Genomic DNA, 67,230 nt, shown 5'->3' on the forward strand with positions numbered 1-67,230 from the left:
ATTATATATTTTACTAAATCTATCTGAGCATTTTTAATAATCTCTTGTTCCTTCCTCAGGTTTTCTGCTTCATCTTTTATTCTGTTAGCACTTTCCAATAGCTTCTTTAGATTTCTGATTATTCCAAACACTGAAATCTTTAAAGATCTAAACCTGAGTCAGGGCACATGACTAGGTTGCATGTCAGGTCCCCAGTTGGGGGCACGAGTGAGAGGCAACCACACAGTGATTTTTCTCTCCCTCTCTTTCTCCTTTCCCCTCTCTCTAAAAATAAATAAATAAATAAACAAACAAATAATTTTTAAAAATCTAAACCTGTTGATTATTGTTCCTGCTTATTCACCCTCATAGTGATTTGAATCCTTATGTATTTAGTAAATTTTTTGTAGGTTTATATTTTGCTTAATTTAATCCAGAAGCCTGGATTGAGGTTGCTTTCCTCTAAGGAAGATTCAGTTTGCATCTGCTGGTCTCCAGGTACCATTAATAATGTGAGGCCACTTGAATTTTTCAGTGTATGGTCTATTTGATCAAAGGCAAAGAGAGCAGGTCTCACCTGGAGACTAACATTTTTATTAATTTTAACATCTAGTGCTACAGCCTAGACAGGTTTCCTTGTAGATCCCTCTGCAAGCAGGTGGACTTTATTCTTTCCACCAAGAATGTAGCTTTTTTGAGGGTCCCAGCTTTGGGGGAAATCAGGGCATCTCTCATATTTATCTCTTCTCATCTTCCTAGGCCCTAGGGCTTACTCTCTGGTTCTCCCCCAACCTCCCATACCTCTACCCAGTTGCAAAGCTGTAGGTTTCTAGTTAGTTGCCTTCTCTGCTTATTTACTATTTACCTTTTTTTGTATATGTTCACCTTCTGTTTTGTATTATTTTATTTTGTTAGTTTCAGGGGGATGCTATTGGGAGATTACCTTTATTTGGGGGGAACTCACTAAAGAATTTTTAAAATATCTATTTGTTGTGCTTTATACATTATAGCATTTAAGTTTCCTGCTATGAAAGGCTTTAAGAACTCATACTACTGGAAGAGAATTTTTTTTAAGAAAGCGGTTATATGGTACATATTGTTTTATAACCTGCTTTTTTCCCATTCGATATATGAAAATCACCTGTCATACAAATAAATATAGGTCTAGAGCATCATTTTAATGACTACATAGTCTTCTATTACATAATTTATTTAATCTTTTTTATTATTGGATATTTAGGGTTCTTTTTTTCACTATTTTAAACAACACTTCAGTGAATATCCTTATAGCTAAATCTGCATAATCATGATCTTCTTCCTTTTTTAAGTGTTCATTAAAATAATATATGCTGCCCTGGCTGATGTGGCTCAGTTCATTGGAACAATGTCCTATAAACTGAAAGGTCATGGTTTTGATTCCTGTCAGGGCACATACCTAGGTCTCAGGTTTGGTCCTCAGTCGGGGCGTGTGCAAGAGGCAATCAATTGATGTTTTTCTCTCACATCAATGTTTCTCTCCTTCTTTCTCCCTCCCTTGCCCTCTCTGTGAAAATCAATAAGCATGTCCTCAGGTGAGAATATTTTTTTAAAGTAATTTGTGCTAATATAAAATACTCATACACTAAGGAAAATGAAAATTCTCCATAATCTTTTTTGCCATCACATTAATGAATAACATTTGGTCTATAATTGGAATCTCTTAATCAAACAACAGGTGAGAATTACTTAGGTCTAGAATATGAAGGAAGAGACGCCACACCCTCTTCTCTCCACCCCTCACCCCAACAACTAGGGATAGGGAGCCAGAGCAGGTTACTAGGGATGGGCTTAAGGTAACCAAAGGCAATCAGAAGCAGAGGACTAAAGGGATGACAGACACCCAAAGGGAGTCCAAAAACCTGGAACAACTGTGGTCAAGGGCACCAAGTTTCAAAATCTAGGAATCAACTCTGCCTTACCAGTCCCCTCCTGCCAGAAGCAGCAGGTCTTCTCATGCACTCACTCCAGGCTCCCATCTCTGCTCCTCCTTATTTTAAAAGAACTTGGTTTATTTTGAGTCAAAAAGTAATACAGACTCTAACACTCTCCCCAATCGTATGCTTTACAGTGGCTTACCCATCATTCTCAGGGTCTTGTCCCATTCTAAGAAAAAGACCCAACCAGGTCTTTAAACACCCATCTAACTCCCTTTTTTCTGTTCTCCTCAAGTGGAGCTGAGATGTTGAGCCCAGGACCTTCTCCCTAGAGAGAATCATGAGATAAATGGCTACCCTCTTTGGTGGCCCATAGCTCCTGACCACACTTTTTTGAGGACCTGCTGCACTTGCCTTTATAGTCTATGAAATACCATCATAATATCTCTATAACAAAGGCTATTTCAGATGTATTCTATTAACTGTGCAGGTGAGAACTCCTAAACCATAAAGAAGCCCAACCTCCTCTTCTCTCCCAATGAGTATGGAGCTCCAGCTGCGATGATCAGCACTTTAAGAGAAGCCCCAGAAGCTTTGGTTGTTCATTTATTAATTCAATTCAACAAATATTTGGTGCATACCACATACTGGCTTTTAAGTAGACTAAGGTCAAAAAATTCTCCCAAATCTTCCAAAATAGCATGGGCTGACTCCACCAGAATTCATAGGGTAGATTCTAGAGTTCTCAGTTGCTCTAAAAATCACAGTTAACTACTGGCCACTTGTATACCAACCAGCAAAGCCCATGGACCACTTGACAGAATGTGAAGTGCTTACCAAGATGAGTACCTTCCAGTGAGAGCTGGCACATGGCCCACAGGTATGGATCTCCCTGTGAAGAACTGAGTGCTCAGAGCTGGTTGTATCTAGTTCCCACAAGCTCCAGCCACGGTCAGGCCTTGAATGGGTAAGGTAACTTTTTGTCTATTCTAAACCCCTAAGACTCCCCAAGCTCATTGTCAGGTAGCCTTGCTCTTAGAAATCACCCAGAGAACAGTCTAAGTTTGAACACCAGGTTTATTGAGAATAAAAAGGGGGAAGAGGAGTGGAGGAAAGAAGAAACTCCCAGACCAACTCGAGGGCCCGTAGGAGCAAGGGAAGCAGGGGAAAGGTAACTCCCAGTCCACCTTGCGAGGCTCATCAGAGCAAGAAGCAAGGAACAAGGGGGGAGAGAAAGAAATGGAAAGGGGAGTGGAGACTCCCAGTCACCCATGCAGGCCTATAGGAACCACCTGCCTGTGTGTCTGCAGGCACCATCTCCACACCTTTCCAAACATACATTTCAATTAGGGTGAGTTTACGCATCCACACTTTCTGCAGGTTATTTACATCTCCCTGCTTTTCCCCCACCAGGTCAGTCAATATGTGGTGCTATGTCCATCAACATTTCTTCTGGGAATGAGCAAAGTCCATTTTTATTTCTTATGAGAGAAGCTGGGACCATGTTAATTCGAATACGGTTTATTTGCATATGTCAAAAATCTGGGCGGGCAGTCCAGCTGCCACCATGTTCGAACACTCTTGAGTTCTGAAAAGCCCTTGTTCAGAGCATATGCTTGTGGGTAAGGTATGTTAACCAGGGAATATGTATGAAGGATTTGGCATTGGGGGTAAGGGGCAGTGCAGGGAGTCTCTGAGGTGTTTCCACTGCGGCATACACCTCCATATCAGCAGCCCTCTGGTTGCACCTGCACCATTCCTCTAGCTGACCACGCTGCAGACTAGTCACTACCAATGCCAGGGGCTTGCCTTAGTGAGAGCAGCTGTCAGGGACTGGGCAGGCATACAGAGAAGGACCCTTCAGCACACTGTTGGACTCTTTCTTTTTTTTCCACTAACAGAATAATTTATTACAACACAGCTCCAGCACAAGCCTCCCATGTACAAGCAACACACTGACTACCGTAACTAGGGGGCCCTTTTCTTTCCTCTTGCCTTGTGGACCTCTTCTATCAAATCTTTCAGATACTGGCTCTCCTTGGCCAAGGAATCTGCCTTCTCTTTCAGAGCCTCATTTTTCTTTTCTAGCTCTTTACACTCACTGGTGAGGGCCTCCTGCTCTGCCCTCTTCTTTTGGCGGTATCTAGTGGCGGCCATCTTGTTCTGCTCCATTTTTTTTTTCAGCTTCTTATCTAGCTTTTCACCCTTTACTTTTGCTGCTACCACGTTCTCACCAGGGGGGGGGGGTCATAGGGTTTGGGGCGGGCAGAGCCACAGAAGCTATCTGGAGAGGCCCTGGAGGTAGAGGGACTATGCTATGGAGAGCCCAGACAGGACTCAGGGCTCATACATATGCCACTATCATTGTCTTAGGTGGCATCCTCCTTCTTTATGCACTGAGGGATTATGATAATATAAGTAGTGGAGTCTGATGTCCTATCTCCTTCAGAGATATCAACTTCACTGCCTAACTCTAAACTAAAGGAATGATTTGGAGTGGAGGACAGGGCCACTGGGGAAAGGGGACGAGGTTGCAGGAAGGTAAAGAGGGCAACCTGGTCAGTTTTTGGTGAACTTTCTGGAAGATGGCCAATTGGGTTCATTGTCTGGGAGGACTCCTTATTAATCTCCTGGTCTAGGGGGTCACACGAGTCTCCCAGCCTGGCCAGAAGGTCATCCGGCATGATTTTGATGTCATCTAAACTGAACAGGGCATCAAAGTCAAACTTGCTGAGATCCATCTTCTCCACCATCCAATCTGTCCCTGAGAAGGCATCCTCCTTGCTGTTGTCTGAGGCACTGACCAACCCATCCACAGCCAGCCATTTGGAGGAGCCCACCTTAGCCTTGTCGCTGGAGAACCCATGAGGTTTTAAGTGTTTGGCCACCTCCAGGTAGTCATCTAAGAGACCTAGACTTTCTTCAGCTCCCAAGCCTGTCTGGTCGAAGGGGGACATCAAGTCCCCCTCCAACACCTCACTGCTCAGGAAACTCATCTCGGTCATGTTGTGGGGCTTTGCTGGAGTGGAGGAATGTGTTTATTTCAAAGGTGTCTTTGTCAGTTACAGCAATGCTGCTGCTGGATGCCATGAAAAACGCCATGGCTTAAGCCGTTCGGGAACACTGCTGCAGAGCCTGGTGCTACTGCTGCCACTGCAAAGGCCAAAGCTGCTGCTGGCACTGCTGCCTCTAATGCGCCATGGCAACCCCAGACTTGTGGGAGTGGAGGAGGAATAGGACACACTTGCAAAGACACTACATCTGGAGACAGAAGGAGGAGAAATGGCTTCAGCAGCCTGTTGAACTCTTCACACCTTCCTCAGCCACTTTCACCACTAAGTGGTACAGCCCTGAAGCCTATGTGAAAATAGGAAAGCCTGAGGGTTGGGAGCCGGGCTCTGAAGTTCTACCCTGGCTTGGACGAGGTAAACTACCAGTGCCTGCGTTTCCTTATCCATAAAGAAGTAATGAAAGCAGTACCTATGCCCTTAGGGTTGATGTGAGAATTAAATAAGCTCATGCCCTGGCTGGTGTGGCTCAGTGGATTGAGCACTGGTCTGAGAACCAGAGGGTCGCCGGTTCAATTCCTAGTCAGGGCACATGCCTGGGTTGCGGGCCAGGTCCCCAGATGGGGGCGCATGAGAGACAACCACACATTGATGTTTCTCTCCCTCTCTCCCTCCCTTCTCTTCTCTCTAAAAATAAATGAATAATAAAAATAAATAAAATAATAAAATAAAATAGTACTACTCTTTAAAAAAAAAAAAGCTCATCTATGTACCTGGTACATGGCAATCATTACAGAGGTGTTAGCTATGATCTCAGGGTAGCTGTGGGAGAGCTGAGCCCCAGGACCATGAAATTCTCCTCAGCATGGTCCCATCCCCAGCCCAGGCCTGGCAGGTGGTGGAGCTAGGAGTTCTGTGGGAGAAGAGAGAGATTCCAGCTGTTGGAGTGGATTCCTGGAAGGTAGGACTCCTTCTTGGCACCCTTAACGCCAGTGACACCTAACCAGGCTGTGTCATATAGCAAGTTGCTCAAGGAAATGCAAATTAGAAAAGAGAAGCAGTAAGTTTCCGTTCTGCCCAGCCCCTTTGGGGCGGGACTGTAGAGGCAGGCGGAACTTTATATGCTCCGTGGCTGTGCTTGGTGCTTGTGGAAGGAAGTTGTTCAGTCACTCGGGTAAGGAAGCAGAATCTGTGCAGTGGCCTAAGTGGTCCCCACCCCAAGACCCCTCTCTACCACAAACCCCACTCCCAGAAGTCACTTCATTCGTGTGAAGTCGCAGCTTCCAGAAGCCCCTCGCACCGTCCAGCCTCATGTCCTGCAGCAAGTTATGGTGAGTGGAGAATGAGACACAGGAGGCCCCTTGGACTTGCTCAGGGGCCATCTCTGTGCCTGTGCTGAGGCCAGGGGACAGAGGGGCCCATGGGGGAGGCTGTGGATTGTACCTACCCTGCTGAGTCACAGGGGTCATGGTGGGGAGGGGTTGCAGGAAGCAGCAGGGACTTGGGGCCGAGGCCATCTGGTGAAGAGGCCCACTCTCTCAGGCCCAGAGGTGCCCCAGCTCCCCTGGTGCCCACTGTGGAATTAAAGAAACTGAAGCTCATCGGGCAAGGTGGATTCGGCACAGTGTACCGGGCGCGACACCAGACATGGGGTCATGATGTGGCGGTCAAGATCGTGAACTCGTGAGTGCCCCAGCTGTTGGCCAGCCAGTGTCTTGCCTTGGAGTCAGGCCACTGTTCTTGGGGGCCTGAACAGGGGAGGGTGGGATCTGCCCATCAGAGCAGGACCCCAGCTCTCTTCTGGAATATAGGAGGATGATATCGAGGGAGGTGAAGGCCATGGCAAGTCTGCATAGCATGAATGTGCTGCCACTGCTTGGAGTCACTGAGAAGCTGGAGTGGGACAACATGTCTGGGCCAGCTCTGGTGACTCAATTCATGGAGAACGGTTCCCTGGTGGAGCTGCTGCAACCCCAATGTCCTCGGCCCTGGCCACTTATCTGCCGCCTGCTGCAAGAATTGGTGCTTGGGATGTGTTACCTGCATAGCCAGAATCCTGTGCTTCTGCACCGGGACCTGAAGCCCTCCAACGTTCTGCTGGATTCAGAACTGCACGCCAAGGTCAGCCTATCCACACCCCGGCTCAGCCTCTGGACAAGATCCTGCCCCAGAGCTGCTCCAGCCCCACCCACTATAGCATCTGCTGCAGTCCTCTCTACTGAATACCCTCAGCATCTTCCTCAAGACAAAGGGCTGCCCAAGTATCGAGGCCCATCCAAAAGCTTTAGCCTCTACCACAATAAGTGACAGAGGCCCTGACCTCCATGCTAGGCCCTCCAAAGACCCATAGCTGACAGCCCAGGACACTCAGACCTTGACCCAGCCCCACAGAAAGGGGACCCAGACCCCCAAACCAAGGGCTCCATTGGTCCCACTGTTCCCATAACCCTCCACACCCCCTTTGCAAGGCTGGATCTGTACCCTCTGGGTTGGGGTAGGGGAGACAGAAGGATTCTGGAAGCTGCCTGGCTCTGTCCATCCCCTACCTCCTCCTCCTTCCCTTCCTTTGCAGCTGGCAGATTTTGGCCTATCCACATTTCTGGGAGGCTCACGGTCAGGGGTAGGATCTGGAGTGTCAGGGGGCACCCCAACCTACTTGGCCCCAGAACTGTTGGCTGATGTAAACCAGCAGGCTTCTATGGCCAGTGATGTCTACAGGTAAGGTACCCATGCCAAACACACATTCCCAATTTTTATACCTCCCTGGGCCCTTCTAGGGGGAGGTATACTGGAGAGCAGTTTTGTGAGATATTGAACTTGGCCTCATCTTTACATCTCCTGCAGCTTTGGGATCCTAATGTGGTCAGTGCTTGCCGGAAGAGAAGCTGAGAGTAAGACTTTAAGCAGACTCTGGGATCCTGAAACCCAGGTGCCCTCTTCCTGAAAGTCTCCAAGCCCTCCTCTTACTGCTTACCTGCTCAGACTGTCCTACTCCCTCCTCACCTCCCCTTGGACTATACTCTCTGACCCTTTCCATGATAGAGCAGGTGACTCCTCATACCCTAAGTGCTTTGTCTTCGTGTCCCCCACCCCCACATCTGCAGTGGCCCAGATATCACTGGTGCAGAGCGCTGTGTGTGAGAGGCATGTCCGGCCCCCACTGACGGAGCTGCCCCAGCCTGGCCCTGAGACTCCAGGCTTGGAAAGACTGATTGAGCTAATGCAGCGCTGCTGGAGCCATGAGCCCAAGGACAGGCCTTCCTTCCAAGGTAAGAAGGCCATTTAGCTGGCAGCTGGGTGGAGCTTTGATCCGTCAACAGGACATTTTCCCTTGGGAAAGTTTTGCTTACCTGCCACTCACTCTGCCTTCTCTTCAGAATGCCGATCATACACTGAGAAAGCCTTCCGCCAGGTACAAAAAGGAGATGTAGCTGATGCAAAGATGGATGCCGCCGTCTCCACAGTGAGTGCCCAACACCAAAACCAACCCGAGAACTGGGCAGAAATGGCACCACATGGCTCCCTTGGCCATCCAATGACTCCCTACTGACCACTGTTCTTTATGCCTTGATCCTCATCCCCGCTCACCCCACTGCACTCCCGAATTCCCAGGCAACAGATTATGGACCAAGAGACCCCTTCCTTGGGTTTACTCTGGCTTTCCCACCTCCATGCCCAGCAAGTTCTCCCTGTTCTTGCAGGTAAAGAAGTTCCTGTCTGAGCACAGGAACAGCAATGGGAGGTTGTCTGCCCTTGAGTCAGACTCAGAAGAAACAGAAAAGGATGGCCCTCGGGGAACCCCAGAAAGCCTTGATTCCAACACGTTCTCTGACATGCTGAACAGAATGAATCTGAAAGGGTCCCCCAGCTCTGTTCCTAAAAGATGGACAAACTGTCCTGAGAGGATTGAGGCACCAAAGGAGCAGGTTCCGCATGCCTGGACAGCAGGAATGCCCTCTGATTCAACAACCCAACCTCCCTCAACTTCAGAGACCTTAGCATTCAAACACCAGATGCCCAACCCCACCTCAAATTGGACACCAGGTCCTGGACCCCAAGGAAATCAGGTGAGACTTTGGCAGGACTAGCAGATGCAAATCCTGTCCCCTTTCCAGGGAAACCTTGGGGTCTAATGATTATGGTCTGGAAACCGGCCCCAAGATGGGTAGCCTGAGAGTGCTGTGTTGTTCACAGGGGCCTGAGAGATATGGCACCAACTGGCCTCCTGAGGAGCCAGGGCCAAATCCAATGCCAGGTACCCACTTCCCATTCCTTTCCCCCTGCCCAACTCCTCTACCAGCTTCATCCTCAAGACCATATAGATCCAGGGTACCTTGGGGAAAAGGGGGAAGAGAAAGGACCAGAGGTCATCTACCCCCACACCTTCTCGTTTCATAAATGAAAAAACTGATCCTCACTTGGACTGAATCCTGCTGAGGTCACAGCAAAGCCTGTACTTGTCCCTGGGCCTTCTGGCTCCCCAGCACCCTCCCAATTCCATTATTGCTATGTCAGTCCAGAGGGCCTCCCAGCAGAAAAGACCCAAATACCAGGGTCAGGAACATCAGCTGCCACCACTCTTGAGCTTCTGCACATCCAATTATGAAGGGGCAGCCAGCAGGAGAAAGGCAAAAAAGGCACACCTGACACCTCCATTGGGAGGCCCTAGACCCCATTTTTGCATTTCCCCAAGGTGAACACGAGGTGCCGCTGCTCCTCTTAATTGAGTTGCTGACCACTTAACCCTCCCACCAACACACTGTTTCTCTTAAAGGGCCATCGCACCTTGCCATCTATAACAGCAAATTGGTGCAGATCGGAAACAACAACCACATGACGATACAAAGAGAAACTGCTTTACCCACCCAAACACCGCTACATCAGGGCATGGGTAGAAACTATCAGCGTACCTCCCACAAGCAGCTTTGAAAGAAGTGCCACAAGAACCTGACACCTGGACTGGGTCACGGGGCCAGTACAATAAGGACAGGAATTGAGGAATCGTCTAAACTGCCTCCTGGACTTGAGGCAGCTGGCCAAGACTCTCTTCGAGGGCCATGAGACCCTGCACTGGAACCGGCTTCGTGCCTCCAGAAGTCAATAAAGTGGTGGAATTTTAACCACAGTACTACGCAGCAGGCTAAGAGTTGAGAAGGCACTGCAGTCTCACTGATACAGGAAGCAGAGTACTGAGGGCCAGGGGTGGGCAATGTCATGGCACATGAGGTCAGGGCCCAGCTGGTGGCAGGAAGGAATCCAGGAATCCCTGGGGCCTGGCTCCTGGGGCCCACTCCAATCTCAGGGCAGAGCACTTCCTCTAGAGTGGTCAAGACCCCACCCTACACCCAAACTGCGGGGATAGATGCTGTGGTGCTACTAACCCCCGTTTTCTTCTGGGCTACAGAGATTCAGCAGTTGGGTCCTGGGGAGGGGTCTCTCCATGGGAATTTGCAGACCCAGCCCATCTTGTGCCCTGCAGGGGATACCCCTCCAGTCTTTCCGGGGTCAGCCCCCACACTATCACCTTCCTCCACCGTACACATGCACATTGCTTCTGAGGTAAGGAGCCTTTTGGTTCTCAGCTTGTGTCTGGGAGTGGAAAACTATGGCTCCTCAGAGCAACCACAGACATGTCCCCTCCCACGGAGCAGGAGAAGGCGGGAGAACGGACAGTTCAGCTGGGGCTGTCCAGGCGCTACGCTAGAGACCGAGGGGTAAATGAGTGCTTGCTCCCAATCCTGACCTAGATCCTAGCCCCGATCTAATACTACGTTCATTCCTACTTTCTCACCAGCCTTCACTCCAGCGCTCCCTCAGCCTCCCCACATCCAAGAGTTCCACCTGTTTTAACACTTGCCGCTGAGTGGGCCCACCCCACGCACCTTTCCCATGGTCCTCATTCTCCTTCCTAGACGGGACTGAAGGGGGAAGGCGGCAGTGTCAGGAGAAACAATCAGAGTGGGGGAGGGGGCCTGGGGAGTCCCGCTCTGGCACGGGAAGGGCCGGGCTGTTTCATCGGGGAAGTGGGAGGGGGCCCAGGCGCCGGGAGGGAAGCGCCTGTCGCCCGGAGCTCTGAGCCACTAATTTAGCAGCAAGCAGAGACTCCGCAACTAGCACCCGGGCTCCCGCCCCGGGCCTAGCTCACTCAACTGCAGCAGCCTTGCAGGCGGTGAGTTGGGGAATAGAGAGAACCCGGAGCTCCGTGGCTTTAACCTCAAATCCTGCCCCCTGGAGATGAGGCTTTTGCTTGGGTCCCTCCGCAGACCAGGTTTGAGGGAGGAGAAGCGAAGGATTGGGCAGAGCCCTCACCGCTAACTGGAAGAACACTGGGAGCCGCTGGGTGTGCCTGGAAGGAGATGGGATCCCCCGAGGTTGGGGGTGGGGATGGCTGTGGCTTTTACCAGGTGAGAGGGACATAGTTGGGGCAGGCTGGGGCCCGCCGGCGGTAACCCTGACAGCGGCCCTCCCCAGCCCGGGAGTCTGCCCCGCGGCGCGGCAGCGCAGGAGGAGGGGAGACCATGGCCCGACTCTTCAGTCCCCGGCCGCCACCCAGCGAAGACCTCTTCTACGAGACCTACTACAGCCTGAGCCAGCAGTATCCGCTCCTGCTACTGCTGCTGGTGATCGTGCTCTGTGCGCTCCTGGCGCTGCTTGCTGTCGCCTCGGCCAGCGGCAGGGTGAGCGGGGCCTCTGTTGCCCAAGCTTCAAGGGTGGCGGGAGGGTCACTGTCTAGGGAGCATTTTTAGTGCTGAGGCTTGTGGGGGTCTTCTTTTCGGTGTGCTTTTTTTGCTGGGACCCAAGAAAGAAACCCCAAACCTTTCTATAGAGACTCTGAACAAGTCGCTTAACCTCTCTGGGCCACTCAGTCTCTGGTCTACACAGGGAGGTAACTGAGCCCTGGAGGCCTCTAATTTCTCTAAGGGTACTGAGAGACCCTATGAGGTCGGCAATCTATCAGTTCTAGGATAAATCCAACACCCAACATCCCATTTTCCAGGGTGGGGAGATTACACTGTGCCCCTTGGGAATCCGTTTCCTGGTTTTCTTTCCATCTTATTGGCTGCTGGGCAGTTTTACCCACAGACACCCAGAAGTCACCTTCCATCTGAGTCATTTAGCCCCAAAATAAACCGATCTCCAGTTTCTTGGGAGGAGGGGGTGAAATGGGGTCTTTAAATCCATTTCTGGAAACATCCTGCTTGAAGTTTTCTTTTCACTTTTTGGAGGCAAGGTGGGGAAAATTCTCTGGACCCAAGCAGTCCTTGCTAATTCACCTCCAAGTCCAGGAAGAGGTGGGACAAAGGGCGAAGATACTGGAGGCTGTGACGAGAATGCCGCCGGAGGGGCAAGGAAGGTTCCTGGCGCCCCCTGCTGCCAGAGCACTGCTTCGCAGGGCAGGGAATCTCCCGAGCAAATTGGCCAGATTTTGATGCACTCATTTCTAAGTGCCTTCTGTAAATTAGGGTTTTTCACTTGCTTCCGGATCCTAGGCTGGTGCTATTACTTCTGTTTGACAGATGAGAAAACTGAGGATACACACAAACGGCCAATATGGGGCCGGAGTCAGAACTTCTGGATAGATGGCCTATGGCTCAGCCGCCTCCGCAGCATGCAAGTGCGATATTAGGCTGAACCATATGAGATTGCTAGTTCTGTAGATTAAAAACAGATTGTCAGTAATTCATATGGTCCAACCTAATATAAATGGCAAGTGGAGGTGCCTTACCTCCTTTCTGTATTTGGGTTTGAGACACTTTTCAGAACTGGCCTGAGGGACTGCCCATTCTTTCTCTCCTTGCACGATCTCCCCAAACTCCATACGTGTCCCTCCCCACAGGAGTTGGCCTCAGACCCAGGCTTCCTGACCACGGTGCTATGCGCACTGGGTGGCTTCTCGCTGCTGCTGGGCCTGGCCTCCCGCGAGCAGCGACTGCAGCGCTGGACGCGACCCCTGTCGGGCCTCGTGTGGGCAGCGCTGCTTGCGCTAGGCCACGGTTTCCTGTTCACTGGGGGCGTGGTGAGCGCCTGGGACCAGGTGAGAGGGGTGGCAGGTGGAGTAGGAGGTAGAGGGACGCCCGGACCTCAAACTTGGCACCCAGACACCAGCAGCAAGCAGCGCAGCAGCAGCAGCCTGCAGCTTCCCCTTCCCCCTCCCCCTCCCCCAGGTGTCCTTTTTCCTCTTTGTCATCTTCACTACTTATGCCATGTTGCCCTTGGGCATGCGGGACGCCACCGCTGCGGGCCTTGCCTCCTCACTCTCACACCTGCTGGTCCTCGGGTTGTATCTTGGGCCTCAGCTGGACTCCAGGCCCGCGCTGCTGCCACAGGTGAGCGCGCAGGCGTAGCACGGGCTGCGCCCAGGGCCAGCTCAGCTGGGCACTACTTGGTTCCTCAAGACAGTCACCAACCGTTTGCTGAGCTCTGACTCAACCCTGGACGCAGGGCACAAACACAGATAGGCCCAGACTGTGCCCTCTTGGAGCTGGTCCACTGGTGCAGTGCCAAGCTTGCAGACACCAGAAGAGGGTTCTACGCCCGCGGGAAAGGAAGTTCGACAGGGGACCAGGGTGGCGGGGACGGATGTGCATGATAGAACCTTCTCAGAGAATGCAACAGTTGGAGCTTGAGTAGTTTTGAGCTGCTCGGTGTGTACGGATGGGGATGAGGGTATAGAGTGGTATTCCAGATGGAGGAAAAGTATATGCAAAGGTTTCTAGACCTAAGAAGCTATGTTGGTGCAGCAGCCAAGAGTTTAGAGCTGGGGAAGGCGGGGAGGGGTGGGGGGAGCAGGAGGGGTGGGTTGGAGAAGCACCACCTACGGATCCCACGATGTGGCACTCATTGCCACCAAATACTTGGGCCTCTAACGATAGTGCCCTCCTCAACCACACACATAGGCACCCCACCCCTACCCGGGTCTAGCACCCCCTGAGGCTGACCCTCACCCACAGTTGGCAGCAAACGCGGTATTGTTCCTGTGCGGGAATGTGGCCGGAGTGTACCACAAGGCGCTAATGGAGCGTGCACTGCGCGCCACCTTCCGAGAGGCGCTTAGTTCCCTGCACTCGCGTCGGCGGCTGGACACGGAGAAGAAGCACCAGGTCTGCCTGTACTGGGGGCTGGGAGGCACCCAGGCTCAGAGAGAGGGGTTACTTAAATCACACAACCAGGCCCCTTCACAAGCCCAGTGACTTTGGGCGAGTCACCTGATTTATTTCCTCCTTTGTCAAAAGTGGCTGTTGCCCACCTTGGAAGGTTGCTGGGAAGCTCAAACAAACTGAAGCTTGTTAAAGCCTTTTAGAACCTTATGACACTAAACGAATTCTAATTCTGGCATTGGTGCTGGGAGTTCAATCCCTGAAGGCGATCAGTGCAGGATGGGGTACTGGAGCGTAGCTATATGTGCTGGGGAGAACCTGGAAGACCACCCTGCGGAACACCTAGTGGGGCTGGAGAAGGGTGTGGGCTCCTAGGGGTTTGGGAAGCTGGGCTCCTGGCTTCAGGGTGCAGGAGTGTTGGTTCTCATTGTGACCTTCCTCAGGAACACCTTCTCTTGTCCATCCTTCCTGCCTACTTGGCCCGAGAGATGAAGGCAGAGATCATGGCACGGCTGCAGGCTGGCCAGGGGTCGAGGCCAGAGAACACCAACAACTTCCACAGCCTCTATGTCAAGAGGCACCAGGGAGTGAGGTAAGGGCAAGGATGGCCGTAGGGGAGGGGGCATGGGCTGAGACTCTGGCCTACTGACTGCAGTCTGCCCTGCCCAGCGTGCTATATGCTGACATCGTGGGCTTCACGCGGCTGGCCAGTGAGTGTTCCCCAAAGGAGCTGGTGCTGATGCTCAATGAGCTCTTCGGCAAGTTCGACCAGATCGCCAAGGTCAGAGGGGACCTCCCTCCCCAGCTTCAAACACCCCACTCTGGAGAGCCTGTTCCAAGGGCAATTCCTAATTTACAAGACCCCAGTCCCATTGCCATGTAGGCTCCCAGAAAGACCACTGAAAATTAGGAAACCCTTGCAAACATCCCAGTTAGGGAGCCACTCACCACATACCTCAAATCTGGAGGCACCTCTCAACATCTCACAGATGCCCCAACCACATCACCCCAAATATACTCAGAACCCCAACGCAGGTGTCTCTGGACACTAACACAAAATCTAGATATTCTGATGCACTAATCTTAGGAGGCCTTCCCAAAGGAAATCTCTGGCCCAGCCACTTGCTCAAACCCCAGGGATGCCCTCAAGCAATGTAATCTTGGGTCTCCCGCCCCCAAACACCCTCAAACCTGAAGCTACTTTTATATGCTCAAATCTGAATACACCCTACACATGCCAAAGTTGGAGGGAGCGACAGACATCCCAGCCTTTGGGAAACCCTTCTGAGAATGACACCTGCATGGGAGACCTCAGCCAGCCCTGCAGCAAGTTAAGGGAGTCCCTAGATCTGACCTAGACACTTCCAAGCTCAGAAGTTCTTCAGGAACACCATGTTTGCACCCACTTTTCCCAACTTTCTCCTGCCTACTCTGGCCTCTAATCAGGTGCCCCTCTCCCTCCTGCACACACACACTTTCAGGAGCATGAATGCATGCGGATCAAGATTCTGGGAGACTGTTACTACTGTGTCTCCGGGCTGCCCCTCTCCCTGCCAGACCACGCCATCAACTGTGTACGCATGGGGCTGGACATGTGCCGGGCCATCAGGTCAGCTCAGGGGGGTGGGCAGGAGGAGAACTGCGGGATGGATGTGGGAGAGAAGCAGGCAGAGTAGTGAAGTCTTCCTGGAGAAAGAGGGGTGTGGCCTGGGTCGGGCTGAAGACAGCACCCAGATTGTGCCCCTCACACCCTGCTCAGGAAGCTACGAGCAGCCACTGGCGTGGACATCAACATGCGTGTGGGCGTGCACTCGGGCAGCGTGCTCTGCGGGGTCATCGGGCTGCAGAAGTGGCAGTATGATGTCTGGTCCCATGACGTTACACTGGCCAACCACATGGAGGCGAGTGGCGTGCCAGGGTGAGACCTGGGGCTCCAGGAGGCTACAGCAAGGGCCTCCCACTTGTTGCCTCCCTTTTCATAGTTTCTCAAAATGAGCAGTCCCATTGGGGCTCAGGGCGAACCTGGGGTGCAGGAAGAGGGGAGCTGAGGGAGACTTCCTATGGCACAGGATCTTGCTAGAAGTCAGGTCTTCAGGAATGATCCTTGAAAGAAATGAGAGATTGAAGGCCCTTCCTCCTAACTCCCATAGTCTCCTCCTTCCAGACGAGTGCATATCACAGGGGCTACCCTGGCCCTGCTGGCAGGAGCTTACGCTGTGGAGGATGCAGGCATGGAACACCGGGACCCATATCTGCGGGAGCTGGGAGAGCCTACTTACCTGGTCATCGATCCCCGGGTAAAAGCTTAGCCTGGAACCCAAGAGCTGGCCCACCCTAAGCACCCATAGCCACAGCTCTGGTCTCTTCTCCAGTGCCAGAGATTGAGTTCCTGGGTCCTAGTGTGCATGTTGCAGGGAACGGGACACAACCTTCTAAGGGGTGGGGAGAATAGGAGAGGGTTTGTAATCTTGACTGTCAAGCCTCATATACCCCAGGCTGAGGAGGAGGATGAGAAGAACACTGCAGGAGGGTTGCTGTCCTCTCTTGAGGGCCCCAAGATGCGTCCATCACTGCTGATGACCCGCTACCTGGAATCCTGGGGTGCAGCCAAGCCTTTTGCCCACCTGAGCCACATAGAGAGCCCTGTGTCCACCTCCACTCCTCTCCCGGTATGTTCACCTCCATCATGAGCCCCAACTTACATAAACCCACCCCCACTGCCCAGTCCCAGCCTCCCTGCCCCCACCACCAGTGAGTCACCTGACGACATCCCAAGTCCTGAACTCCCTGGTCACCCAAGTCACTGTCCCAGGACCTTCCTTGCCCTCTTTCTAGATGACTGCCCTTTGAGCTCACTGCAGAGAAGATGTGAGATTCCCATAGACACCATGTCCATTGCTCCCCAACCTCCACTCAGGAAGCCCCTCCCCCAGCACCCCACTTCCTCGTGACTCTGAAGTCCATGCTCACACCCATTCCCACCAGGAAGTGTCTTTTTTTAACTCAATTCCTGTGACTGCATACTCTCTTCTCCCATCCCCACTAGGACTGGCAAGGTGAGGCAATTGGTTGTTACCCCTACTCTTCAGCAATTGTACACAGATAAAATAAGGTGACAGTGAAGTTCTCACATGGCTTTGAAGAAGGAAGTCACCAGGAGTAGGCGGGGTGAGGGAAGGAGGGGAGGAAGTAGGCCTGCCTCCTGTCTAGGGAAAGCTAGGGGCAGGGCCAATTACTGCCTGATCCTCAGCCCAGCACCTTTAGGTAACCACTGACCTCCAGCTGGTGGAGAAGCCTGGATCTCCCCTTACCTCTAGCTCTTAGGGTTGGCGCTTGATGAGGAATGACCAGAACCTTCATGCAGGGAGCCAGGCTATGTCTCGAAAGGCTTGCCCTGGGATTAGCTTCCTCAGCCTGCTCTCCTCCACCCTGCTGATCTTCTCCAAACCTGATAGGCGTTCCCAGCTACATTTCTGAAGATCTTCCCAGAGTCTTCTCTACTGGCAGACCTGGTTAGATTTATGGGATGAATCCAGGGTATCCTTTCCATTCCATCCCTCTCCTTTTCCATTCAGCAAGAAAGCAGGCCAAGAGCAGTGACCACTGGGGAGTGAGGGGACCTTGGCAGCTGGGGGTCAGAGGAGAACTTCATTTCAAGCCTCAACATAGAGTAAGGGAGAGGTCAGAAGGGCTAAGCTCACAGTGGGGAGAGGAACCCAAGACAGAGCTGACTTGTAGGATGAGGCCTCCAGGATGGGGGTTGAGTAAAGGGGGTGTTGCTGGGATCCCAGGGCTGTGAGACAATGTTGAGTGCATCCCCGTGGTGTGGATGCCCCGCAGGACCCAGGCCAGACCTTTCCAACCCCGACTAAGATGTAGTCTAAGAAGCATCATGGTGGAGTAGGAGCCCCTTGTTTCATAGATAGGACCTGACCAGCCCAGAAATTCACTTCTCAGCCCCTGAAGTTCCAGGGTCTCAGTCACATGTTAGAGATCCTGAGAATCACAATCGGCTTAATCTTATACAATGTGGAACGCTGGGGAGGTGGGACCGTGTCTGTGCTGGTAGATCCCGTTCATCCAGTCACTGCTTCCATAATTTTGAGCACCTGCTATGTGGCACACACAAGGCTAGTTCTTGAGAAGACAAGTAAATAAGATGGTTTCCCTCTTTTTAAATAAATTACAGACATTGTGGTGGTGGTGGGGGGTGCCAGGTACTTAGGCCCAGGCATACGTAGATGCATAGATGGGTTCATACCTAGAACATGCCTCTCACTCTTTCTCTGTCTCCGTCTTGGTCTCTGTCTCTCCCTCTACCCTCACATACATAAGGTTTTGGTTGTGACCCTGCTTCCTTCCCATGAGCCCAGGGGATCAGGGAAGAAGGTCACCAGTCCTCTTGCCCTGGGCCCTGGCTGCAGCATTTCACCCTCGTCCTTGGTCCTGTCCTCGCCCACATCACTTGCCATTTGTTTTCTTACTTCTGCACACACTGTGCGGTACTTTTGGTGCAGAAGAGAATGACTATCATCAAGTTTGTTTCTCTTCCTCTTTTCCTTTCACCTCCACTTTGATTCCTGTCCCCACTACCTCCCAGCCCAGCCTGACCATCACAGAAGGTCAGAGGGGAGTCAAACTGTTACTGTATTGTCACTTCACTTCAATTCACACCAATAAGGATTTTTTGGCATCCCAGGGTAATAGGAAAATCCCTGACGTTGGCATTGTGTAGTCCTTAGGGAAAATGAGACACAAAGAACCAACAATCACTCAAGCCTATAGAAGATACAAGGTTGCCTTGTGATAGAAACTAACTATGAGGAAGTCAGAGTATGAAGACCCTGGGAGTACAAAGAGTCAGGAGGGAGAGCATTTCAGATTTCAGATTTTGTTCCCTCACATATTTGTCAGTTTGGCTCAAATAAACTCTTACAAAAATTTTTAAAATAAAATAAAAAGCATCAGGAGGAAGCTTTAAGGAGCAAATGTGGTTTCAACTTTCCCTTAAAAACAGGTGGAATTTGGTGGAGAGAGAGAAAAGTCAGAGGCAGGGGAAACAGCCATATCAGATGCTCCAGGTCAAAGCTGTGTGTAGATATGGAGGGCCTCGCTCCAGAGAGGCTCCAAGGACACTGACCATCTTTCTTTCATCCCTTCTCCCTGTGTTGTCCCAACAGGAGAAGGCCCTGGCTTCCTTCAGCCCCCAGTGGAGCCTGGACCGGTGAGGAGGCCCGAGCAATTTTGACAGTAGAGCTGTCTGAGTGACCAACCTCCATCCTCAGGGTGGGGATGGGGGTCACTCCTGCTTTGCCCAGATGCTTTTGAGGGTCTCCATGGTGACAAGCCAGGTTTTCATGGAACAGGAGCCGGACACCCCGGGGACTAGATGATGAGCTGGACACCGGGGATGCCAAGTTCTTCCAGGTCATCGAACAGCTCAACTCTCAGAAGTATGGAAAACAGAAGAGGATTGGGAGGGCTGGAGGGCCTGGGCTCATGTGGCGGGGTATGGGTGGTGTTCCCCTGATGACCTGGAGGGCAGGGAGGGTCTTTCCTCTCTGGGCTCACTGCTCCCCACCTCCCACCAGGCAGTGGAAGCAGTCAAAGGACTTCAACCCACTGACACTGTACTTCCGAGAGAAGGAAATGGAGAAAGAGGTGGGCTGTGGGGGCTGGGGGGCCATCAGAGGATGCCCCGTGGTCCCATCTCCCCTCCCCAGGTCTGCTCAGTTTGTGATTCTGGGAGTGATGGAGGGGCTTGTGCTTCTCTCTAAAAGGAAAGTCACCCTCTAGGTTGAATTACTGAGTGGTGATGGGAGAGAGGAGGACAGCTCCTTGGAGAACCCGAGGTGGCTATACCTAGAACTGAATGCAGGGTGGGGCCCTGAGGCCGGGGGACCAGCTCCTGGCCTGCAATTGACACCTTTAAGACATGAGCAGCACTGGTGACCCTGTCTCCACCCTGACCCCTCCCTTCCAGTATCGACTTTCTGCACTCCCCGCCTTCAAATACTATGCAGCCTGCGCCTTCCTGGTGTTTCTCTCCAACTTCATCATCCAGATGTTGGTGACAAACAAGTGAGACAGCCCCAGAAAAGGGAAGCCCTGATTCTCAGAAAATGGACCCTCTGGTTCTTTCTGATCCCTGACACCCACTTTCTTCTTTTGCCTACTTCCGCTTGGCACTGACCCACAAAGGAAATGGAAATATGTGTTCTGGGGAAACATCATAACCACAGCCCCTGTTTACGATTGTACATCCTGTGGATTTCTACATCCTGCGGACCTGAGCATTTTCACATGCCTGTGTCTTGAGTCTAACATTCCCAGGAAGGAGGCTTTGTTCCCACTAAGAAGCCCAAATCTCACAGCAAACATAGAAAGGAGGTCCTCACTCCCAGTCCATTGCTAGGAGGGGCGAGGACTTGTTTAACGACACTCAGCCAGGTGAAAGAGCTTTGGCTTCAAGGCTCGGAGACCAGCCTGATGCAGCCTCAGCCACTCTGCAGCCCCCCACCCCCAGCTCCCTTCCAATATAGTTCCCCTCCTGTTAGTTCCTATGTCACCCAAACACTGCCCTAGAACCCTCAGCTTTCCCATTTCATCATGTAATGTTTTTTATCAGCCCAGACCCCATCAGCAGCCAGTTCAGGACCCCAGAGCCCATTCTCCCCATGTCTTCCCACACACATGGAGCCTATTGTGGTTCTTCAAGGCCTCACTCTTGTCTCCTTTTAGGCCCCCAGCACTGGCCATCACCTATAGCATCACCTTCCTCCTCTTTCTCCTCCTCCTCTTCGTCTGCTTCTCAGAGCACCTGACGGTGAGGTGGGCTGTGGGGCGGAAGTGGAGAGCTGGGATTCTGACCACAGCCTGGTCCCCACCCCATGGCTGAGACTCCCATGCTCCTTCCACAGAGGTGTGTCTTGAAAGGCCCTAAAATGCTGCACTGGCTGCCCACACTGTCCGGCCTGGTGGCCACACGGCCCGGACTGCGAGTCGCCCTGGGTACCGCCACCATCATCCTCATCTTTGCCATGGCCATTGCCAGCCTGGTGAGGGTAAAGGGGGCCCTATGCAATCCCATCAGGGCACGCTGGACCTGCCAAGGCTGAAAGGGGACCCCTGGATTTGGGAGGGCAGCTAGACTAAGGCCAGGGGATGCTGGAAATTTTGAAAAAGTAAAGAAAAATGACAGTCACTTATGATCTACCACCTGGGCATAATCATTGTTAACATGTTGGTACATATCCTTCCTATATATTTTTTTAATATAGGCAGATCATCATTACTTAGCTCGCTTACTATGATTTTGTAGTGGAGTTTGGCTAATTTTTCAGAACTTAGAATCATTCTTAGAATTGTATCCCTGAAAGGCACCTTAGGAATCATGCCCATGCTCAGACCCAGAGAGGTTGAGTTGCTGGCAAGAGATCACATAGCGGATCCTTGGCAGTCTAGTGTTCATGACACCCACTCCCTGAATCCTTGTTCCACCCACCAGTGAGGGGCCTCACCAGCCAGAAATAGTGAAATCCGCTCCTTTGAAGGAGTCTGGCCCTGACTTACCCCTGGGTTAGCTGAAACCCAACACAAGCCACCACTGTACCCAAGGAGCTGCCTGCCCACTTCAGCTCCTCATGTCCTCTACAGTTCTTCATACCGGCAGCATCAAGCTGCCCTTTCCGGGCTCCCAATGTGTCCTCCATGGCTTTCAACCTCTCCTGGGAGCTCCCTGGGTCCCTGCCTCTCATCAGCATTCCAGTGAGTGTCCCGAACAGCCCTGAATCTTCTCCAGAACCTTCCTTGGCTCCTCCCCCACATCCTTAATTGATGAACACTCCATCCTGCGGACTGGAACAGACATAGTCACACTTGGTGTGCATCTGTGTGTCTGACACCCCCGTGCTCCCCAGTTAGGACTTGGGATGGGCAGGACAGGAGCCCTCAGGTGGCCCCCACCCCTGCCTGTGGGACATGTCCCACCGCCTGACCAGCCTGTCTGGCCCCACAGTACTCCATGCACTGCTGTGTGCTGGGTTTCCTCTCCTGCTCCCTCTTTCTGCACATGAGCTTTGAACTGAAGCTGCTGCTGCTCCTGCTATGGCTGGCGGCCTCCTGCTCCCTCTTCCTGCACTCCCACGGCTGGCTGTCCGACTGCCTCGTTGCCCGCCTCTACATGGGCTCCTTGGACGCCAGGTGCACATGGCCACTGGGGGGCGGTGTCCAGGCCCTCTGGGACTGGCTGAGGTGGGACAGGGCAGCACTGTCCTCACTTCACTGACCTGAACCACCCTCAAGGCAGAGCGGGAGGGAAGCTGAGGGCTCCATGGGCACTGGGGGCAGGGGGAGGCCATCGTGAAGGGGCAGGACAAGAGACAACCCTGACGCCGGACATCCTCAGGCCGGGAGTGCTGAAGGAGCCCAGACTGATGGGGGCTATCTCCTTCTTCATCTTCTTCTTCACACTTCTTGTCTTGGCTCGGCAGGTAAGTCACCCAGTTCAGCCTTCCAGGGCCTCCCTATGAAGAATGAGGTGGGGGTCCCTGTATTTGTGTCTTGGTCTCTCTTCTCCTTTCCTTAATCTGGTGTTCCCAGGGTTGAGCCCAAGTGGTGTACCCATTGAAAGCTTCTAAGTGAAATTTTTTGTTCCCTTTCTTTGTCCTTCACTCCCCAAGGAGAGTGCCCTCAAATTCTCACTTCCCTCCTCCTCCCCACTCCAGTCTAGGAGAGCCCATGTTTAAGAAAAAAATTGCTGCCAATTCTGCCCACCCTAGTTGGAATCTGGTTTCAAGGTCGTCTCCCCAGGGCTAGTTGCACCTTAAGCCCTTTCTCTAAATGGTGAAGTGGTGTGGTTTTAGGCATCATGGAGCTGGGGGGTGAACACTCGGGACCTGGGATTTTCCCTGCACTGTGTCTTCCGACGGCCCTGGTGACCTTCCCCAGAATGAGTATTACTGCCGCCTGGATTTCCTGTGGAAGAAGAAGCTGAGGCAGGAGCGGGAAGAGACAGAGACGATGGAGAATTTGACTCGGCTGCTCTTGGAGAACGTGCTTCCTGCACACGTGGCCCCCCAGTTTATTGGTCAGAACCGGCGCAACGAGGTGACTCCCCATCCTAGGCACCATAGGAACTAATTTCAGATGAAAGTCTTAGACCTTAGCCCAGCCTCTCTAGACTCCCCCAGAGTGGATCAGGAAGCCACCCAAGCCCCTCCATATCCCTGTCAGGTGCCTCCCATTTTCACAAAATCTTAGGCTCTGTTTTTGGTGTGCACAGAATCTCTGCATTCCAAGTTCTTAGGAGGAGTGTTCTCTCCAACTCAAAAGCATTCCAAACCTTTCAGAAGCTTTGTCAAATGCTGATGAGAGATGTGTGGAGGACAGAGCACACCCACCTCTCTAGACCTGCACTGTAGTATGGTAGCCATTGACCATGCGTGGTCATTTAAATTTAAATCAGTCAAATGGAAAATTCATGTGACAACATGGAGAGACCTAGAAGATACTATGTTAAGCAAAATAAGTAAGACAGAAAAAGACAAATACCATATGATTTCGCTTATATGTGGAATCTAAAGAACAAAAAAATGACAAACGAAACAGCAATTGACCCATAGATACAGAGGAAAAACTGTTGGCTGCCGGATGAGAGGAGGTTTGGGGGCCTGGGTGAAAAGGGTGAAGGTATTAAGAAATAAAAGTCAGTAGTTACAAAATAGTGACAGGGATGTAAAGTACAGCATAGGGAATATAGTTAATAATATTGTAATAACTATGTATGGTACCAGGTAGATACTAGACTTATTGGGGGATAACTTCCTAAATTTTATAAATGTCTGCACTATGCTGTACACCTGAACCTAATATAAAATAATATTGAATGTCAACTGTAATTGACAAAATTTTTTAAAGGTGAGACTGAGAAACCCTAGGCCCATACTTTTAACCCCATGACCTTGCTGTGTTGCCCCAGGTATGCTGTGTAATTTTCAGGTCTTGTAAGTAAACCTGTATCTTAAGAAAAGAAAATAAGGAAGGAAGAAAGGAAAAGAAAGAAAGAAAGAAAGAAAGAAAGAGAAAGAAAGAAAGAAAATTTAGTTCCTCAATCATACTGGCCACATTTAATGTGCTCAACAGCAACAGCTGCACGTGGCTAGTGGCCACCCAATTAGACAGCACATATATAGAACAGTCCCATCATCACAGAAACTTCTATTAGATGATACTGCTCTAGATTGTCAAATAATCTTGCTATTGTCAGACCATCAGAGGGTCAGAAAGTCGCCCACATATCTGTACCATCTTATTTGTTCCACTACCACCACCTCACCCTCTGCTATGGAAATGCTCTTGGCCTGTATTGAGCAGTGTTGAAAGAAATTGTCCAGATGTCATTTTACAGACTTATGTCCCCACAAGCTGCTGTCTGCTCTCAAGATCAAAAGTAGCTCTACCTCTGGTATCTTCTCTTATAGACATTGGGAATCTTCTAAGTGATCTTGTTTCTGTCTTCACATTGGCTACTCAAAAGCTCAGACAGAATCTAGGACTAACATGTGTTTACTAACCCATTTAGTGAACCAACCTCAGATCTGATTTCATCTTTACCATCTTACCCTTATTTTTCCTTTGCCCTATTTTCCCTATTATGGCTTTACTTTATCTTGCAAATTGTAGATCTTCATAAGATGATTTAATTCACTTAACACCTTTCAGCAATAGATAGAATATAAAAATAATTCCCACCGACATGATCCCAGTTCTAGAAGTGATTCCCTTCACATGGCTGTGAGGTGATCTTGACCCCAAACCTGTATCCTTCCTGGAATCACAATAAGACCCAATCTTTGACTCCTGAGTCACATGCCTAGGGTAACCTAGCCCTCCTCCTCCCTCTCCTTCCCAATCTTTCTTACACAGAGGTGGAGGCATGGGGCCACAATAACAGGAGGGGAAAGAACATGGCTTACAGCCTCACTCCAGCCTCTTGCCCTCCCAGGACCTCTACCACCAGTCCTACGAGTGTGTCTGTGTCCTCTTCGCCTCAGTCCCAGACTTCAAGGAGTTTTACTCTGAATCCAACATCAACCATGAGGGGCTAGAGTGTCTGCGGCTGCTCAATGAGATCATTGCTGATTTTGATGAGGTGACAGTCCAAGGGTCCCCCACATCCTATGTCTGAGACTCTAGAATTCCCCACCAGTACCTCCTAAATATTTTGCTCTTCTGGCCATGAGGCCCAGTCTGCTCTCTTGAGCCTTCCCTCCCCTCTGATGCCCCAGCTCTGCCTTCTTCAGCCATTCTGTTCACTACCAACTCTCTCTCCTGCCACCACCCTTGACCCCACAACTGGTCGTTAGTCTCCAAAGACCTGGGGCTGGGCTTTGGGGAGAGAGGAGGGAGAGAGCAAGGGAGACTGGGGACACAGCCTCCTCTCTATACAGCTGCTCTCTAAGCCCAAGTTCAGTGGGGTGGAGAAGATCAAAACCATTAGCAGCACCTATATGGCAGCTACAGGCTTAAATGCCACCTCTGGACAGGATGCACAACAGGTACAGCATTCCTTCCTCACCTACCAACCCTCGCCTGGGCTCTCATTGGTAGGTCCATAAATGGACCTTATTCCTGTGCCCTCATTCACCCTTTCTGGTGGCTGGCCCTTTTCCAGGATGCTGAGCGAAGCTGCAGCCACCTTGGCACCATGGTGGAGTTTGCAGTGGCCCTTGGGTCTAAGCTGGACGTTATCAACAAGCACTCATTCAACAACTTCCGCTTGCGTGTGGGTAAGGGCCTTCCCTTACTAGGGTAGTCTGGGACCGCCTCCTCATCTTCCCAAGCTCTGCCTCCCCATGTCCTCTGTTAGCTTCTCCCAGCTCAACCCTGGACCTCCCTCTTGAGCTCCCTGAAGATGGAGCATGAAGCTGCTGGGCCAAGAGCTATGAGGTGCACCCACTCCCTTCCCCACACTCCTCCAGCATCACACTCCTCTCTTCTAAGGTCACCAGGCCCTTCTCCCTACTTCCTTGAACTTTTTCTTCTCCTCTCTGTCCTCAGATCACCCCCATTTTTACCAAATCTTGCCAGGGTTGAACCACGGACCTGTAGTGGCCGGAGTGATAGGGGCCCAGAAACCACAATATGACATCTGGGGCAACACGGTGAACGTGGCCAGCCGCATGGAGAGTACAGGAGTCCTGGGCAAGATTCAAGTGAGGGAACCACATTGAAGGCATCGGGGCAGTAGATGAGGTTAGGGCCACCCCCATACTCCTTCACCCTCCTCCAATTGCAGGTGACAGAGGAGACAGCCCGGGCCCTGCAGGCCTTAGGCTACACCTGCTACAGCAGGGGTGTTATCAAGGTCAAAGGCAAAGGGCAGCTGTGCACCTACTTCCTGAACACGGATTTGACACGAGCTGGACCTCCCTCGGCCACCCTAGGCTGAGACCCCACTCCCTACTCTTCACCTCAAAGATCCTCAATAAAGAGACTGGTATATCTGGAGCAAATTGATGTGAAAAGCTGCTGATACAGCTTCTGAGACCACCTCCATGCCTCTCAGCAGGACTGCTTTTTTCCCAGGTCAGATTGAGTGTTTTTGTGTGTGTGCAAGTGTGAGTATGAGTGCATGGAAGGGAATGATTCTTTTTCACAACCTCAGGAAGAGAACTGCCTCAGCCTCCTGTCTGCCTGCCAACCTGATTTCAGTATTTTTATAAACCTTGGATTTATAAAAGATAAAGTATAAAGAATTTTAGCCATATGACTGAAAATACGGATTTGTTCTTTCCTGCTCCCCACCCACAAATACTGGGAGGAATCTCCAGGAAGAACGTCATTTGACCTTTATTCATTCAACACTAACTAAGCACTTATCATGTCCTTACTATACGCGTGGGTGACAGGCCTTGGAAATGATCTTTTAGGTGCCTCTCCCCGTTTCAGCTGCTGTTCTAAAATTGACCCACAATGCTTTCCAGTGAGGACCTGTAGACAGTTTTCCTGTTCTCAGGTCCCCTTGCTTCCTTCTGCATCCTTCTGCTCAGGTGCTGATATTATCTAGGTCTTGAAGCATCCATGGTTCATTCCCCTGCTCATATTTTGGGGTCTGTGAGAGATATCTTGATACCCTAGCTTTGTTGCAAATGTTGCACATGGGTTTTTGGTTTTTCTTCTAGTTGCTCTTTTATTTATGGGAAAAATTCAAAAAGTACACCACTGCCACTGCTGCTACCATCTTCCTAAAATGGTGTCAGAGCAGCGGCTCTCTAAGACAACAGCCATTCCTAGGAAAAAGTGACTCATCCACCTGCACTTTGGGGAGTCTTCATTTCCTTAGTGTGACCACAGTCACAGAGTACCCTCAGCCCCACACTGTGCTAGAGTGTGTTTGGGGGGCTGGCTAAATGCTGATGTTAATTCCAGGGAACAAGATCTACTGACTTGGTTCTCAGATGAGTCCTCCTTGGGAGATGGAGGGAAGAAACACAGTCCCCTAGAACACCACGACTGAGAGGATGAAGGTTAGTACCAGGAAGTTGGAGCCATGCTTACAATGATAACTATCACTGGCTTCAGGGTAGAGGTCCCAGAGCAGTGCTAATTTTCTCAGAAAGTCGGATAAGTCAGGGAGTCTGGAGTGATGAGCCAACATGGGTGGTCTTCCTTGGTCAGCTCCTTCAGGAATCTGCAAACCTGTGTTGTTCTAAGTATGATCTGCAGGCTACCTGTCTCAGAATGGGGGAAGGGGATTTGATTTCTATGTCTGTCTTTGTGTCCCAGAATTGAAAATCATGGGAAACTAAAGGATGTGCCTCTCAACTATGGAGACGGACCCCCATTAAGACACCCAGGAGCACCTCAGTGCCCTGTAATACACATGTCACACACTCACAGCGTTAACCCAATTTCAGACTTGAGTTTTAATTGCAAAGCTGCCCAGGGAAGCCAAGACTCTGCCCTTACTTGTCCCTCTCCTCCCTCTTCTTCCGCTCCACTCCCACATGATGTGCAGAATTGGGTCAGGCCACTGTGGGCGCAATTTTGCCAGGGGGGAAGCAAGTGTTCTACTACCACCACTCTCCAGGCCCAGTTCAGCTCACTTCACTCGAGAGGTTCGGTGGAGACAGTGAGGCTCTCAGCTGGGCCAGGCTCAGGAGGGACGGGAGCGTCCTTCACTGTCCGGCCCAGGGTGACCCCACGTCGGGTGCTGGACACCTCGGAGCCGGTGGCTTCCAACAGCTTGGCAACGAAGCCCACGCCGGCTGAGCGAAGCAGGCCGCCACCGGCACACGCGTACAGCAGGGGATTCACACTGCTGCTCATGAAGGCCAGCGCGATGAACACATAGCGGGCCAGGAGCAGCCGCTCCCCCACGGGCCCCTGTCCTGCGGCCATGCCGGCCAGCGCGCGGCCGGCCTCGGCCAGGTTCACTAGGTGGTAGGGCAGCCAGAAAGCGGCGAAGGCCAGGATGATGAGCGCCACCAGGCGGCCGGTGCGGCGGCTGCGGCGGAAGCGCCGGGCCTGCAGCCTGCGTCCGATGTCTGAGTAGCTGGCCACCACGGCCATAAAGGGCAGCAGGAAGCCCGTGATGGCCTCGAAGAGCAGATGGAAGGCCCTGTGTCTTTCGTTGGGGTACTTTGTGAAGCAGACCAGTCTCTTGTTCGGTGGTGCCAGTATCACCGTGCGATATGCGATGATGGGCGTGGCCAGCAGAACTGACACCACCCAGATGCCTGCCAGCAACCGCCAGGCAAACGCCTTGGTGCGCAGCTTCTGGGACACAAAGGGGAGGGCCACCGCCAGTGAGCGGTCCAGACTCATGGCCGTGATGAGCAGGACGCTGGCATACATGCTGACTCCGCAAACATAGTGGAACAGGCGGCAGCCCTCCACTCTAAAAATCCAGGTGCCTCGGGCCAAGGAGTGGAGGAAAAAGGGGGCAGTAAGCAATACCGCCAAGTCAGCCAGGGCCAAGTTCAGCACCAGCAGGGCAGTGACAGAGCGCTTTCGCATCTTTACCAGGATGCTCCACACCACAAAACTGTTGCCAGGGAGCCCCAGAGCCAGAGCCACTGATAGTAGGATGATAGCCAGCAGAGGGATGAACGTGACACTTACTGAGGAGGGTGCTGCAGGAGATGTAGTGTTCATGGCCATTGCAGGGATCTGGAGGTTAAGGTGGACATGTGCATGAGGGTAGGGGTCCAAGAGTTTCCTGACACCTTGGACACATATAGCCTGAATCCTCTAGTCCTAGTCTTTCTCCAAATCAGCAACATCAGATGGACCTTTGCAATATACTGCTCTCATCGCTGGGAACTAACTGACCTTACGGGATCCAGCTGAGAAGAAAGACTAATTTCCTAACTGGGCCACAGGGCCCCTTCCTGCCCATAGACCAATTGCAAAATACACAGTAACAGCAGCAGTAGCATTTCAAGACCCCTCTTTTCCTTAAGAAACCCTCAAACCCAGAGCCAAATTTGGGGGGAGGCAGTCCTTACCAATACTGCACTGCTCAAAGGGCTAATTCCTCTGTCCCTTGCCCGGTCCTTAGCCCCCTCAGTCCCACTGATATCTTCCAATTCCCTACCCACTCTCCCCAGAGATGCCCAAGGTCCACCAGGAATAACAGGGATGGGAAGAAATTGATGGAGAGAAGTACAAATCCTCCCAAGTCCTTTTACCACTGGTCAGGCTCTCTTCAGAAATTCCTTTGTACCTTCTCTCATGCCCACACTATGTCCCTCTACCACCTCCTCTACTCCCAGGATCCTTACTTACAGGCTTTGCTGGGTACTGGTTGAAAGCTGGTGCCAGTCCCAAGGTCAGGGCACAGTGGTGTAGCCTATCCCCAGATCTGTCTCAGTGCCAGGGGTCTGTCTGGCTCCAGGTCTGGATGCTGTCAGCTAAGTCAGCCAGAGAGGAAGTACCACAGAGCAGGGGTAGGGGAAGGTACATCTTGGGGGTGGGGCTGAAACTCCTGAACCCTCCCTTCACTAGGAGGAGGGATATGCTTTGTGTCCCAAAGAGGCCAGCAGGGAGGAGGACCCTCATGGGTGGGGCCAGATGTAAAGAACCCAAGAAGGGGCAGTGAGAGAGAAAAGAGGGGTGCAAGAGGGAGTATGCTGGGGTGTGGTCTCATATGCAAGTCTAGACTGGATAATTGAACAGAGTAATAAATTGTGTCATATAGGAGGAGGAGGGAGGGAAGCCAGAGAGAGGAAATGGGCTCAGATTGAGAGGGCGGAATGTTGAGTATATTTTGTGTGAACAAGTAGATTTTTAAATAGTAAATGTAGGTTAGAGCTGTGGTTAGGTTCGAGGTTTGGGTTGTAAAATCATGACTTAAATAGGTCAGCAGCTTGTTCCCGGCTTGGGTTCAAGTATGAGTGGAGTTGTGGGGAGAAGTCCCTCTTGCGGCATCCTAGTCCCTCTCCTGATTTAAAAGGATTGGTTCCATTCTAGGTTAATCAATTGTCCCTTTTCCTGGTAGAAGCCAAAGTCCAAAGGGTCTCCTTACTATCACACAGAATGTCAATTTCTTCCCCTTCCCCCAACCACTTGCCTTGTGCTTGCCCATCTGGCTACCTTGACACATGAGTTTGGATTTAAGATCTGGGCACTGGGCAAGGAGGTCAGCACCACCTTTTTCCTGCCTTCCCAGAGCCTACTGCCCAGTCCCACCTTAAACACACAAAGGAAGTAGAGGCTGAGCATAGGGAACAGGAATTAGAGAGCGTGGGTGGTGATGCTTCATGCCTTCCCTGGCAAGAGGGAAAACTGGGGGCTGTGGAAAGGGAAACAGCCCTCCAAAAGTGTCACTCCTTCCCTTCCTCCTCTTCTTGAACTCTCCTGCAGAAGCTAAGAACTGAAAAGTCTTTCCTTCAATTGACCTCCTGCTTCTCTTCCAACTCTGTCACTCTCAGGACATTTTCAGAGTATAACGGTGCCCCCCACTTTCTCTGCTTTGAGAAAAGCCAAGGCAGTATTCACCCAGTGGCTGTCAGGTACAGGATATGATGAAAAGAAATGGGCTGAAACCGCAGCAAGCAGGCAAGGTTGAGAAAGGGCTTTTGACCACAGATGGTGTGTGAGACAGGGAATATGTAACAGAGGAAGTTAGTGATCCTCTCCCCCAGCGCATGAGGACAGAAAGAAGCCTCTGCAGTCAGTGTATCAGTATGGATGCTTCTGACTCAAAGCTCAGGGGCCAATCAGAAGCCCTTCTGACACAAGCTGGACTGTCTTTGCCTCCTCCCCCAGGCTGCTCCCCACATTCATCTCTGTCAGTGGCCTTTCTTCCTCCACCCCAGGCTAGACACTCTAAGCACAAGTGCCCCCCCAAGTCCATAGCTCCACTCCCAACCCTAGTTTTGGTGGCCCTGGTGTGACCCTGACCCTGAGGACTAGTTTCCCTTTGTTCTCTCTTGGCCTCTGCCTGGGTGGTATGAATGGTCACTAAAGCAGAACCTAGGGTAATGGTCAGCTTGACCAGAACTCAGATAACCAATCATCTAAGTTTGCCAGGAACCGAGGGGACTGGGAGAAGAGACTTCCACTGCTAAAACTGGGAAAGGCCTGGGCAAGCCAGGTTGAGTTGGCCACCCTAGTGACAACATGTGTGTGCATGTGGATGTCCCCTAACAAGAATCCCATCCTGCCTCCCCAAACTCAAAACTGTTAGGATCCAGAACAGTTTTGAGGCCCAGATGTAAAGAGATTCTAAAAGATGGGGGCTGGGAAGTATTGGGAAGGGCAGGTAAGGAACAGCTAGCAGTCTTGGAAGGAGTCAAGACTTGGCAGAGAGAAAAAGGAGAAGGGAGAGGTGGCACCTTCCTGAAAATTTCTTCCTGCCCTCCAAATACCCACACCATTCTTCATACTCCCTCATCTCCAGCCCCCAAACATCCTCTGTGTGAATGAGTGCCTACTTCTGGGCTCCTTTTTGAATCAGGTGACTTTGAGGGGAGAGTTGGATTCAGAGAGTAAGCTGTGTCTCAGACTCCCAGGGCTTCTCTCCCACTGTGCCAACCGCAAGACAGACAGAAAAACTTTCCTTTCAAACTCCATACATTGAGTTTCACCTTCCAGAGCCAGTTTCCCCCCACTTGGCTCTTACAGTCCCCAGAGAATGGATCCCATCCCCATCCCACTTCCAAGCACCCATACCTTTCCTTCCTCTCTCTCCCTTTATTTACAGGGTGGTTGTACGGGTTGGCCTGAGGGAAACAGGCCACCTGGGCTGGAAAAGACAGGTCAAGATGCCACTGAAGGCTAGCCCTGCCCAGATTTGGCCTGACCCAGCAGGGAAACCAAACCACATGGCTTCCTTACAATCAGGCATGCTGAACTAGCAGGGGAGCACACTTAAGCCATGGTGTAATGGCTGCAGAAGGTCTTTCACAATATGTACTGGCAACAAGTTAGCAGCACTGGCACATGGGCACATGCCAACCTGCAAGTGCACAATGTTCATTAACATGAACCATCACCCCTACACAATCCCTCAGCTTGGAGGAAACTCGGCCTGCCCCAGGCATATAATAATTCTTCCCTCACGGATCCAGACTAGTCAGGATTCCCAAACGCTCAGGAGTGGTTCTCCGAGTTCTGAGGGGTGATGGAAGGGAATAAGGAAAAACAGGATTTGGTGTCAAGGGTCCCATTCCTGACTCTCCTTTGCCACCCCGCCCCCCGGGTCTCCATTGCCCCGAACCTGCCCCACCACTTTGAATCGAGAGGTAGCTCGGAGCTCCAAGGTCCCTTCCCTAGAGCGGCCGCCTCCTCGGGCCTCTCCGGAGCCCTCAAAGAGCCGCATGAGAAAACTGGGACCTGCGCGGGGCAGCAGATCCCCGGCAGTGAACAGGTAGAGAACCGGGTTGATGCTGGAGCTGAAAAAGGCCAAAGCCGTAGTTCCAGCCCGCGCTGCCTGGCCTGCGCCGCCTACCTTCGCCAGGGCCCCTTCGGGTGGAGCCAGCGCAGCCACCGCCTGTACAACGTTGACCACGTGGTACGGGGCCCAGAGCAAACCGAAGGCGAGTACAATGGCGCTCACTAGCCGGCCCACCCGCGTGCCATGCCTCCCGGAGCCCCAGCGGGCTCCCCGCAGCCGCGCTAACGTCACGCTGTAGCAGCCGAGCACCAGCCCGAAGGGCAGTACGAAAGCAGTCAGAGTCTCCAGGCCCAGGTGGATGGCGGTGTGGGCCCGCGACGGGTGGCACAGCTGGCACAGGCTGTCCCCCCAGAGTTGGCGGTAGACGGCGGCTGGGGCGGCGAGCAACAGAGCGGTCAGCCAGACTGCAAGCAGCAGGTGGCGGGCCAGGGCCGGGCTACGCAGCCGGGGCGCCAGGAAAGGGCGGGTGACCGCGAGGCAGCGCTGCAGGCTGAGCAGGCTGGTGAGCAAGACGCTGGCGTACATGCTGAGCGCACACACGTAGTACACGGCCTTGCAGCCCACCTGGCCCAGCGGCCACGCCTGCCTCACCAGGAAGGCCACGAAAAGCGGTGTGAGAAGCAGCACCGCGCCGTCGGCCAGCGCCAGGTGCAGCACGAGAGTGGCTGCCAGCGGTCGCCCCCTTGCAGGCCGCCAGCCCGCCAAGCTCCACACTACGAAACCATTGCCGGGCAGCCCCAGCAGTGCTGCCAACAGCAGGAAGGCGGTGCCTGTGGCCCGTGAGGCCGGGGAGCTCAGCAGCGTCTCGTTCCCAGGAGGACGGTAGCAGTCCGCCATCCTTCCGCACCTACAGGGGGCTGGAAAGAGCCATAGAGGCATTCAGGAGGTGGGGTAAAAGCCCACGGTACCCCTGCTGCCAGGTGAGAAGGAATTGTGCCTTCTCCCACTTCCCTGAAGCCTGCTCTCTTCTGTCTGGGAGACTTGGCTTCTTCAGGGGCCCCAGCCCCAACTCAAACACCTCTTGGAACCCAAATCCCCTGCTCTCAGCTGACTTATCCAGCCCTGACTCCCAGGCTGTCAGCACTTCCACCTCCACTCCTCTACTCTTCTTTGTCCAGCCCCATTCTTTATACCTCAGGGCAAAAGTGAGTGGTGGGGAGTAAAAGCACTAGGGCAGATCTACTTACCTAGCTAGGAGCTAGCAGGATGGGGGCCCACAAAGGGCCTGGGAGGCTGAAAGGCAAAGCAGCAATGGGCTAGGTACCTACTCCTGTCCTGTGCTTGTTAGGTTTGCAGAGAGTGAGGCGAGAATGGGGAGGGACAACATGGGGCCTTTCCTGTGCCCCTCCCTCACCCTACTCCTTCCCATCACTAACATGTCCAGGCGTGTGAGGTCCTGCCTCCTAGGAAACAGGAAAAGCTGAAGGGGTGCAGATAAGCTTCCCTGGTCATGTAAGTGAATGAGTAAAGACACTGCTGAATCCTGACGCTGGGTCCTGCTTCTGCGCTAATCCCTCCCCCAGCTCTTGTCCCAGTCCCCCCAATTCTGCAGTCCTATGCTTCCTCCCTGTTCTGCACTCAGCAGAGAAAGTGACCCAAACTACTCACTTCCCCTACTGTTCTTTCTTTTTAATTTTTTTAAAGATTTTTATTTCTTTTACTTTTAGAGGGGAAGGGAGGGAGAAAGAGAGGGAGAGAAACATCAATATGTGGTTGCCTCTCACACACCTCCAACGGGGGACCTGGTCTGCAACCCAGGCATGTGCCCTGAGAATCGTTTGGTTTGCAGGCCAGCACTCAGTCCACTGAGCCACTCCAGCCAGGGCCCTGCTGCTCTTTCTTTGCCTGTTTCTAGAGTCCTGACCCTGCTGAACCCCCTTTTCCCTCAGCTGCCTGCCTCCCCTTTTCACCTCTTGCCTGGGGCCCTGCCCCAGTCACCCCATCCTCAGGGCTCTCACTGGGTCATCAATGGCAGCTTTCAGTGTAAAGCATGGTGCTAAGACCTGTGGGGGAATGCATGGAGGTGTAGGGGGGTATAACCTGCCTGAGGAGTTACAGTGCACAACCATGAAGAGATCACATTACTAAGGCTGCACCAGGATACAAGACAAGAAAAAAAGTAAGACATGCTGAAAAAAAGCCTTCTTTGAATGAAGAGGTCAAGCAAAGCTTAGAAATGAAGAAATTTGAGAGGACCCAATAAATTGATCAATTTGAAGGAAGGGAAAAGACCTCTGTCAGTCAACAGCCAGAACTCGGGGGTTCTTGGGAGCCAGGACACCAATATCATCTCCATTTGCGTTCCCTCCAAAGCAGAGTCTGAGTTAAGAGCATGGGTACAGGTAATCCTATATTTGGGAGATCAGCGTGGAAAGCAGGAGAGCAGAAGAGAGGGAAGAGGAAAGCCAATAAGAGTGTTATGGAGCTCCTTCAGTAGGCATCAAGGATGTCTAAGAAGTGCAGAGAATGCCTTCCAGAAAGAGGAGGCACAGACACTTGTACACACTTGTAGCCTGCACTTGTCAGGGGACTGAGTGGACTGCCAAAGCTTCAGACAAGACTTCTAGGCAGGAAAGCATAGGGACTTGCCCTCATGCGAGGAGTTCATTGCCAGTGAGTCTGAGCTTCCACACAACTGTCCATCACATTGCACTGAAATCAGAGGTGGGACACCAAAAGCTCAAGACCTGATGTCATCAAAGGACCCACTCCCCTTTCACATATCCTTCATGCCCATTAAGTGGCCAAAGGGAGAAGGTGAGAGAAAAAGTGACTAATCCAGTCTGACTGAAGCAGGAAGTTCTGCAGAATTAAACTGAAGAAATGTTGAGCCAACTGCTCACCTAGACCACGAAGGAAAGAGCAGGAAAGTAGGAAATTCAGAGTCCTAGACAGGATCCTGGTGATCCATGCATGGATCAGGACCCATCCTTTCTCACACCCCACCCAGACACACTGCCTCACCTCCCATTTCTCCAAGCCTTGTCCTTGATCCCATCCTTAACCTGGCCTCCCTTTTCCTAAAGCTGCAATTTATGGATTTTCCAGTAGATGGCAGCATGTATAACACAAATCACATAATGCAGCTTTTATACCTAGAAATTCCCTCCATATAAAGAAAAACACCAGAAATGACATTCCATCCTTTACATAGTTCCCATTTACCCTCACATCACAGGCTGCCACCACAGACACACCCACACAAAGCTTCCCTGGCAAGCCTGGCCTTAATCTTCCCTCCAGGACCCCATCAAGGCCCCTCCTCTTCTCCCTCCCCCTTGGACTTTGCCCTCCTTACAGGCCATGCTGGGGGCCAGAGTCCAGGCTTGACTCATCCCCCACCTCACTGGGGCTGAGGTCCCAGCTCTGTAACAGAAATCACCACTTCAGCCCAGCACAGCGAAGAACGACCCAGCCCAGGACTCTCGTCTTTCCCTCCACCATGGAGTACTTCTCTGCCCTGAATCCCAGCAGCCTACTCAGGTGATTACTAATCTTCCTCTGTGCTCTCCAACACTGGGGATAGGGTCAGGGCAACAAAACTCCATTCACCCCCTAGGAAACTCATGAACCTGTATCCCTTTCCCTCCCCACTCCAACTTTCCACAGTGGGCTTGTCCAGCTTCGGAACCACCACCATCCACCTCCACTCCATGGCCTCTTCCTCTCTCTCTAGGCTACTCTCATCCAAAAATCTAAATCCCTTCCTCCCTAACTGTCCAGCCATCCCACCCCCATCATCCCCATTACACTCAGCAAACCCCTCATTCCTTGACCTTCTTCCTGAACTGCCAGGTCAGTATCCAATATGAGCTCTGAGTTTGGCCGTAGGGTCTGGACCTCAGCTTCACCACCCCAGCGACCTTTCCGTGTCTGTGACCACAAGCGGACCACCCGGAAAGGTCTGACAGCTGCCACCCGCCAGGAACTGCTAGACAAGGTGAGTGAGCCAAGTCCCTGGGTTACTATCCCAGGGGAAGCCAAGGGGTTCAAGAAGAGAACCTGGAATGACCAGCAGAAAGGGCTGAGGTTGCGTAGTGCCCTTCCCTCTGATGGCTAAAAGGGAGGGAGGGGGAAGCCCAATGATCCCTGCTGCATTTGGGTCAATCTATGTTTTCCCCCCAAGGAGTGGGCTTTTCTTTGGGAATGGGGGAAGGAGTAGATAGAGAGGGTTGGAGAGAGAGAATTTAGAACTCAGTATGGAATGGCAATCTGTGACAAATTAACACATCGTTGACTGGCAATTTTATACAAAAGTTATCGCATATCACTGGCTATTTTTTCATAATTGAATAGGAAAATGAAACAACCTAAATAAAGTTCAATATACTTTATATATAATGTATTGAAATGAAACTTTGTACATTATCTCCTATATAACTTTTAATAACTTTTTTTGGTATGATAAACTGTATAGCATTCACCTATGTGCAATGGTAACACAACTATTGTTTTCTTTTCCAATATTTCAGCAGTAGACACCCTGTTATAGTAATTATCCTGGTAAACATGATGCCAAGAATAAAGATATGGCTCTAAGACAGAGAATACAGTTTCTTGTAGCTTTTTGCCTTCACATAAATAGATTTTGGAATTGCAAATGTAGCCAGTCTTTCACAAAGCATTCTCACTAAAATTCCATACTTTCTTATCCTCGCTGGATTATGTTCTGAAATTGATACACCCTCTATATGGTATCATTGCTTCATCTAGAGATAACTCCTGTTTAGGTGTATACAAAGACTGAAATTTTGGAATAGAGTAAGTAGTCCAAGAGGCCTAATTTGGTAAAGTCTGTCTTCATTAGATGTAGCTTGTGAATTATCACTAAGATGAAAAAAAGTAAGGATTTGCTCATACCTCATTCTGGTCATAGTTTTAGGACATATGAGAGCTTCAAGCAAAGGGTCCATTGACCAGTCATCTCTCCAATGAGATGTTTTTGTTTGTCCCATCAATATCAATAAACCAAGAAATGTCTTCATATTACTAGTGGTAACTTCTGTCCATGTAAAGTTTTAGCAGATGTTTTATAGTTTTTTCCACTTGGCAGTGGTATAAGTTGGTTTGAGAAGCAATTAAATCCAAAAAAATCATTATCGAAAAGTAAATCCATCACTTCACTGATACTCCATGGATCACTAAATTCAACAGTTACACCAGAAATATTTGTATAATCCTCCAAGGTTAGTATGTCATTTTCTGTCCACTCTTCTTCAAAATCACTTCCACTATCAGATTCTATACATTTCTTTTTTGCCACTTTCATGGTCTAATATCAGACCCATAACTATCTTCCAACAGACTATCATCCTCCACATCACTGCTATGTACTTCAAAGTCACTTGGATAATCAGAGAAAGCATCTGCATATAAATTCTTCACCATTGCAATGCGCCATATTTGAAATTTTTGCAATACTAAAATTGCGATAAAACCCAGAATATCTAGAAAAATAACTTTTTTATAATAAACAGGATAGAACACAATTAAGAAAATTTTTACAAAATCCTATATTACTCTCAGTTTTAAGAATTGCATAAGCTAATGCAAATGCAAACACGAGTTAACTCGTTCGTCAACATTTGGGCTTGAAAACAGAAGTTTTTCATGACCACTCAACAATGTGTTAAGTTCAAATCCTGATTCTGCCACTTCCTAGTGTCAAACCTTGGGAATTTATTTACCCTATCAAAATGTCAGTTTTTTCATCTATAAAAAGGGAATAATAATATACCTCCTTGGGCAGTTGAAAGAAGTAAAGGGGATAATGTATGTAAAGTGCTACATAGATATCTGGCACTAGTGAAGATGCAAAAAGCTTAATTTTTACTGAAAACAGTTGTGGACTATGGAGGGCAGGGGAGAGCGAGATGGGACTCTAGAGATGCGATTCCATCATGTCAGGCGCCAACAGCATAACGCCTTACACCCCTAGCCTATGCCCATTCCCAAAGGATGGACTTCAAAAGAACCTGGCTAGCTTTTCTTTTTTAAATCCTCACCTGAGGATATGTTTATTGATTTTAGAGAGGAGAGGAGAAAGAGAGAGAAATATCAATATGAGAAACATCCATCGGTTGCCTCCCGTACACACCCCCAGGGATCGAACCCGCAACCTTTTGGTGTATGGGATGATGTTCCAACCAACTGAACAACCTGGCCACGGTCCTTGCTAGCTTTTCCATTCCAAACCAGAAGTGACTTGGAGGAAAGTAGGGGGAGATAACGGTGACATGGTAGGAGCAAAGCAGCAGCAAATATTTAGAAAAAATATTTGGTGAGGGTACCCCAACAAAAGAACACTGAGACCTGGAGCCATCTGAAGGAATGGCAAAGCACCAGGAAGTCGAGTCGGGATATCAGTGTCTTGGGCCAACCAATGGACGCTGGGCAGCTGGAGAGGGAAGGGGCTGGGACAAGCTCTGTCTGTCATTTCCCTCCTGCTTTGCCACTGGGCAGGCACTGGAGACCCTGCTGCTGAGTGGAGTGCTAACCCTGGTCCTGGAAGAGGATGGGACCACCGTGGACAGCGAAGACTTCTTCCAGCTGTTGGAGGATGACACATGCCTGATGGTGCTGGAGCATGGGCAGAGCTGGAGTCCCAGCAGGGTGAGAGGCTGTACTGAGGCTGCTACAGGCCACCAATCCTTTGTCTCTCTCAAGCCTCTCCTCTTGTCTAACCCTTGGAGACAGAGGTGATGAGAGAGGTAAGGAATTATCAAGGACGCCTTATAGTGGACTAACAGTCCAGGCAAGGGTGAGTCTGTTCCACTACTGATGGAAATTAATGGTGGGTATATGTAGGGGAGGGTCCATTGCACTCATGGGGGTGTCCTACAGAGTGGGGTGCTGTCCTATGGCCTGGGCCGAGAGAAACCCAAGCACAGCAAGGACATCGCCCGCATCACATTTGACGTGTACAAGCAAAACCCTCGAGATCTCTTTGGGAGCCTGAACATCAAGGCCACATTCTATGGGCTCTACTCCATGAGCTGTGACATTCAAGGACTCGGCCCAAAGAAAGTACTCAGGTCAGAGACCAACATGTTTTACTTCCCCAACCCTACAGTTGCAGCCCCGTAATTCCTTCTACATTCACCTAACCCTTTAGCTCTCCCTTGAGAGTCCCCAGCTCGCAGCTCTAAGGCTTCCTCATGGCCATCTGACCACCTCTTGTCTCTGCCCTCAGGGAGCTCCTTCGATGGATGTCCACTCTGCTGCAAGGCTTGGGCCACATGTTGCTGGGAATTTCCTCTACCCTTCGCCACGCAGTGGAAGGGGCTGGGCAGTGGAAGCAGCAGGGTCGCCTTCATCCCTACTGAGAAGGGGCTCGGAGCCTCTGCCCCTTGACTCATTCTAAGAGACAGCTGTAGGGACTATGACATTAGGCTTGGGGACCTGCAGACAGTGCAGACTAGGTAACTCACCAGGTTTCCCCACTGTCCTCTGACCCCATCAGCATAATGCCTTACACCACTAGCCTATTCCCGTTCCTGAAGAATGCTGCCCCTTCCCAGCCATCTTTTCAGCCTCCCACCTACCCTGAAATGCCACAAGCTTGTCCCAGGAATCTTGATACCACCCTGATTGCTGCTACCTCTATATGTTCTTACAACTCCTCCTCTCCCTGAGCTCTCCAGTGCAGTGAAGACAGCCCTCTTGGACTTTACACTGAGATCTCTATTTCTTCGTACCCTTCCCAAGAATAACAAAGACATTTCCAATAAAAATATAAAAGTGTTTACCAGTAAGACTTTTGACTTCAATGACTCCAATTTAAATTATTAAGGGGAAAGGATAGACACTCCCTTTCCTCCTCCCCCATCAACACCCACTCCCAGATCCCAAGGCCTCAGTCTTCAAGAATTGAGTTCAAAACCCGCCTCCGCTTGGCCACCGCCCCCTGCTGCTGTTCCCAAGCCTCTCGACGCTTCAGGAAAGCAGTCAGCGCCACGTTTCGAGCCACATGGTGGCCAAAAGGGTCTTTTATCAGCTCCTGATCCCGCTCCCCTGCAAAGGGAACCATTCATGTTCAGTATCAGCATGCAGTCACCCACCCATGCTCGAAGAAACTACCTGGAGTGAAGGCCCCTCCACTTTCCCAGGACCCTGGGCCTGCCTTGGGATAGTTAACCCCTCACTCTTCAAAGAACAAGGCAGGAGGAGGGGTAAGAGCACAGGGCTGCACAATCTACAGAGGGGAAGGGGACAGCAGACTACTAAGCACCATGGCCAAGATCACCCTTTGGAACTGAAGCCCCTGCTGAATTTAAATTTGTCCCCCAACCACCCAGCCATTTGGAGTAAGGAAAGGGAAAGTTTGGAAAGGTCGGAGAGACATGCTGGTACTCACCCAGCTCAGCAGCAATTTCCTTCCGGGCCCCCAAGGTTGCTCCACCCCAGATGGCATCTAGGACACGGCTGCCATGGCGACTGCAAGCCAGAGCCACATATTGTCCCTGCATTGAGAACAAGCAAGGTAGGTCTCTCTAGGGCAGTTCATGAAAATGTGTTGGGGAGCGCTGGAGGGAGTGAAGTTTCAGAAGTTTAGAGGCTGAGTTGAAAGAGTCTAGGAAAGGCATATCCCCCCTGACTGTGAAGGGCAGTGCTGGGGGAAGCTCATGTTCTCTAAATGAAAAAATGGGAGAGGAATCAAAGAAGAGGCCGGGAGTCTAACCTTTAGGGTCTTGAGCACACGCCGGCACTGCTTGCGCGTCACAGAAGGGCTGGTCAAAAGGGCATCAAGCACATGGGAACCAGCAGGGCTTTGGGCCAGAGTCAGAAGTTGCGGTCCCGTCAAGGCACCCAGACTTCGAAGTACAAGGCCAGGAGTGGAGAAGTGCAACAGATGCTGAAGCAGTAGAGATCCAAGGACTGTCACTTCCCCCAGGGCCCTGGCTGTGGCCATTTCAACCTGAGGACAGAGACAAGAAATCAGGAGGCAGCCACCAAACTGCCATCTCCATTTGTAAGAAGCCAGAGATCTCACCACTCTCTCCTCAGTGGTGAGAGGCTTCCTAATTCCAGGGAAGCCTCATCCCCAATCAGTCACTGGCTTGGCCTCTCCCCTACCCTACCTGGTGCTCCGCAGGCACTGAGCCCTCCTCCTCCACCAGTCCATAGTACACCTCGTAAGCCATCAAGGTGGCAAAGAGAGGTACACAAGCCACTTGCCGAGAAGAGGGCTCTGCACAGTGGAATGCCTAGATGAGAAGACAAAACATAATGAATCTGAGAGCCAACTTTAACCTTGACTTTCTAGATAAGGAAAAACATTCAGGAAGAGTGAGAATGCCTAGGTCCAGAAGAATGTAAGTTGCATGAGAACGGGATCTCATCTGCCCTGATGTATCCCAGCCTCTATACATGTAACAGGGGTCAATAAGTATTTATTCCTTAAATAAAATTCTTTGTTCTGGGAGACAATTTTCATTCTAGGGCTATGAGATGGCTTTGGCCTCATTTTCCCCTGTTATCGCGAACTCCCTGGGCATGAAACCTCTTGGGTCCATAGATACAATTACTAAAGATTTGATAAGTCATAAGAGGTAGAATTTGAATGGATGGCATAAATGAGTTGCAGGTAACACCCTCTCACCTCTAACAACAGCTGAAGGACCTGGGCTTGGTGGGTCCCAACTCTGCGGCAGGCTCCCACCAGGGCAATGACTACCCCTGGGTGACCCTGAGCCAGCACTGCTTCCAGGGCTGGGCTCAGCTCCTCAAACACGGGGGACAGCTGAGGGGAGACATGAAATAAAGAATCCTTGGCATTCTGGTAACTGTGGGCTAAGTTATTTAGAGAATTATTCCTGCCAAAAACAACTAAAAATGCTAGACAATATAAAAGCATTGCAAATATCAGGACTTTAGTTTGGCTGGATAAGAAAGGTTTAGGACAAGGGGGCAGTTTAGAGGAGCTGCCTTACATGGGGAGGGACTTTAAACAATGACACTCTCGGGGTAAAGGAGAACTAGACTCCAACCTGTCCTTCTACTCTAACTCCCAATCCATGACACCCCAGGGAAGCATGCCCTGGCACTAAACAGCAAAGGAAAAGAAGCTATGGTAACAGCTCCAGTGCTCGTTTGGATTTACCCAGTCTGGGTGGACCATGGAACCTCAAGTGCTAACTTGCATTCAACCAGTCTCCTGCTGGTATTGGCACTTGAGTGAAGCAAAAGCAAATGCTTTCTTGGAAGCAGGCACCTTCACCCTAAGCTTTGGGAAACTCCCAAGAATATTTTTCAAGGGGAAGAGCCAGCACACAGAGATACAGAGGGGGACACACCATAAAATAAGGCCCATTGAATAAGAACAAATAAAAACAACAGCGTACAGAAACAGACCCAGGCAAGTTCCCAACTCACCAGCTCAGGGGTAGTGATGGCATCTAGTAAACGCTGTAAAGGAAAGTTGGCGATAGGATGTGCAGCCAGGGTCTGCAGCTGCCCTTGGAAGTGGTCCTCAAAAAGGCTCTGGAGCCTTGGGGACTCCAACACCAGCAGTACCTGCTCCAGGAGTCTGGAGCTCGTCTGATCCCGCAGAAATAGCAGTAGGGGGCTGGAGATAAGGAGAAGGTAGTCTTAACTCCACTCCATCCAAAACATCTACATCACCTCACTCATTTCACACAGCCCTATCAACCTTGGTCAGTCCGGAGGCCCTGCCCATACCTGCCATCTGCTGAGGAATTGCGGTTACTCAGATAGTCAATGACAGCATTACAGAGGTGGGCACAAAACTGGGACAGTTTGCGGTGTAAGATCTGTAAGGCCACTTGAAAGCAGAAGCTGGAAATCTTGTCAGTGATAAACACTGTGGGGAGAAAGCACAAATGACAAAAGCAACTTTCCCAAAATCCAGACCATTTGTACAACCTCAAACAAGGTACAAGGGACATGGACAAAGGGTTTATAGAGAGTCTTTGCAACACCAAACCAGATCAGATTTGAAAAGAAGACTGATCTGAAGATAATCATATCCAGGAAAGTAGATCCTACACCCTCCTCCTGTTTCTCTCCTTACCAGCAATGTCCTTCAGAAAGCAAGAGCTCAGGTCCTGAAGACAATTCAAGAAGGATTCAGGAACCTCAAAATCAGTTGGTTTACATTCCCGAGTTGGGGCCCTTCGTGTTTCTGAAGGAAGATCAAGAATGTGTGCAGTGGTGAGATCACAAACCACCATCCAGGAGGGAGAAGAATTCTGAAGATCTTCAACCTTTTCACCTCATGGCACACAAACTAATTACTAAAATTCTGTAGCACACCAAATGATATTTTATTTTTTGCCAATCTGACCAAAAAGTAAGTATAATTTTGATTTATTCAAACCAGACAGCTACTCTTGTGCTGGGCTGTTAGCATTTTTTAACCTAAGGGAAGAGAGCTCAGTGCCCCTGACTAAATAGTCAGGTATTGCATGTTTTACAAATTATTGTGGCACACCAGTGTGTCACAGCACACAGGTTGAAAATCACTGCCATAGATGAACAAGGATTTAGCATAAAGATGCAGAACACAACTGAGTATCTCTTCCCATCTAGATGACTAAATTGAGACTACATTTGTTTTAATTTTTCTAAGAAACTTCAACCAGCTCATGGTCCATGAGGGTAGTCCAAACTCCTCAGCCAGGAATTCAAGATGTTTCAAAATTCTAAATTCTCTAGCCTTATTTCCCAGAGTTTTTAAACACATAGGTGACTGCCTAGGAGTACATCGTGAAATCAATTTAGTGGGTCTCAACCAGCACCTTTTTAATATAATAGAATTTAAGTTGAAAAAAAAAAAAAAAGGAAAGAAAATATCAGCAGGGGTTGTATGTAGTAAGAGTATTATTTTCTGATCTTTTGGTTGAATCCAGTATGCATATAAATACAAATGTACACTGAGTCATGTTTAGCTTTCCCTAAACAGACCTTACCTCAGGCCTTCTGTGCAACTAATCTTTGGCCTGCTAAGCCCTGTCCTAATTTCTCTGCTAATTCTTCAAGGTCATGAAGTATTACTCTTCCACTTACTCATTCCTTCTGAACTGCCTAAACTCTCACTTCCTCTAGGTCCACTTCCCTCTCTTGTAATACTTACCAGGGGACTGGGAGCCTCGGTGCCTGGCTCTCTCAGACTCCAGAAGAGTCCCTCCTAACACCTGCAGCAGAGTTCTGACCACGAAGCTGCCATGTGTGTCTCCACAGTAGAAAAGAAAATCATCACACACCTCAGAGGCTAGTCCCAGGACCAGCTCCTCCAGGGCCTCCAAGGGGTGATCTTTCCCATCCTCCACCACCTCCTCCTCCTCCTCCTCCTCCACGGGGCTCCCCAGCAACCGAGGCAGCTGCAGCAAAGCACTTTGCAATACATGGACCCCGCATCGATGACAGGCCACAAGGCGCAAGTTAGGGCGAAGAACAGTCAATACTCGACACAGAGGTTTCAGGGGGCTGAACCCCAACAGTTCCTGCAGCACCTCGCTGCCAGTCCTGTTTGTGGCCAAGGCGAGGGCCTGAGCCTCCACTTCCTTCAAAACATTGTGCACCATCAGCTCTAGAAAGACAAGGAAAGAAAGATATTAAAGCGACTGAGAGGAGGAGAAGGTTATGGTCTATCACTTAACCAAGGGGCTGGGAGTGAGGAAGAGCATACGGGAGATGAAACTAAGTCCTCACGCCCTGGGAACCCACGAGAATTTCCTTGCCTGTACTGCCTCTCGGTCCCACCCGGAAGGTCCTCCCTACCTCGTTCTTCCCCGGTCTCTGGAGCCTCTTTCAGCGCAGTCAGCGCCCGACGGAAATACCCCAGCGCTTCGGAGCTCAGGTGAGGGTGTGCGTCTCCAGCCGGCTCCGTGCGCCCCTCCGGAGGAGGACTGAGATGTCGCTGGCGGCCTGATGGGGGGCGCCCCGACCCCTTGGCCCCACGCCCTCGTTTGCTGCCAGCTGAGAACCGGCGCCCGGCCTTGTGGGGGGAGCGCGGACCCAGTGCCATGGGTGCTTAGGTCCCTCTCAGTCCCTGAAGCTGTCTCAGCTGCAGCGGGACAGCACTCCGGCAGGTAGGCCACTTCGCCACGGAGTTTAGAACCACCGGCGCACTCAGGACGCAACCACACGTCATAGTCCCGCGACGGCCCCCCAACGCGCGGGGGTGGGCGTCTACCCAGGTCGCCCCGCCTCCAGGCGACAGTGGCTGGCCTGGCACAGAATCGCCCCGGACTGTGCGCTGCGCATCGCCTACCGAAACCTCGCCCAAACATCGACTTGCACCCCCAGCTCTAGTGATTCAGCCGTAGTCACCTGGTCTCTTCCCCGCAGCCAAATCGAATTCGCGATTCGAAGAGGCAGCACAGGTGGCAGGTAAGGAACGTGGGCTTCTCCCATTTAGGGTTCAGGGTCCCTGAACATTGACTCACAACCCTACCCAGGAGCCGCCCCTCCGGCCTCCGGCCTCCGGCTGACTGGGCCAGGCCAGGGACCAGAGTTCCGGATAGCTCCGGACTCTGGGTGGACGCTTCGTGAGCGAGTGCCGCGCCAGAATCTTTGACCCAGACAGCGTCCCTCGGAGTCCTGGTAGGTGTGCCGCCCTGGACATACCCACCCAGCCCCCCTTTTCACTTCTGGACATCCCAAAGCGGACAGTCTGCCGTGCCCCGGGGACGGCACCTAATTGTACCCCTCTGAAACTTCTCTCCCCTCAGAGGATCCCAACTCATACCACTATCGGGGGTCCCCCTTCACATACACAATCTACAGGCTTCGTCAGAGCAAATCTTTGCTTCCGCAGATTTTTACCCCTTTGCTTTTGAGTTACTCATGGCAGCTCCCATGAAGGGCCAAGTGTGCGTGGTGACCGGTGCTTCCAGGGGTATTGGGCGCGGCATCGCCTTGCAGCTCTGCCAAGCAGGTGCCACAGTTTACATCACTGGCCGACATCTGGACACGCTGCAGGCTGCTGCTCAGGATGTGAGTGCTTCCTCTGGGACCACAGGGGCAGAAACCACCTTCAGGATCCCTTCCTATTAACCACTCCTCCCAATCCCTTACGTAAACCATAATATTCTTCAATAAAATGTGAGTACTTTCTCAAAGTGGGATAAATGAATCCCATAAATAACTTCAGGTCATATATGCCACCAAGTGAGTTTTATGAAAAAGCATTCTGTTTGAGAGCTTCATGGATTTTGGAATTGCAACTAAAGAGTTGTGGACCTGTGTTTTCCTCTATTTTTGACAAGATTTTATTGAGCAGTACACTTTTATTTTCTACTGGTTTTCAGTTAATAAATAATTGGGTACACTTGATTTACTAGGGACTGGGTGAAGCACTGAGGTTATAACTTATGCTCTTAAAAGCTAGAGTCTAGCTAGAGGCAAAAATGGTTCATTTCAATGTAATGTGAATATGGTAAGTGATAAGTGGCGAGTGTGCACAGAAGGCTCTGGGATCATAGGGTGAGTTTCAAAATGATATGGGAGAGTAGTTAGGGAAAGCATTCTGGAGGAAGTGGTTGTTGAACTGAGTCTTGAAAGGTAAAAGTTAGGTCAAAGTAGCTAAGACAACCATACCAGCTAAGGGAACTTCACGAGCAGAGGGACAATGATGAGAGAGTGTGGATATTGTGAGAAAGAATTCCAAAACAAGGCAGAAGTGCTAGGTAAGAGGCTGGAGAGGAAAAAGGAAATGGGTCTTGGAGCTCCAGGTAGAGAACTTTGGCTTTATTCTGTAAGAGATGGTGATTCCCATTGGAGAGCTCTAAACAGATTTGTGTTTTCAAATTTTTTAATTTATTTTTAGAGAGAGGGGAAGGGAGGGAGAGAAACATCGATGTGCCAGAGATACATCAATTGGTTGCCTCTTGCGCGCCCCCTACTGGGGACCTGGCCTGAAACACCGGCATGCGCCCGACTGGGAATCCGACCAGTGACCTTTCGGTCCACGGGACGATGCCACATCAGTCTGGGCCAGATTTGTGTTTTAGATAGTTCATATTGTGTGGCTGGGGTATGAAGAATTAATTTAAGGCAGAAAGATTGGAGGCCAATTGAGCAGTTAATAGGAAAGGAGGTAAGAGTGTTGGACCCAGAGCATGGATTTGGATAACAGGAGGCTTGTTCCTGAATAAGGTACTTTTCTTTCTCTGAAATTAGAGGAGGGGGCATATTTGTAGAAGCTGAGGCGGGACGGGAAGTAGAAATAGTTCATACCTGAGAGCTTTGTTAACAGGCAAGAGCACAGGTGGAGTCAGGTAAGAGGGCTGAGATTGAGTAGGGGTCCACGTGAGTGGTGAAGGGTGGGAGCTAAGGGCACGGGAGATGGAAGCAGCCAAGGACAAGGAAAAAGATGGATACTCACTTCTCGAAAGCAGCCTCCATGCCTTATTTGTCTCGTACCCCGAACAGGCAGAGTACAATGCCTGGGTACATGGTACATGGTAGGCCTGGGTAAATGTTATGTTTTAAATCTGAGATCCCAATCCACCTTGCTCTATAAATGGTGGATCTAGCACTCCTGCAATTCCTCACACAGACGTCAGAGGGCGATATTGCCAACCATGTTTCCTCAGCCGCTGGTTTTGATTCCTGGGATGGCCTTCTAAACTCCCACACTAGGGATTGAGGGAAGCTGCCTAATGTCAACTGTGAACTCATATCCTGTCTGTCTCTCTCCAGGCGCAATCCCGAGGGGGCCGGTGTGTGCCTGTGGTGTGTGATTCAAGCCAGGAGAGTGAAGTGCGAAGCCTGTTTGAGCAGGTCGATCGAGAACAGCACGGGCGTTTGGATGTGCTGGTCAACAACGCCTATGCTGGGGTCCAGGTAGTCTGAACTTTGATCCCAGCTCCACACTGCTGACTGCCTACTCTGATCCCTGAGTCCTTATCTCCACTCATTGTCCCTTCCATAACCCAGCCCCTCATACCTGCCTACCTTCAGACCATCCAATTCATCACTCTCTGTGCTTTCCAGACAATCCTGGACAACCGTAAGAAGGCATTCTGGGAAAGCCCTGCTTCCATTTGGGATGATATCAACAATGTCGGACTCAGGTGGGTGTTTCCCTTGCCCTGCTGTAAAGGCCTGGGCTCCCCTCATTCACTTAGCCAGGCTGAGGACTCACATCTTTCCCCATATGCCTTTTCCTTTTCCCTTTGACCTTCCATCTCTTTTTCTCCCTTTTGTCCCCTTGGTCCATTCAACTATGGAGAGGTTCCATCCAAGTGACTCTGTGCCTGGGAATGTCAGCTTTTGTCTTGTTTCTGTCAGTAATTTTCATCTGACCTTGCCCTTTGCCTCCCTCCTGCTTCCCTCTCTGCCCATCCAATGCATGACCCAGAAGGGGGGCCTCCTTCCCTCAATAATGCACAGCCCCCATAGTTAATATTTCCAAAAATGGTTAGAGGAAGAAATTGGTTTTATTATTTTTATTTAATCTTTATTGTATTTTTTCTCATTACCATTTAATTCCCTTATACCCCTCTCCCCCTAGCAAAATTGTTTTGTTTTAGATCAAGAGAAGGTATAACAAAGAGTGAGTGCCAGCCATCTTAGCCTCCAGATCCTTACTCCAGACCCATAGGCAAAGGCACTCCCAGGTCAGAGTTGGGAGGGCAGGGATGTCACAGGTTTACATGTACATGTGGTACAGGAGTAAGCTGAAACACAGCATTTAAAGTTCACTCAGCATGATATACACCAGTCATGTCAGGTTTATTATTTCTGGAACTATGGGACTCTCAGAATCTACACTCCCTGAATATGAGCAGGTCTGTGGGAGTAACCAAGATACTATTTGCAAATCTGAGATTAAAGTGTTTAAGAACACCTGTGGCTTCTAGTGGCAATCCCAAGGAGGCAGAACGAGGATCCAATTGTGATTTCCAAAGCAGAAGAAATATTATGAGGACAGAGGGATAGTGAGCCAAGAGGCAAGAAAAGAACATCCAAACGGCTGGAAATAGGCAACACCCACATGCTTTATCCTCCAAAGACAGGGACTTTCACACTCATCTCTTGCTGGTAAGCGTTCTCAGCCTACAAGGCAAAGCCCCAGCTCTGATGAATTCTCCAAGATTAAGGTCACTTCTTCTTGGGAGCCCAAGACCACCACCTCTTACCTCCCCCCCCACACATGCACATAAACATTTACTGTGCCTTTCCTCTGCATTACCTTAGACTGGGCTTCCTTTGGAAACCATAGCTCTACCTGTTTTCATTTGGAGGTTCCTGTTTCCTATGCAAAATAAATTTCCTTCTGGTTACAAAGCTTATGTGTATTATTTAATTATGGAAAAATGTGAAAATCAGTATGATTGTACCCTCTCATCACCACCCATTTTTCCATTGACTGAGAAATAGCTACTGTTGATAGTTTGGTATTCTACCATTCTTTTAAATATTCAACTTGGAATAGGTACCATAAATTTTCTAATCCTTTATGTATTGCAATCGTCGGCGGCGGCGGCAGCCGTCCGTCTCGAGAGACGATGGCGTAGCTTCTTGAGAGTCTGTCTGCACCGCCGAGAATGGCTGTGCAGTCCGACTCAGGAGTGACAATCCCTGCCACACTTGTTACAGGTGAAGGCAGATGGCTGTTGTTGCTGCTGTTGATGCTGCTTCCGCCTCGATCTTTTCTGGACCGCCTCCTCGTTGCGCGCAGCCTCTGCACGTGACGTACCTTGCCTGACCGCGAGCCTCCAGGCTAGGCGGTCGTCTGCTTGAACTTCCCATGTGTTGAGATTGATGGAGCATTGTGTCATGTCCTTTTTGCAGATGTATTGCAATAGTGGAATTCCTGAAAAAACTATGTACTTGTTAAATATTTAGTAAAGATTATAAAACTGTCCTCCAAAAAGACCCCACCAATTTATAAACTTATGACAATAAAGGAGAATATCTTTTTCCTGTCCTCAGCTGTGCTAAACAATCAGGCCACTCAGTCAGGCAACCTCTGCCACTCTTGATAGGCCGCAGATATCTGAAGGTGGTTTTAATTCATGCTTTTTATTATTTGTGAAGTTGAGCTTTCTATTCATTTATTTATTGGCTCTTTATTCTCTTGTGAGTTGTTTGTGTTATTTATTTTTACATAAGTTTGGGGTTTTTTTAATACTCACCCGAGGATATACTTTTTTATTTTTATAGAGGAAGGGGGCAGGGGGAGAGGAAAAAAAAAATCTATGTCAGAGAGAAATATCAGTCAGTTGCCTCCTATAGGCACCCTGATCGGAGATCGAACCTGAAACCTTTTGGTGTATGGCACAATGATCCAACCAACTGAGCCACCAGCCAGGGCTATTTTTACATCAATTTGTAAGAGATTTTTGTGAAATATGTTCCTTTGACATATGTTTACCAATATTTTCCCCTATTTATTACTCATTTTTTGCACACACGCTCTCCCCAGCTCTCTTGATATACCAAACATAGATGTATATATTTGTACATTTATATATATGTCTTACTTTTAAGAAGTCAAATAGATCAATCTTTTTGTATTTTCTATTTTAGTATGCTGCTAAGACAAGCATTCCCCGCTTCAAGTTAATGAATACATTGTCATGCTTTCTTTTAGTGCTTTTGTGCATTCATTTTTTAATATTCAAATAATTTATCCTTTTGGAATGCATTTTGAAATCATAAATGAAGTGGACAGCCACCTAATAAGTGGCTACTTGTCCCAGATTTCATTTACTGCATGATCCCTCTTTCCCTGTTAATTTGAAATGTTCCCCTTATAATTCACTGAATTCTCACTTACACTTGGATCTAATTATTGACTATTTTGTTTCGCTTGACTCTCTGTATATTGTTATACTAGTACTGCATTCTTTTAACTATTATGTAATTGTACATTTTAATATGGGGTGGCCAGATGAGGAGAGCATATCCTCCCACCCACAGGATATTACTTTTCCTTTTTCAGCATTTTCCTGGCTATTCCATGTTTATTATCATTGAGCTTTAGATTATTTTGTTAGTTCCTCCAAAAGTCTTACTGATATAACTCAAATTGACTGAATCTGTGTAGAACTGATGTTTCACATGTTGATTCTTCTGAATAAATTATGCCTGTACGTGTTCTTTTATATTAGGCAGAATTTTATAGTTTTTCCATGTAGATCTTATATATTTATGTTTTTTCCCTGAGCTACTTTAAGTTTGTTAACTGCTATCATGAGAGCTCTTTTCTTCCATTATATCTTCTAGAGTGTGCCATTTGTCATCCTTCAGTGGTTAGTTTTACTGGTGTTCCTCTTGGAAGGTGGCCTCAAGCCCTGGATTCTCCAGGTCTGCAGCCACCCCTGTGTGGCTGCCTCCTGGCTGATTACAGCCACTAGAAGGCAGAGGAAGCTGCCGAGGCTAGGGCTCCCAGGGCAGCACTGAACAAGGCCCATTCCTCCCTTGCCCCACCTTCTAGAGGCCACTACTTGTGCTCTGTGTATGGGGCACGGATGATGGTACCAGCTGGCCGGGGACTCATCGTGGTCATCTCCTCCGTTGGGGGGCTGCAGTATATCTTCAACGTCCCCTATGGCGTGGGCAAAGCTGCGGTGAGGACCCAGTGGCACAGGGCTTGGGGAGGTATAGGACAGTGACAGTACCCATTTAGCTCAGGAGGTAAATCCCCAGTGGTCAGAATGGTAAGGCCAACTGGCCATCAAGCTCTCCCTCTGCCCCTCCATGAACAGTTCCTTAACCTGGGCTCCTCTGCTGTCCAAAGTCAGTAGTGCACTGAGAAAGGTGGACAACTGAGACAGAGCATGTGGGAAGGGCATGGGGCTGGGACAGCCACAGCGGGACCAGGGAGGTCAGGGGAGGAAGCTGGCATAGCCAGGTGCCCCAGCTCTCACCCTGCCTTCTGTCCCTCTACAGTGTGACAGGCTGGCTGCTGACTGTGCCCAGGAGCTGCGGCGCCACGGGGTCAGCTATGTGTCTCTGTGGCCAGGGCTGGTGCAGACGGAACTGCTGAAGGATCATATAGAGAAGAATGACAGTGAGGATCCCATGATTAAGCAGGTTGGCAAGGGGAGGCCAAGGGTGGCCGAGAATGCAGGGGATTCAGCCTCTCCATCCTTAACATCAAGACAGTAACAACAGAGAGAGTAAATACCAGCTATCTTACTGAGGCAGTAGATTATGGGGCTGAGCACTATACATACATTATGTCCTTTAATCCTGTAAGAGAGATAATATCTCCTTTTTATAGTGAAACTGAAACCCAGAGAGCTAAGAAACTTGCTTGATTGAGGTCAGCCCAGGTCTTGATCCCACACTGCACTAACCTAGAAGGTTAACATAGTTGGCTTCCCCAGATCCTTCCACTTAGGAAAGACAGTGGGTCCTGGCGCTGGGATACAAGACTCACGTGGATGTGGGGAGGAGTGGCTCCAGCACCTTCCAAGATGCTGAGTCTTATAGGGGCCGTGATGAGGGCTTCTGTTCTGGACAAAAGCTGAAAGCAGGGAAGAGACTTGGGCAGTGCTCTAGGAAATTAACCCTTCACTTCTCTGCTTCTGTCTTTCAGCTCAAATGTAATTTTTCATCCGGGGAAACCCCAGAAATGAGTGGCAAATGTGTGGTGGCTTTGGCAACAGGTAAAGAGGTGGGAAGCCGCTGGTAACTAGAACGGGCCTAGAGGATCTGCAGGGTGGTGGCAGCCAGTTCTGGGTCTTGGCTCAGGAGGTGGTTGAGGAATAAACCCTTCTTTTCTCTGGCTTCTGGAGACCCAAAGGGTCAGGATTCCCATTTTGAGGATTGGGAGCTTCAAGAACTAGCTCCTAAGACATGTGGCCAGAAGCCAGGGGCCCAGGAACCTTCCTAGAAACAGAGAGAAACTATTCTGGGCTCCTAAGCCTGTCTCAGTAGTGTCCTATCCCGTTGGGCCCAAACCTTGTCACCCTGCGCCACTCCCATGGCACCTCAGCTGTGTGTGTGCCCACAGACCCCAATATCCTGAGCCTGAGCGGGAAGGTGCTGCCATCCTGTGACCTTGCTCGGCGCTACGGCCTTCGGGACGTGGATGGTAAGAGCCCTAGTCCAGCAGCCAGCCTGGACCTCTCCTCCTTTTGTTTCCTGCTCACTCCTCCCTCACTCTTCCTGTTCCTCCCTCCCTCACTTCCTGCTCAGTCACTTCAGCCAAGCTGGAGGTGTCCATGGAGTGGGAAACAAGGGTCTAACCCTTCTTCTCTTCCCGTTGTCCTCAGGTCGCCCCATCCAAGACTATTTGTCTTTGAGTTCGGTTCTCTCCTATGCCTCTAGCATGGGCTGGCTAGCCTCCTATTTGCCTGGCTTCCTCCGTATGCCCAAGTGGATTATGACGCTCTACGCAAGCAAGTTCTAACCCTCCTGACCTGATGTCATCACTCTGTCTTTTCATTTGGGCTGGGTGACTGGGCTTATCTCTGTAGAACAAGGCATCCTTTCCCGTGTACCACATGCCCCCAATACAAAGAGAAGGCCTCTGCCATGTATCTTAGGGGAGCCTTGGGACCCTATAGGTCCTTCTTTGTGCCTTGGTTTTCCTTGCCCCTACATTTTACTTTTTGCCTTAGTATTAAAAAAATGCTCTGGGTACTAATTAGGTCTCATTCCTCCTTCAACGCATTTTTTGAGTGCTAATTCTGTATTGGGCCAAGTTTTAAAGACTTGAGAGAAAGACTCAAAGATATGCAAAATGTTTGGGCTCTTGAGGAGCTCCATCCCTGGGACAGGCTGCTTTCCTCCAGAGCTGTTCCTGCTCTGTCCTGGAGAACTGTCCACCTCAGGGACACTTGCCCTTGGGCCAGAAAGACTGTTTCTCACACCCCAGCTGGGGATCAGCACCCATCCACAATCTGAAGCTCACACTGCTTTCCTGCCCCTTCATTCCACCATTTCTTCAAGGGATGCCTGCGGTCTGCTAGCTAGGCCTGATCCAGTGCTGATGTTTTCTTGGAATTTGGGAGGGAAGTACAGCCCAAATTCAAGTGAGGGACAGAGGAATAACTAACTGATGGTACTAACAACTCTCATCCTTCCTCTTGGGATGATACCACCTGAATTACTTTCTGAAGAACTAATTGAAGAGCTCTGGGGGCTATCCCAGCCTGAGGCAAGGCAGCTGAGGGTGTATTCCAAGGAGGAGCTGAGGGCCACTCTGGGAGAGCCTTCCAGCCAGCAGCCTAAAGGCCACTGAGGTAATGGGAGAGCTGCTGTAAATCAGAAGGGCAGAGACCATCTCCAGTCTTCAAAAAAGGCAGGGTAAGAGCCGAGGCTTCCCGAGGCTGCCCATAGTGTCTTCAGCAGCTGCCATCTTCCTGTGGCTTTCTGGGGATGGCCCTGGTTACTGTTCCTTTAGTGTGTGGGGATAGCTCACTGGCTTGTGAGAGCTGACTGTGCACAGTTCTGCCAAGTCTGCAGTCAGTGACTTCAGAGTGGATGCTTGAACTCAGCCATAGTGAGAGCATATGTACCACAGCAATTGACAAGAGCTACCAAACGGGGCTTGCTTTCTTTTTGTTTGTTTGTTTGTTTGTTTGTTTGTTTTGTTTTTGACAGGGAGAGCTGGCTTATCAGCCCATGACTGGGACTATGTACCTAAACCCCACCATTTTCCCAGGCACAGTAATAAGATTTCCTCCCCACCCTTTCACCCCTTCCACTAACCACTCTAAATTCCTGCTATCCCCTGAGGTTGGTGAGGGGCAGAGGCAGTTGCCTGTATGCTATAAGAAGAAGAAGAAGAGCCTCAGGATCTCTTGCAGCCTTCCAGGGCCACAATTAAAAGCCATCAATAGAACAAATCTTTGTGTGAAGGCCACAAGGTATTCTGGGAAGAACATGCGCTTCAAAGTCATCCAACTCTGCATATAAATTGACTCCACCACTTTGGGAATTACATGAACTAACATATATAAAGCACTAAAAAGTATATAGCTATTGAAATAGCCAAATCCTTCTCTTAACAAATATTTAAGAGCATCCTCTGTGCCAGGCACCATTCTTGGTCTTGGAAGATCAGAGAAAACAACAGACCAGGCCCCAGTCTATAAACAATGTTCATTTCAGCCCTGGAATATCTCAGGAGTCATCTACACCTTCCACTTAGTGAAAGAAGTGAGCAAACTGGTCCTCCAAGAGTTCACACCACACGTAGTTAGACCTTTAGTTTCTGGTATCTCAAGATACCAGAAGCAATGGTGTTCCTTATAGTCCACCATCCTGCTTCCCTCCAACAAAATTTAATCTTAGCAACATAAGCAATAGAGTACACAGCTCTAAGACAATGAGGCAGGGACAATGAATTTTGATTGGACGCAGAAAAGATTCAAGACTGAGAAGCCCAATAGTGGAGAGTCTTAGGACATTTGGGGGATCAATATTCATTAAAAAACAAACAAAAAAAACCATTTGTTTAAGGCCTACTCTGTGTGCAGCACCATGCTAGGAACCAGGAAAGACTAGTTAAGTTTGGTGAGATGAGTCCTATAAACGTTATAGGACGTTTACACAGAATATCTTGAGAATACAGGAGGAAGCAACCAGCTCCATTAGAGAACTGAAGGGAATGATATTGACCAGAGATGTAAATGGTGGGGAGAGAAGCGGTTTAATATATTTTTTAATTTAAAAAAAAGGCAGGAACCAAGATATAAAAATGTGGCAGAACAGAACAGCTAGAACTTCTGTGTGGCTTAAATGTACATGTGGTATGGAATCAATTTCCAGAAAGATGAGTAATGACAGGTGATTGAAATTTAAGTTGTGGGCGATAGGTTTCCACTGCGGGGTTCATCTTAGATGTTGAGTGTCATACTATTAAGGAAGTGTTCCCAGAGGAGGAAAGGGGGTGGGTAGGGGTAGGGGCAGACAGGCAAGCCAGTCACCCAAACAGCTCTGGAGTGTGAGGCCTCAGGGCAGCCCCAGCCTGGGGCATTCACCGGTTATGCTGTGGCACAGGGGTGAAGCAGCTCCATGAGGCCAAGGACAGTCCTCTGAGAAGAACCGAAGGTGTCCACTAAAGGGCGCATCATGCACAAAAATGGAAAAGGGCATCCAGGGGGATGTGGGCAGAGCACTGACGCTGTCAGCTCCAGGAGGATTTAAGTAGGAGAGTGGTATGATAAGATTTGTACGTTAGGAAGCTCACTGGGACTGAGGTATAGGAGTGTAGAACAGAAGCAGACACAGGCATCAGAAGAGCCAACATACCATATCTAGGATGTGACAGCAGTGGGGGTGTGAGCTGAGATGGCAGGTGGCATTCAACAGACTGGGGACCTGTGGGAAGGGAGGTGGGGCTAGAGCAGGACTACTGTGGTGTTACCACTGGCATGGGGAACCATGAAGCCAGCAGCATGCACAGAGAAAGGAAGGGTGTTCCTGAGCTGGAGATGCCAGCTTGCCTGAGGTTAGCCTGGTAGGACACTCGGGCTGGCTGGGATGCACGCAGCTCCTACCCTCACCAGCTGGGCTGGTCCCCAGAAGGTGGTTAATGCCCCAAAGGAGCCCAAGGAGGGATGGAGAAGAGATTTTTTATTTGCATTTTTAACTTAAATATTTTAAAGGCCACATTTACGTGGCTCAGAATCCAAAAGGTATAGAAGGGTGTACTATGAGATGTCCCCTCCCACCCCTGCCTTTGAGTAGCCATACCCCAACTCAGAGGCAAGGCAACCAGTGCTACCAGATTTGTAGGTAGCCCCAGAGAGAGCCCAGACAAATAGCTGTAAGTGAACAGCTAAGCACACTCAGGGAAGAGATTTCACTGCGTGTAAATCGGGGCATCTCTTTCTCCAGCTAAGGGGGGTTGTATCTTCCCGTCTCTGAGGCCTGTTCTGGCCCTTGTGTCCTTCACTTATAAACTAGGAGTGTCCCTGGGCCCAGAGGCCCCTCCCCTTCCCAGGTCTTTGTGCAGCTGTTCCCACCACCAGAAACTTCCCAACCCTGCCAGCAGAGAGGGTAAGAGAGTGACTGAAGGCTTAAGAATGGAGAATAATGGCTGCAGAAAAGGGGTGTGAAAGCCAAGGAGCCCAGCCCAGCCCTGGCCTCCTCACGGAAGGGGACCCACAGTGCACCTGTGAGATGCATGTCACACCGCAAGTGGGGTTCCCTTTCTAGAAGCAGACTGTGGTGCCTTTGTGCCCCCATGGATGTGAGCTCTGACCAACTGGCTGACAGGAAACAGAAAGTTGATGGAAGCTGCGCTGGAGGGAGGGGTTTCAGATTCCAGCTTTGGGGACAAGTCACTGAGGAGGGGTTGCCATCGGCTCCTGAAGGCCCCTTTGAGTGATGTGTGTGACAGCGGGGTGGGGATTTAGGCACAGGAAATGAGTCCCTGCCCAATAGGTAAATCAAAGTGAAGTGGTCGGACCCAGACCAGTCATTTCTCCTTCCTCATCCTGGCTGCTACCCACCATGGCCCCCACAGGCCTTGACATGGTCTCTGAGATATTGAGTGAGGTCCCTTCAGCTCCTTGGCCTTCTCATCCCTGGGGAGGGCCCCCATCATATCCTCAGAAGTCACTTTGCCACAGCCCGTCCCCATCTGATCTTGTCCCTGGTCCTTACCCCCTAAGTTGGCCCACTACTCCACAAAGCCCTGTCTGCCTGTGCCTTCTCAGGCCTCCCATCCTGCCGCTGTTCCTCCTGTCCCCTGAACCCACCCTAACCTGTCCTCCAGCCCCACCTCGCCACAGGATCTTCCCCCACCCCTCCATCTCCTAGTCAGCTGGCCTTTGTTGCAGCCTCCTGCTGTGCCCTGGGCAGGGCAGGAGGGACAGGCACATGCCAGCCTTGTAAGACAAGGGTCCAGCTCTCAGAGTGCTTTCAGTCATCCTCAGGAAACTGCTGGACAACCACAGCGAGTCCCTGGGTGGGGACTCAAAGGAGCAGGAGGAGTCAGTGCAGCCAGGCCGCTCCCCAGGTCACACACAATGCAACTCGTTCCTTTCAGGTTTCGCCTTCCCAGGAGTGTTACACATTCTTATCCCTGCCTTGCTCTACAAAACCTCACACCTCGGTCTCAGTTCCTGGCAACTAAGCGCATTGGTGCCTCTCCAGCTAGGGCCTGAGCAGGCTCAGAGCAGTGTCAAAAGGCCACAGGGACTGCCTGGACTTGTGTGGCAGTAGAAGAAAGGAACTGGAAGCCACCTGTGCTTAACTTCATAATGGGGAGTCGGGGAGAGAAAAGGCCCTTTCTGAAGCCCTTGGACATGGAAGAGACTGAAGAATGTTGGAAAGGAGGCAGAGAGAAGTGGAGTCAACTTTGGGCAATTTCTGTTAGCGAATACAAACACATATGTCCCTATCCTTGGCTCCCCCTTCCTTGGAGAGGTGGTTCCAGAAGAAACAAGCAAAGCTGCAACTCCACAATCAGACACTGCCCCAGCATCCCCAGAGGGGCGTGTGCAAGAGGAAGCCCAGGTGACTGGGCTGCGAGCTTTGGAGTCACTACAGACTCCTTAGAGGGCTGAGAGAATTAGTGGCTATTGAGCACCAGCAATGACCTGAACACACTGTTTAGGTCTTACTTAATCTTTCTTCATCTGTCATGTAATGTAAGTATTCTCTTACAGCTGAAGAAACTGAGGCAAGCTCCCTGAACCTTAACTCCAGGTCCTCCCTGCATGACCCTTCCGCCACCCCTCCCCTCAGAACTCAAGCCTGAGTCATGAATGGGTGCAAAGGGACATGGGGACACAGTGTTGGTTCTGTCAGCAATTCCAGGTGTTCTCCTTCCTTCACTGAATTTTGAGGTTCCACCCCATCCCCTGTCCACTCCCTCTCCTCCTCACCCTGGCCGTGAGGCCTGGAGTGCAGCCAGCCCTGACCACTCCTCCCCACCTCACCCCAAGCTCCCCGCCCTGGGATCTAAGAGTCGCCAGCTCCCCTAATCCCACTCCAGCCCAGGGGTGCAGTGTAATCTTTCTTTGGCCTCCATTGCTCACCACTCACTCATTCATTCTTTCCCAGAACACCCCAGCATCACCGCTACCAACAAGGACGCTATCTCAACACCCTGTTTAATCTCCTTGGAGCACTTATGACTCTGAAATCCCCTTTTGTGTAGACTTGCTTCCACAAGTGGAAGCTCTGTGAGAGCAGGGGCCTTGGCAGTCTGGGCCACAGCTTCGGAGTGAGCTGTACTGGTGCTCAATGATTACTGCTTGGTGATTGGCTAACTTATGTCAATGTTTGTTGAGCACCCACCCTGGTGCAGACACCAGGCCAGGTGAGGGGAGGTACAATCAAACAAGCCTCCCGGGGTGGTTCACAGCTGGCTGGAGTGAAAGCAGGGATCCTGCACTCCACGGAAAGAGCTAGAATGTAGGCGCCGCAGGCCCCAGTGCTGGAGAGGCACAGAGGACAGCCAGGGCTCCTCCCGTCCCCTCCCCAGCTCTAAGCTCACTTCCCTGGGAAACTTCCCCACCCCAGACAAGCAGAGCTGTCATTTTACTTGACTCCCTCTCTGCACTGCCTACATCACCCAGAAAGTTCTATTGGACAGGCCTGCTCTGAACCATAAGCTCCATGAGGGCAAGGCCAATGTCTGTGTTTGGCTCACTCTCCTGGTCCCCATGCCTAGCATGGCATTCAGTACAGAGGACACTCAGTCCCTAACTGCTGAGTGAATGAATGAAACAGGGAAGGGGTAGGGCCAGGTCTTCCCCCAAGGGAACAGCTCTTCCTTCCTGGGACTGGTCCTTTACCCCCTGTGCTCATCTACTAGCCAGAGCATCCCTGCTTACCCCAGGCCCCCACAGTCCCACCTTGGTCATGGGCATAGAACCTCAGTGCCGCTGCCTCCTGGCACCACTCACATTGTACATTCCCTAAACTCCAGGCACACCTAGAGTTGTGCAGCAGTGGCGGCCACTCTAGCCCTGCCAGGCAGCCAGCTTTTTGGCCATGTTCCGGGCCCACCAGTGCTCTCAGCAATTTTAAGGCAACACTGTAATCTTCAAAAACCACTGTGCAGGGCCTGACTCCTGCAACAGAGGCGCCAGTTCTGACTCAGGAAGTTTTACCAGATTTTCAGTCCCACTGCCTGGTTGCTTTTCCAGCATCTCATTCCCCAGACACCAACCTGAGTCAGCACCCTCCGCGCCCTGGGTAAGATCAGATGCTCTGTTGTGGGGGCTTTCCCTCTGGGGCCCTTCTGTCTGCTGGATGCAGCCTTGGTTCCTCACCCCCCCCCCACCACCAGCCAACCTATTCCTTCCTCTTCCCTAGCCAAGAAGTGTACTATGGGCACATGGTGGCACCGCTGGCCATTGAGAGATCTGCAGAAGGAACTTGGGAATAGGAAACAGAGAAAAAAATATCCAGGTACTCGAAGTGCCCAAGGAACCCCAGCACCCTGGGGGACAGGCAGCATACAGGATCCTCTTGCACTTTGAATCATTCTGGTCTCCTAGTTCATCCCAGGAATCAAAACCTTGCATAACTTTGGGGTAAGGAGACTCTAATCTTTCAGTGCCCTCTACCACATCTTACAAAGTAGTTGACCAACACATACTTAATTACCTCCCATGATGGTGAGATCACCGCCACTCACTGAAACCCATTCCACCTTTGGACAGCTTTAATTATTAGGAAGTCTTTCCTCGTGAGTCTATATCTACTCACTAGTCTTTGTCTTTACTCTAAGATAAACAGAATCAATGTAGTTTCTGTTCCAACTAGCAGTCCTTCAGGAGTTTGGAGACCACTATCATCTGCCCCTTGCATCCTCTACCCCAGTTCAACATCTCCATGTCCTCCCCTCTGGTCATGGGCTCTCCTCACCAACCTGATTTCTCCCTCTGGACCCTGCAATTTGTTCCTGTCCCTCTTAAAATAGACCTTAGCCTCCCAACAGGGTCTGCCTATCACAGATCCGGGGCCCATGGGCGCCATCATTCCGGGTCCTAAAGCTGTCTTCATGTTGCTCAGTCATGTCAGTGCTTTTGGCAAGCAGCTCACAGAGGCAAGTCTGACCAGCCTGTGCCAACCAGAATCTCCAGTCTGCACACACTGGTGTTATTCTACCTCCCTCAAATCTTGCTCTTATGCAGATGATTATTTGGGGACCAAAGACCCAGACTCTACCTCTATCCCTATTCAATACCATCTGGTCAAATTTGGCCCCTCAAATTATGTTTATATCAAGTTCCATCACCCAGTATTCCTCCAAAATATGTGTTATTTATTTTCAAATATAAGAATGGCACCTATGTGATCATTCAACATGTCACTGAAAAACTGCCTCCACTAGGAATTTGGCCTTTATTTGGAAATGAACGTCCTATAGGTTATAACTATATCTACTGTCCTATCATCCCACCCACAGTTTGCCATTTTGCTCCTAAATGTATCCTGAGATGCATGCAAAAGCACTGAGACAATCCGCCACACTCTCACACAGTGGTTGTCACTGAGCATCTCTGGGCCGGTGACATCATGATTTATAGTAAGAAATATATATTTGGTCTTCGTCCCCAGTTCCTGGCACAGGGCCCCTAAAACCCTTGTAATTTCCTAAGTGATAAGAACACAAGGAGCATGGCTTCTAATATTTGGTCTTTGACCCTGGTTCCTAACACAGGGCTCCTGAAACCCTTGTAAATTCTTAAATGATAAGAGCATTAGGAACATCTTTTGTTCTAACAAGGAGGCTCTGGATGGGCTTCTGGATGGCGACTGGTTGCCAATATTAGAAGCCTGAAATATTTAGCTTTATCCTCCAGAGAGGGTAGAGGGGCTGGAAATGTACTTATAATTGACCATGCCTATGTGATAAAGCCTCCATAAAATCCCAATAGTATGGGGTTTAGAGAACTTCCAGGTCAGCAAACACATCCACATCGGGAATATAATGCACCTCAACTTTATGGGGACAGAAGCTCCGGCACTCAGAAGCTCCCTTGCCCTATGTATCTCTTTATCTGACTGTTCATCTGTACTCTTTATCACATCCTTTAATAACAAAGTGATAAACATAAATGTTTCCTTATGTTCTAGCAAATTAATCAAACTCAAGTAGGGGGATCCTTGGAACCTCCAATCTGTAGCCAGTTGGTCAGAAGCACAGGTGATAACCTAGGCTTCTAACTGGCCTCTAAGTATGGGGGTGGGGTGAGCCCTTAACCTGGGGGATCTGGCATTATCTCCAGGCAGACAATGTCAGAATTGAGTTAAACTGTAGGACACCCAGCTGGTGTCATAGAGAATTGCTTGTTGTGGGGAAAAACCCTCACACATTTGGTGGCCAGCAGTGTCAGAAGTGAAGTGTTCTGTGTGTAGTGAAAGACTCAGCAGGAAAGAACTGGGTTTTTCCCTACAAAGATGGTGGAAAACTGAGTTTTTCCAATATAGAGCCACTGGGAAGTGAGCAGGGGGCCAGATGGTCTGTCAAGCCCTCTCCAGCTCTGATGTTTTGCTCATGGAGGTCAGGGTTAGAGAGTCAGGAAGCTGTGGCAGAGGCCGGTCCATCTTACAAAAGATAAGAAGTGGGCACTTCCACCCAGGCCTTGAGAAAGCTTCAGCTCTGCCCTTCCTGCTGTGCGGAGTCGCCCTGCTCCACTCTTGCACTTGCAATTCTTTTACCACAACTTAAGCTGACCCTCAGGCTTTCCCAACATGCCATTTCCCCTCAGGTGCCTGGCTGCCCCATCCAGATGTCTAAACACTGATCATGTGACAACCTGCTGATCTAGGGCGCCACGAAGATCTGGACCATCAGGCTCAAGTTCCCCTTGCCGGCTCCCTCCCCACCAGGCCCTCCAGCTGCCCAGAAGGCCGAGGCACTTCCACACTCTTCTCACCCTCCTCCACACTCTCTGTCTTTGTCGGGTAGAGCAGACACCAGAGGGCAAGGCTAGGCTGGAGGGAAAGTAACAGCGTGTCTTCTGGAATCAGACAGCCAGGACACAAAACCAGGCTCTATTGCTTAAGAGTGGCATGACCTTGGGCAGGGTCTCAGTTTCTTCTCATCAGGACTATAAAGCATTTAGTCATTATTATTTCTCAATAATATTGGCTTCAGGGTCACAGAACCTCTCTTCCAAGTGCATTTCTTCCTTTGCTCCCCCGATTGAGGCTTTTCTGTCCTGCATCCCTAGTCCCGCCCTCACCATGACTCTACCACAGCTTGTCTGTGGGTTTCCTCCTGTGCCCTCCAGGAGTACCCATTCCCTACGGGATCCAGTTACTGCCTGTGCCCATGCTAACACCTTCTGCCTTGACCTCTCAACCCTCTCCAGGCAAGTATTTCTTACTGCCTCAGGCCATCTCCACAGCAAGCCAAACATGTTAGAAGTAGCCTTTCTCTTCTCGCGCAACACTCCCTGTCCCCATCCATGTTCCAAGACCTCTATGGACCCCACCAATTCTCAAGTCCCTCAGCTTTACCACCTGTAGGTATGCCTCAAAGTTACTTTTGCCCCTGCATCTCAGCCCCAACTGCTACCAAGTCCTGCTTACTGCTCCTCAAAAATAGCCCTCCTCTCACCAGCCCCTCCTCAACTCTACCCCGCTTCCTAGCAAGGTTGAGGGGACTCGGATCTGGATTTTATGTCCTGCCTAAATATTCCTGAGAAGGGGGTTTTCTGACATTCACCTCCAGTCCCTGTATTATGAGACCTGATAATCCCCTTCTGTATACCTATGGCTGGAGAGTTTAAAATAGGGAGATCCAAGTTCTACACTTATGATTTATGCAGTTTTAGTATATTCATATATGTGAACTTCACTGGCAAGTTTTACAGGAAGATAAAAAGCACCAGGAGATTAAGGAAAAAATTGTCAACCATTTCATATCACCAGATCTAGAACAAGCTTCTCTTGACCTCAGCCTAGGTGAGATGCCCCTTCCATGGCCCCTGATGGGCCCCTGTCTTATTGTAAGAAATGCTCACAATAAAACACCGGGACACAGGACTTTAACAGTAACCAAGGCAGTTGTTTATTCACAGATCTGCAGCTCTGGGCGCCATCAAAAAGCCAAATCAAGGTGCACACTGAAAAGACGGAGCTGGCTGTTTTTATCCTAACGTGAGTAAAGCCCCCTCTTCCACTCTCCCTCTCCTCTTTCTCTGTTTTTCCATGCTGGTTACTCCGGAGTTACAATCTAATGCAATTAACTAAATTAACTGAGAATGAAAATTAACTCAGGGTGATCTGATTATAGGTCTGTCTCCAGCTCTTCTCTGAAATTTTGCAATCTTGTTTGCTGGGCTGTCTGGCTACATTTTCCCATTTCCCTGTTTTTGGTGATGAATATCTCCGCCGCACCCCACCTCCCCCTTTGATTTCAGATATCCTTTGTCCTTGGAAGCATTTGTGCTGAGCTGCGGAATGCCCCTTTTCTGATTTGTAAATATGCTAATACTGTTAACTCTGGCTCAGAGACCCTCTGATTACGTTTGCCCTTCGCTGCTAATTATTTTCTGTTTTGGAAGTCACTAGTTTTCTTGCCCCTTACATTATCTAGCTTATATGCTGCCATATCTGTCTTACCCATGAGACCTGTCCTGTCCAATACTAGCCACTAGCCCCAAGCAGTTGTTTAAATTTAAATAAATTCAAATTTAATTTAATTTAAAACTCATTTCCTCAATTGCACTAGCCACATTTCAAGCGCTCAACAACTATATCGAGCCAGGGGTGACCACATTGGACAGTGTAGCTACTATTTCCACATCACAGAATATTCCAGTCTAGCACAATGCTGCACTGAACAGTAAGCTCCAGGAAGGCAGAGACCAAGTCTTTGTGGTCTGGCACTGTATCCCTGGCATGCAGCAAGCACACCCTCAGGCCCAGTTCCGATGCTAAGATTGAATTAATGCACACACTGCCACACCGCACCAGTCCCACACCAGCTCCAGTACCTGCCTCTCCCTTACTCTCCCTGTCTCTGGAACCCAACCCAGGGCTCATAGTCTTTTTCCTCCCTCCAAACCATCTCTGGCTTGTGATTCAGGGTCCTAGAGGCATTGTAAATGTGTGCATGTGTATGTTGGGGAGTAGAAGTAGAGAAAGAATTGGTGGTTCCAGGCCTTAAGAAGCTCAAGTCTGAACCTTTGGCAATTGCCGCTCCCACCTATGCAGTGGGCAAGCACCCAGGTTTAGTTAGGGTTAATTCTGGCTGTGTTTCCTCCAAGCCATGTGCACTTGGGCAAGCAACTTAACCTTTGTAAACTCACTGTAAGCACTGTTTTCTCATTGTAAAATATGGATAGTAAAACCTACTTCACATATGTAGTGAGTACATTAAGATGTCTGGGACTCAGCTGGAACTCAATTACACTTATCGCAGGTATTACATTCTAGATCCCCCCCTCCCCCCGACGCATAGGTGAAAATCCACGAAGTAGGAACCTTACATTTAGTTTAGTATTTATATATATTTTAAGGCTTTATAAACCCTTCCCACACACTTATAAACCATTCCCAGTCCCTTATTAACCTTTTCCGCACTTTTATAAACACTACTTATGTTCTTAAACATATTCTACACTCTTAAACCTACATAACTTTAACAACATATGGATACAGTACCGCAAAATTCTGTGATATAGTGAAAAATCTGCAATAAATAATTAAATATAACATTTTCAAAAATCCCAGGATACAGTGAGGCCGCAATAAGTGAATTGTGATATAGAGAGGGACTACTGTATTGTTTGTACCTTTCCCTACACAGGAGGAAATAAAATTCTTTCCTCAAACATCATTCAGGTCATGGCCCTCAGACACCTGCATGTATCCCACGTATCCCACTCAGGAGGCTAAATATAATTCCTGCCAGCTTCCCTTGCCTTAAAGCAAGAGGTTTGCCACTGGTTCCACTCCTCTTATCTCCAAAGGCACCTGACTCACCTTCTGTCTGCCAGCCAGCTAAGTCTGTTTGGTTTCTCTTTCCCACCTTTATATCATAGTACATGCTTGAAATGCCTTTCCTGCCCTCTCCTTCCAAAAACAGGCCCTACTATCTTAGAAGCAGATTTATTCATGACACACTTCCTCCTTTAAGCCTGGTTGACTCAACTTTCCCAGTTTCAAGATTGCTAAACTACTGAGAAAATATTTAATGCCCGTTCCAGGCTACATCCACCCTTTTCCTCTTCTCTTAGTGACTATGATGTAAGACTGTACTGCACTTGTTGGCACCTGTCTTCCCACATATCTGGTTGTACATGTGAGTGTGCATAGAGCAGGAAGCAAAAGCAGGTGGTGGGGAAAAAAAACAGAAGCAGCTGGTGAGGTGGGAGGGCTGGACCAAACCAGACACAGGTTACTTAATCTTTCTGAGTCTCAAAATGGGGAAATTACTATTACTATTTACTGAGTCCTTACTCAGTGTAGGCACT

At 50.1% G+C, this 67,230-nt stretch overlaps 7 protein-coding genes and 1 pseudogene across 11 annotated transcripts; 4 read left to right on the forward strand and 4 right to left on the reverse strand.

Moving 5' to 3' along the window:
- Positions 1-3,860: 3,860 nt before the first annotated feature.
- Positions 3,861-4,906, reverse strand: LOC150016007 (cyclic AMP-dependent transcription factor ATF-4 pseudogene; annotated as a pseudogene).
- Positions 4,907-6,036: 1,130 nt separating this feature from the next.
- On the forward strand, positions 6,037-10,033 carry RIPK3 (receptor interacting serine/threonine kinase 3). The gene is given in 12 exon segments (XM_090271876.1): positions 6,037-6,231; positions 6,443-6,583; positions 6,712-7,021; positions 7,473-7,618; positions 7,745-7,791; positions 8,005-8,169; positions 8,278-8,363; positions 8,602-8,967; positions 9,095-9,155; positions 9,675-9,754; positions 9,756-9,839; positions 9,841-10,033. Coding segments are annotated over 12 exon segments (1,563 nt in total). The 5' UTR covers positions 6,037-6,211; the 3' UTR covers positions 9,898-10,033.
- A 931-nt stretch (positions 10,034-10,964) lies between these two features.
- ADCY4 (adenylate cyclase 4) lies at positions 10,965-26,767 on the forward strand. Of its 3 annotated transcripts, none has more exons than XM_090270195.1 (26): positions 10,965-11,069; positions 11,372-11,577; positions 12,738-12,935; positions 13,066-13,227; positions 13,852-14,001; positions 14,442-14,590; positions 14,668-14,779; positions 15,480-15,607; positions 15,758-15,916; positions 16,163-16,295; positions 16,494-16,667; positions 19,179-19,222; positions 19,365-19,451; positions 19,590-19,659; positions 19,982-20,079; positions 20,740-20,824; positions 20,919-21,056; positions 21,655-21,765; positions 22,016-22,200; positions 22,406-22,490; positions 22,948-23,106; positions 25,004-25,150; positions 25,449-25,556; positions 25,673-25,787; positions 26,059-26,213; positions 26,297-26,767. In XM_090270195.1, the coding sequence occupies exons 2-26, from the start codon at positions 11,419-11,421 to the stop codon at positions 26,447-26,449; spliced, it is 3,264 nt and encodes a 1,087-aa protein (XP_090126321.1). In that variant the 5' UTR covers positions 10,965-11,069; positions 11,372-11,418; the 3' UTR covers positions 26,450-26,767. The 3 variants fall into 3 exon arrangements, with proteins under 3 accessions (XP_090126321.1, XP_090126322.1, XP_090126323.1); XM_090270196.1 differs by having other exon boundaries at positions 26,089-26,213; XM_090270197.1 differs by lacking the exon at positions 25,449-25,556.
- Positions 26,768-27,902: 1,135 nt separating this feature from the next.
- LTB4R (leukotriene B4 receptor) lies at positions 27,903-31,802 on the reverse strand. The gene has a single exon (XM_090270199.1). The coding sequence runs from the start codon at positions 29,161-29,163 to the stop codon at positions 28,108-28,110; it is 1,056 nt and encodes a 351-aa protein (XP_090126325.1). The 5' UTR covers positions 29,164-31,802; the 3' UTR covers positions 27,903-28,107.
- A 113-nt stretch (positions 31,803-31,915) lies between these two features.
- Positions 31,916-34,197, reverse strand: LTB4R2 (leukotriene B4 receptor 2). Its single transcript, XM_090270198.1, has 2 exons — positions 34,090-34,197; positions 31,916-33,759 (listed from the first exon to the last, which is right to left on the reverse strand). The coding sequence occupies exon 2, from the start codon at positions 33,737-33,739 to the stop codon at positions 32,663-32,665; it is 1,077 nt and encodes a 358-aa protein (XP_090126324.1). The 5' UTR covers positions 33,740-33,759; positions 34,090-34,197; the 3' UTR covers positions 31,916-32,662.
- Positions 34,198-36,203: 2,006 nt separating this feature from the next.
- Positions 36,204-40,658, forward strand: CIDEB (cell death inducing DFFA like effector b). 2 transcript variants are annotated; one of them, XM_090270203.1, is made up of 5 exons: positions 36,204-36,385; positions 36,734-36,842; positions 39,365-39,514; positions 39,746-39,936; positions 40,095-40,658. In XM_090270203.1, exons 1-5 carry the CDS (start codon positions 36,345-36,347, stop codon positions 40,225-40,227), a joined length of 624 nt encoding a protein of 207 aa, XP_090126329.1. In that variant the 5' UTR covers positions 36,204-36,344; the 3' UTR covers positions 40,228-40,658. The 2 variants fall into 2 exon arrangements, with proteins under 2 accessions (XP_090126329.1, XP_090126330.1); XM_090270204.1 differs by having other exon boundaries at positions 36,214-36,385; positions 36,698-36,842.
- NOP9 (NOP9 nucleolar protein) lies at positions 40,630-45,920 on the reverse strand. Its single transcript, XM_090270200.1, has 10 exons — positions 45,644-45,920; positions 44,997-45,452; positions 43,935-44,045; positions 43,583-43,724; positions 43,277-43,469; positions 42,504-42,644; positions 41,983-42,108; positions 41,583-41,819; positions 41,259-41,364; positions 40,630-40,915 (listed from the first exon to the last, which is right to left on the reverse strand). Exons 1-10 carry the CDS (start codon positions 45,888-45,890, stop codon positions 40,758-40,760), a joined length of 1,917 nt encoding a protein of 638 aa, XP_090126326.1. The 5' UTR covers positions 45,891-45,920; the 3' UTR covers positions 40,630-40,757.
- Positions 45,921-46,048: 128 nt separating this feature from the next.
- Positions 46,049-54,473, forward strand: DHRS1 (dehydrogenase/reductase 1). 2 transcript variants are annotated; one of them, XM_090270202.1, is made up of 9 exons: positions 46,049-46,255; positions 46,683-46,861; positions 48,569-48,712; positions 48,863-48,942; positions 52,314-52,446; positions 52,769-52,912; positions 53,421-53,490; positions 53,838-53,918; positions 54,100-54,473. In XM_090270202.1, exons 2-9 carry the CDS (start codon positions 46,712-46,714, stop codon positions 54,234-54,236), a joined length of 939 nt encoding a protein of 312 aa, XP_090126328.1. In that variant the 5' UTR covers positions 46,049-46,255; positions 46,683-46,711; the 3' UTR covers positions 54,237-54,473. The 2 variants fall into 2 exon arrangements, with proteins under 2 accessions (XP_090126328.1, XP_090126327.1); XM_090270201.1 differs by lacking the exon at positions 46,049-46,255 and adding an exon at positions 46,344-46,468.
- The last annotated feature ends 12,757 nt before the right edge of the window (positions 54,474-67,230 follow it).

The sequence above is a fragment of the Furipterus horrens genome, unplaced genomic scaffold, assembly GCF_987537825.1.
Source record: "Furipterus horrens unplaced genomic scaffold, mFurHor1.1.pri manual_scaffold_3, whole genome shotgun sequence".
Classification (NCBI taxonomy): domain Eukaryota; kingdom Metazoa; phylum Chordata; class Mammalia; order Chiroptera; family Furipteridae; genus Furipterus; species Furipterus horrens.

What these genes read in the sequence shown, in the direction of transcription:
- ADCY4 (XM_090270195.1), top strand. Translation starts at nt 11,419, where the DNA reads ATGGCCCGACTCTTCAGTCCCCGGCCGCCACCCAGCGAAGACCTCTTC. An exon ending in AAGAGGCACCAGGGAGTGAG is followed by an intron (nt 14,591 to 14,667) that starts GTAAGGGCAAGG and finishes TGCCCTGCCCAG; the next exon opens with CGTGCTATATGCTGACATCG. An exon ending in TCATTGCTGATTTTGATGAG is followed by an intron (nt 25,151 to 25,448) that starts GTGACAGTCCAA and finishes CTCTCTATACAG; the next exon opens with CTGCTCTCTAAGCCCAAGTT.
- LTB4R (XM_090270199.1), bottom strand. Translation starts at nt 29,163, where the DNA reads ATGGCCATGAACACTACATCTCCTGCAGCACCCTCCTCAGTAAGTGTC.
- LTB4R2 (XM_090270198.1), bottom strand. Translation starts at nt 33,739, where the DNA reads ATGGCGGACTGCTACCGTCCTCCTGGGAACGAGACGCTGCTGAGCTCC.
- CIDEB (XM_090270204.1), top strand. Translation starts at nt 36,345, where the DNA reads ATGGAGTACTTCTCTGCCCTGAATCCCAGCAGCCTACTCAG. An exon ending in GCCAGGAACTGCTAGACAAG is followed by an intron (nt 36,843 to 39,364) that starts GTGAGTGAGCCA and finishes GCCACTGGGCAG; the next exon opens with GCACTGGAGACCCTGCTGCT. An exon ending in AGAGCTGGAGTCCCAGCAGG is followed by an intron (nt 39,515 to 39,745) that starts GTGAGAGGCTGT and finishes GGTGTCCTACAG; the next exon opens with AGTGGGGTGCTGTCCTATGG.
- NOP9 (XM_090270200.1), bottom strand. Translation starts at nt 45,890, where the DNA reads ATGGCACTGGGTCCGCGCTCCCCCCACAAGGCCGGGCGCCGGTTCTCA. An exon ending in AGAGACCGGGGAAGAACGAG is followed by an intron (nt 45,453 to 45,643) that starts GTAGGGAGGACC and finishes TTGTCTTTCTAG; the next exon opens with AGCTGATGGTGCACAATGTT. An exon ending in CCATCACTACCCCTGAGCTG is followed by an intron (nt 42,645 to 43,276) that starts GTGAGTTGGGAA and finishes GTCTCCCCTCAG; the next exon opens with CTGTCCCCCGTGTTTGAGGA.
- DHRS1 (XM_090270202.1), top strand. Translation starts at nt 46,712, where the DNA reads ATGGCAGCTCCCATGAAGGGCCAAGTGTGCGTGGTGACCGGTGCTTCC. An exon ending in ATGGCGTGGGCAAAGCTGCG is followed by an intron (nt 52,447 to 52,768) that starts GTGAGGACCCAG and finishes GTCCCTCTACAG; the next exon opens with TGTGACAGGCTGGCTGCTGA. An exon ending in TGTGGTGGCTTTGGCAACAG is followed by an intron (nt 53,491 to 53,837) that starts GTAAAGAGGTGG and finishes GTGTGCCCACAG; the next exon opens with ACCCCAATATCCTGAGCCTG.